General features: G+C 41.8%; 2 protein-coding genes across 2 annotated transcripts; one reads left to right on the top strand and one right to left on the bottom strand.

Annotated features, from left to right (window-relative positions):
• Positions 1 to 8,672: 8,672 nt before the first annotated feature.
• On the top strand, positions 8,673 to 9,954 carry LOC147445486 (transmembrane family 220 helix protein). Its single transcript, XM_086526044.1, has 3 exons — positions 8,673 to 8,829; positions 9,016 to 9,294; positions 9,737 to 9,954. The coding sequence occupies exons 1-3, from the start codon at positions 8,748 to 8,750 to the stop codon at positions 9,793 to 9,795; spliced, it is 420 nt and encodes a 139-aa protein (XP_086382170.1). The 5' UTR covers positions 8,673 to 8,747; the 3' UTR covers positions 9,796 to 9,954.
• A 2,751-nt stretch (positions 9,955 to 12,705) lies between these two features.
• On the bottom strand, positions 12,706 to 47,289 carry LOC147445487 (Thioredoxin superfamily protein). Its single transcript, XM_086524996.1, has 9 exons — positions 47,053 to 47,289; positions 32,840 to 32,978; positions 32,722 to 32,767; positions 32,591 to 32,650; positions 27,108 to 27,144; positions 26,937 to 27,016; positions 25,992 to 26,083; positions 13,421 to 13,481; positions 12,706 to 13,272 (listed from the first exon to the last, which is right to left on the bottom strand). Exons 1-9 carry the CDS (start codon positions 47,240 to 47,242, stop codon positions 13,207 to 13,209), a joined length of 771 nt encoding a protein of 256 aa, XP_086381122.1. The 5' UTR covers positions 47,243 to 47,289; the 3' UTR covers positions 12,706 to 13,206.
• Between the last annotated feature and the right edge of the window lie 24,800 nt (positions 47,290 to 72,089).

The following is a 72,089-nucleotide window of genomic DNA, read 5'->3' on the forward strand; positions in this document are numbered from 1 at the left end:
TTTAAGTCAGTGTTCATGGTATGGAAAGGCCAACTTCTAGGACACACTGTCTCTAAAAATGGTATTGAGATGGCAGACGATGGAGCATGAGATACATCAATATTTCCTTGGGAAGTTGTTGTAGCTCTACCTCCTAGCTATCTGCACTTCTACATCTTTCATGAAAAAAGACCACATTGTGCTTCTCCAGCTGCGCTTCTCTTGCATATGTCTTCTTTGCCACTTGTATAGACTCTTCCTCCAATTGGTAGGGGGGAAGCTCCTGCAATTTTTACTTCATAGTCTTCTTCTTTGTTGCGGTTGGCGAGCTTTGGATTGATCCTGGAGCCAAAGTAAATGATTTGGAGAATTAGGTACATTTTAGAGTGGAGAATTCTTGTGATGCCCCCATCTTAGCTAGGATAAGACAAATTGAAGTCTAAAGCAAAAAAAAAAAACTACTAAAAGCCATAGAAATAGAATGCAATCACCAAAATCCAACACTGACAAAAACTTTACATCTGGGATTAGAAGGGAGCTTATTATCTATGGCATGTTTCTGGCATGAAAGGGTGTAATGGAATTGGCCTATTTAGTTTGAGAGTAGCGGAAATTAATGAGAGTACTTTTGAGAAATGACTTTGTGAGCATAGCGGGTGAACATAATTGAATATAGCAACATAATCATAGCAATTAGTTAACTTGGCATGAACAATACTTTTGCAAGAGTGAGAATTTAGAGAACATGAAAACAGTTGAGGACCGGATTTATGTGGAGCCGGTCCCCCCTCCAATAGGCATTTGTATTATGATTTCTCCCATTAAGAGAGACTTGTTACAATACAATCTTTGTGTTCCTTGTGACCTAGGTGATGCAATGAAGATGGAAAGCTACATGCATCACAAACATAACATAAACTTGAAGAAAGCTTTAACTATCCCAAGCCTCAGTCCCAATACCTCAAACACCTTCGAAGGTGGAGAGAGCTAGCAGGGAATGAGGGTAGGGAAGAGAAAGAAGAAACATTTCGTAGGAGAAAGAATTAATTCCTCACTTATCATAACTCTTGTTGCTAGCATACATAATAGCATAGTAATGAAGAAGAAGGAGATGGCAAGCTTAAGCATTGAAGCATGGCTCTTGGTTGGATTTGCACTCCATATCCAAGAGTGTTGGTGTAGGCTCTCAACCTCTACTTACTTGGAGAAGGAGAGGGAGCTCTTGCACTTTGCATAGCACACAATGAGAGTGTTTGTGAGTGTGTGTGGGTGAGTATACCCCCTAAGCAACCCCCTCGCTTGCTTGGGTCGACCCCCCCTTGTAGCTCATGCTCGAAGCTCATTGGACCCGTCCAGGCCTAGCCAATCACAAGCAGAAGGCATTACAAGCAGCAAGGGTAGCCTTGAGACAAGTGTCCACCTTTCCCCTTTGAGAGAGAGGGCTAGATAAGTGCTAAATCAATTAATTAAATCTCCTAAATTATTATTGGACCCCTTGGGTGGCCAACCAATAGGCTTCAGGCACACCATGAGGGCAACATGAGGAGGAACTTGACAAGTGTCCCTCTTGCTTTCTGTGTACCATGCATGCCTTGTGTGAGTGTGTGGGTGTTCTCTCTCATCCCTCCTCATGTAGGGCTCGCCCCCTCCTTGTAGGGATTGAATATTTGACTTTTTGACACCTCAAGCCCCTCATACATAGGCCCAGTTCCCACCAAAGCTTGGCCGTTAAGCACTTTAAGCTTGGGCTAGGTTCTCACCTTAAGTGCAACCCTAGCATCTCAAGCATGTCAAGCACCTCAAGCATCTCAAGCACCTCAATCATCAAGCACCTCAAGCACCTTAGTCATCAAGCATGACAAGCAGGACAAGCACCTCGAGCTGGGTCGGGTTCCCGTGCCTCAAGGTCAGCCCTAGCTTACCTAAGGTCAAAGGACTTTTACACACATTATTGGAGGTCTTCAATGAAGCTAACCCTAAGGTCCTATTCTCTGTTGGTTAGCCTTGCTCTTTGATAGACCATCTCTCATTTGGGTCCCTTTACCATTTGCCCCATGTTGAGATAGATCTATAAGCACATGTCTATATCTTAACACTTGTTCCCATTGATTCTCCCACATTAAGTGATCAGTTTAATATGAGAGAATCATTTGGGTTGGTTAGATATTAGATATTAGATTTTATGACAAAGGGTGAAAGCATGAGTAGATGGACACCAAAGTTGTGTTCAAGACATAGCTTTTAGGGGAGTGAAGAAGCTCCTTTGTCTCATGAACTTTGAAAAATAAAAGTTTTAATTTTTTGAATGTGGTCATGTGACAACTAGCCCGTGCTTTACGGTTCTCTCTCTACAACACGCTCTCTTGTTTTCTCTCTCTCTCTCTCTCTCTCTCTCTCTCTCTCTCTCTCTCTCTCAAGTGGTAGTGAAGCTATTAACCTGCAACTTTTGTGCTCAGCAGCAAGAAACCTTTCTTGAATGATCAACCAACAACCAAGGAGTAGGGTTCTACTTGGTAAGCTTTTGGCCAATCTTGTATGCGCAAGAATACCTCTTTGCTCTTGCTAAGAGTGGACCCGAGTTGTTGTGGCCTTTCTTGTTGAGACAAGAGTTAAGTTTTGTGGTGTGTGTGAGTTCTTCAACTAAATGCCAAAAGGAATTTATGAAAAGTGTGTGAGTGTGGGCTCCATATAATAAGCGCAATTGTTGCTTCTAAGAGACAAAGAGAGAAAAGAAGTTGATAGAGAGAGAGGGATTCTAAGCGTACATTTTTCTCAAAGGAGGAGAGAGAAGAAGAGAGAGAGTAGAGAAATAGAGGGGGACACATAATAAGCACGCTTATTTGATAGAGGGAGGGTTTTTTTTTTTAACTTTAGGCACAACTAGAGGCGGTTCTCACAAAAATGGGTCGTCGAATCCGATTTTTCGCTAGAGTGGGATACTTAACGTTGTAAGTTGTCCGTGATTGTTGCAGCTTTGCCAAACTTGTCAAATTTTTTTGGTGCTCGTCGCGGAAAAAAATTCAATAATTTTGCAAATATCCAAAAATGCCAAAATTAGTCCTCGAAAATTAGCCGAAAACTCCAAAAAACACCCAAAATTTTTAAATATTTCCAAAAGCCGCAAAAAATCATCGACAATTGCATTTGAACACTTTTGACATGTACAAGGAAGTAAAAAATTATAGTTTTTATCGAAAATACAAACTACGACAAAATCACCAAACTGATTGAAAATAGCAAAACGCACAAAACTCAACCAACGAGGGCACAAAAGCACTCCAAATCATGCCATAAAGAAGCTTCCAAAATAGCTAATCAAGATTGCATTTTAGCATATTTTTGCGGAACTAATTCGTAATTAATGTAAAAATGAGCAAAAAATTATCACAATTTTGTAAAAAATATCCAAACATATCCAAAAAAATTCTAAAGATTTTGCACACATAGACAAATGGTGCAACCAAATCAATTCACAATTGGTACATCAATTCAATTGCCAATTAATTTTGCCAATTAGAATAAAAAATCGACAATTACACCAACAAAATTAGGCCAAAGATGACACAATTAGTGTGTATAAATCTCTATTTTGAGCTCAAAGTACATCAATTAACCATTACATACATCAAATTTACACTCAAACATCAAATTATGCAAGCACATTAGCCAAAATTGGGCATGGCCATATTACAAATCAATCATCACATTTGCAAAATCCCTAAGAATACATTGATTTTTAGGGGCACACAGAAGGGAATTATAGTCTACACACATCTAAAATTATGTATACACACACTCAATTAGAGTGCACACACACTTAATTTTAGTATACACAATCAAAATTGACCATTCAAGCATGCAATTAGAAAATCAACAAACATTACCACATGAAATCAACAATTTATGCATATTCAATCCTAGTGAAAAATCGACATTACGACGGCATGCAAACGCACAAACCAAAAGATCAAAATCACCAAATTGACAATGATGATGCATACAACACAAATCTTGAATCCAATGGCACCATCCAATTGCCGATTGCTTGATGTGTAGGCCAATTCTGTCGAAGCTCCGAAGCTTAATCTTGCATTCCAAATCAACAAAAATGGTGAAGTGATTAGTACAAAGCGACATTGCTAGAATGCAATACAAGCCTCAAATTAGGCAAATACCAAAGCACAAACACAAAATGCTAGTCCAATTAGTAGAAAACTAGTTTGCAATATAGTAAAAATTAATGAAATTAGTAAGAGGTAGTGTGAAATTAGAGTGTACATGCACACAATTAGCAAGATATGGCATCAAATTAGGGGAAATTGAACACATTTCCATATCCACACACATTTTAAATCCACAAAACAACAAGTACACAAGTGAAATTCTATTATGCCATAATTACACTAACGTAGGCCATCGATCCCCGACAACGGTGCCAAATATTGGGGGTTCCATTGTAGCCTAGCTCCAATGACCAACACTAAATATCAATCTCGAGTGATGAGCTACCCAGCTAGGCCATGGAAACACTAACACAATTAGTGAGCTAATCATGGCAACGGAAAGGTGTGTGAGGTGGTCCACACAACGATGAAGGTTGCAAGTGGGGGATCTAAAAATAGATAGTTGTCTACAACCTGCAATCAATTTTGTTGCAACACTCTTCAAGTTTTATTTACACTTCCACCTCCTCCATGAGATCACTGATTCTTTGAGTCATCTTTTTGTTCTCCTCTCAGTGGAGAAGGTTTGAAGTTGGTCAAATGTCTGGCACACTTTTTTTTTCCTTGCAAGCTCTTCTAAGTAGAGAATATACATTCTTCTACAATAACCATGCAAACTATTGAATCTGTCTTTGACAAAACTCACAAAAGCAGTGATATTATTCAAGGGTAAAGAGCACCAGAGGCTATGTTATCACTATTATTACTAATTTTAAAATTTTATCAATTTTGCTAATTTTTTATTTTAAAAACCATTCAAAAGAAGCAATGTAAATATAACTCTTTTGTACGTACTATTCTTAGAGTTTAAGTGAAAAGTAACCACTTTTGTTTTGGGGTGCATGCATGAAGAGAGAAAGAGAATCCCAAAATTGCATCTTCATGCGCACCATATGTTCTCTTTGTGTATTGTGATTATTTGTTTTGTTGAATTTATTTTAATTTAATGAATTGAAGTTGTGTTCAAAGTGTTGAGAATATCGTAGGAAGCCAACAGTGGTATCAGAGCTTTGAAAATGCTCCAGGCATTGTGTAAAAGCAAAGGAGAGTGCTTCTTGTGGACAAAACAAATAAATTTTGGCATTAAGACTCTCAAGAAGATTGCTTTTGAAAAGCTCTCTCTTTGCTAAAGATGCAAGAATAACAAGTTTCGTCATCTCAATAGTTTCAATCACAACTACGAGCAACTTACTTTGATACAAGCACTTGAAGAAAAGCAACAAAGGAAATTCATGCCTTTGTTGCACTCTTAAGGGACAACCACAAAGTGTTAAAAATCAACCTTAAAATCAATCAAAGTTTCTATAATTATCAACAAAATAAGAAGATGCTCTCTCAACTGCTTCTATCCACCATTTGGATTGTTCAAAGGCTTTTCATATTCATTGGAGGTCTTCTTGTAAGTTTTTTGACTTGTATAATATACACAAATATCATCTTATTCATTTTCTTATGTACTTTTTTTTTGCAATTTAACTCTTGCATATATATTTTGAATTTACATCTATATTTTAACTTTTCTTTTGCTTGAGTCAACCGACTATGACCACCACAAGAGTCTCTTGTTATGGATCAAAATATTTGATGTTCTTTTTGAAGAGCTTGAAAAGGAGTACATTGTATGTAATCTTCTTCAACAAAATCTTGAATTTATAAAAGAAACGTTTCCACAAGTGCAATCATGAAGATGACTGTATGATGATAAGTGGCTTATCAAAGCAATTAAGATACTCAAACCAAGACAAAAAAAAACAAGATCTCTAAAAAGACATTTACTTTTATGAAGTATAATGGAAGAAAGGATGCACATATATTTCTCTCTTGGTTATCATCTTTGGATAACTAATTTCAAGGAGAAAAGTTCAACAAACAAGACAAAATCAAGGTGAAACAAATTAAATGGCAAAACATCCTTAAGGCTCTTTCATGGAATATGACTTGCAAACAACACAAATGACAACGAATTTGGAAGAAACTTCAAAGAATGGTACAACTTAGAGGAGAAAGCTAGATATGCATGTGACACTCTGAAATCTAGGACATCAAAAACATCACACAATACATAGATAGATTTTGGCAAATTCGACTTGCTCTTCAAAATGTAGAAAAAGTTTCTTGCACTACTTTCAAAGGCAAATATATTTTCAGTTTGGAGTATACTTTGTGTGTTCAACAAATTTCATCCTCATCTATGAAAAAGAGCTATTTCTTTAGTTCATGATGTTGAAGTTGCGAAAGGTAAAGATTCAACTCCAAAGTGTAACCAATCAGAAAGACTTATTCTTCTCTTCCACCACCACAACGTACAAATCCTACTACTCTTTAACCAAGGACCAACGGCACCAATGGACAATGGTAGATGCAACATTACAATCAATATTGATAACACTCAAGAAATTCCAATCAAAATGGTTTTGAACAAAGGAAAGTAAATAACAATGGTTCAAATAATGCATTTAAACCTTCATATTTTCCTTTCTTGAAGTCACAAAACAAGGCTCCACATAGTTACAACAACAACAATAACAACAACAAGAATAATGGAAAACTTGATATAAAAATTTTTGTTTGCTATACTTGCCACAAGATGGGACCTACATCTAACAAGTATCCTAAAAGCAGGTCCGCACCTTCCTCACACTTTATTGGGTGGATGAGTTCACAATATGGAGATGGATGTCAACATTGCTAACACTTTTGAAGATAGAAAATTAAAAACCTCAAGGTAACTGGGACTACCAAGATTACACAGGTACTCCTACTTCTCAACCACATAGTCTTTTACATATACAAGTTAAGATTGGTGATGATGCTTTGAAGTTATTACATAATGATGGAAGCATATAGTTTAAAAATTGCAATACCAATTAGGAGATTTTGTTGAATCACAAGATTTCTTAGTAGCACCATTGCAAAACATAGATTTGATTTTGAATATTCCTTGAAAACATCATTTGAATCCAAAAATTAACTATGATAAGCATACACTCATTGTCACACATAATGAAAAATCTTTCACATTTCAAGCTAACCAAAAGCTAGACTTAGAATCCCTTCTTAATCACACTCAGGCTAAGAGGTTACCTCAAAAAGATAACAAACCATTTTTGGTTCTAATCAATGAGATTGAAACACATAACGACCAGTTGTCTCCTTCTCAAGAGAACTTTTTGATGAGATATAGAGAATTTTTCACTAAAGATTTACCTTAAAGATTGTCTCCTTGTAAAGTGGAAGACCACAAAATAGAGTTGATTCCAGGTAGTGCACCACCTTGTCGAGCACCATATCGTCAAAATCAAATTGAACAAAGAGAAATTCAACAGAGTCGGGAGAATTACCTTGGTAAAAGGCGCAAGATAGAGCTCTGGATAGATCTCTCTCTCTCTCTCTCTCTCTCACACACACACACACACACACACATACGCACATGCCCACCCAACTATGGATAGCGAGGTCTGTCTCACACATTGACACACACATAAATCTACGAATAGCGCTCTCTCTCTTTCTCACTCACACACACACGGAGACTCGGAGCTGTGGATAGTGTTCTCTCTCTCTCTCTCTCTCTCTCTCTCTCTCTCTCTCTCTCTCACACACACACACACACACACATACACACACAAACATACACAGGTTTTGTGCTCTGACTGGCAACGCAAAGGTTGCATGCACGTGAGTCGGTAAAGTTAGTTGTACGCTCAGTGAGACTGAGCCGTAGTTGTGCGCATGTGAGGCGACAAAGTTGACGAAAGTACAACTACACGTTCAAAGACAAGCAAAATGGGGACGCGTGAAAGTGTCCAACGTTTGAGAATTTTTAAAGCTCAATAATAAAAGTAGTGTAGATTAGTTTTCTTGGTTTGTAATCTTAGGGAACTATAAGGTATAGTTAATGGTTCAAAAAATAATAATTCACCACCTATATATAATATAGTGTAAGGACATTCTAAAAGAGAACAAAAGAGAAGAAAACGCCAAAGGGAAAATAAGCAAAAGAACGTCACAAATGTATGAATGAATGTTCACTCCACCATCTCTCACAAGAAGTTTTGGACAAATTTTCAGAATAATTCCCACATTGTGACTTACCTCAACATCATGAGCTTTTGTGAATGAGGCACTCCATACCTAGCTAGGTACGATTGGGGGCAGGGGACCGCCGGCCTGGTGGGGGGGCCGGTGGTCCCTTCCCCCAATCGTACCTAACTAGGTATGTGGTGCCTCTAGAGCAGAAGCTCATGATGTTATTCATTGTATGAAAAACACTGGAAAAGACTCCGTTTTCCTACATGAGAAAATTTTTAAATCTTCTTGTGGATCTTCTTATTTATATTGACCACAAATATATATTTTTTTACTTTCCATTTTTCATTTCCTAGATTGACCCTTCACCTATCCACTTAAGATGTTTTGGAAAGCTTTTAAATTTTCCTTAGATTGGGAGAGCCAATGTCTTTGACATAATTTTATGACTAGGCCGATTGTCAACGCGAGTACGGCAGTAGGTAGCCTGAGAGAGAGAGAGAGAGAGAGAGACAGATGGTTGGAGCTGCACAGCTTGGCTGCGTCTTCATGGCTGCCCTTTTTGCCTACTCTGCATCCGTTCAACTCGACGATGTTGGTACGCCTCCACTTTGCTTCAGGGGTGTGTGTGTGTGTGTAACATACACGGAGAGAGAGAGAGAGAGAGAGAGAGAGAGCTATCCGACGAGTTTGGAACCCTAGACCTGATACGCGAGAGGGAATTGGGATGAGAGAGAGAGAGCGAGAGAGTCTCTTTGAGGGATGTTTCAATTGCATTCTGCAGATTGGTACTGGTGGTTACCATTCTATGCCTCTGCCAGCCTCATCAGTTTTGCTCATGGATTTGCACATGCCAGGTACCTCCTATGGGCTCTTTTGAACATGTTCTTTGGCCTGCTTTTGTTCATCAAAGTGATTTTGGAGGCGGCACCAATCGGCGCAATGTTGTCGTTGGACATGAACGAGCGGGTCGTGAGAGAGAAGCTTGGTAGTTTCTTGGTTATTGCGGCCATGGCCTTACAGCTGCAGACAAATGGCACAGCATCAAAGCTGAATGCCTTAGGTAATGTTTGGAAGGACAAGATGTGGAGCCTTTTATATGAGTTTATAAGTGTTGCTATTTTATGTGGTTTGCAACATAGTCACAAGGAAACTCCGTTCGTCTTGGCCTATCAGATGGACAACTTCATTTTCATAGTCACCGGTTCCTCGTTCTCCTTTTGCCGTTCTTGACGGAGTTATGAATGCTACACACAAAATATATCTATAGAAGCCGTTTTTAATCCGTTCCATTGCAAAGAGCAAGCCATTTCCGTCTTAGATGGCCTTGCCAGTCCTATTTCTAATTTCTGTTTCCAATTCCATGTGACTATGGTTTGCAAGGGTGTTGCATGATGCTCTTGATCTGAATATGTGCTTTTTACCAAGACTTAATTGACATAATCTTGGCATAATTAAGTTGTTTTCTAGATGCTCTTAACTTACTCTTGGCTTTTCATTTGCAGGAATTTGGATATTCATAGTCACCAGCATTGTCTTGTGCACAACCTATTTTCTAAGATAGCAGGGGAGAAAAAGAAAAGATAAAAAAATTCGTAGTGAAAATGGTCCAAAGAGACCTCAAAGGTCTAACCGACGAGTCTTGAACAAAAGCAGTGGTGTTTGTGCAGTTTCTCCTCAATTCTCGTGTATTTTGCTATATCATTCCTTTATTGTTATGTTTTCTTCTGTGTTTCCTCCATAAATAGGTGCTATTTTGACCTCTTGAAGAAAGGCCTTATTCAAGGGTTGGGCTCTTTCAATGCTTCAATGCTTTTCTAAGGCTTAGATAAGGCCTTAGATTAGCAATGAACTCTTAGGGTTGCACTCTTTCAAGGGTTCAAAGCTTTACTAAGGCTTAGATAAGGCCTTAGTAAAGCATTGAACTCTTGAGAGGAGTTGTGTACCATTGTATGAAGCTCATTGACTAGTGCCACAATGGCAAGTTAGTGATGGCAAAATATATAAATATATTTCTCGTGAGAGAGGCATTGATTGAGCTTTGTCCTAAGTTTATGTCAGCCATTGGCCAGTGTGATGGATAGTTGATATTTCTTTTCCTATTTCGATAAAGACAAGCATTCAAGTAGTGGGTAAAAACACACTCTTTCTCGTCCTGTTATGTAGGCCATTGTGACTTTTCACCTTGTTTGTTATACTTTTCTGTATGAAAGAGCTAGCCTTGGCTATTATTCTCCTGCGAGTGCTTTTGTTTCGGCGAGTATCTTGACAAGCTCTTCTCTAATCTTGGATTGTTTTGCGACGAGCTTTTGTAGAAGCCATTGAAGTTTTGAGCTAGGTTTAAGTGTAAAATTTGTCAAAAAAATTGGTGTTTGTCTTCTTCATTGCATGTTCTTCTAGTTTAAGTGTAAAGTTCGTCAAAAAAATTTACATTTGTCTTCTTCATTGCATGTTCTTCTAGTTTTCTTTTTGAGGTTGGAGGTTCTCGTCCCTTTTTGGCATGGGGTGTCTTTCACTCGAGATCTAAGGTTGAGAGGTGTCATGGTGGTGCGCAAGGAGTCTCGGAAGTCGGGTCAAGTTGGTGGACTAGGGGTAACTTAAGCATGAGCTGGAGGAGAACTAGGCTACCCTCCACATTGCCTAATCACAATCATAGAGCCTTCCTCAGTCACCTTGAGCCACTGAGAGACTTGTCACCTTGGTTGTAGGTTGCATTAAGCATGCTATTTTTCAGTTATACTTGCTTGGATAAAACATAGTGACATGTTGCATGAGTTGGAGAATCTAGTTGTCTAGTAAGCATGGTAGAGAAAGAAGTTGAAGGTAGAGGTCATTCCCTTTTGCACTTGGCTTGGGATTTATTCTCCAAATAGCCTAGATAATAACTTATTTACCTATTTTGAGCTTCTTTGACTTATCAATGTAAATTTAATTTAGGAAATTCTCCATTTGTTCCCTTTTGTTGATCAGTCATTCAGGCGTGTCGAAGTTGAAAAATCATAGAAAATATTGTCATAGAACAAAACTAAGGAAAGCTTAGCTGAAATCTATGCCAACTTATAACCAAAATTAAACCAAATATCTAATATTTTTGTGGTTGCTTGAACTCTTCCTCCTCCCACCTATTAGAAGTGTTCTTGAAGTTTTAAAGAAGGTGATGTTGTGCATGCACACGAGAATCAAAATTTTTCTTATGAAACGCCATGTAATTGGCACTACCATCCATACTTGAATAGTCTTAGAACAAATTTTTGTACAAGAGGAGGGACTTGAGCTTGGTGCCCAAAGTATTTTGCTATAACGAGGTTTAGCGGTTGTATTTTAAGATTAGGGGCCAAGAAAATTTGTGTGTGGTTCTAGGGTTAATTGTTTTATGATTCTAAAAGGTTTAATAAATATTTTAATGTATAGGTCACCAAACTTGATTTAGGATTGATTGTATGATGGTCTAGGGTGCCTAGATTTAGCATGAGGGGATTTTGTGATCTCTTAGGAGCTATATTATTGGGCGTGCTAACACCGCTATTCCACTTTCTCAAGTCAAAGTTATCTTTGGAGAACCAACATAAACTTTGAGAAAGCTTGCAGAGCTAAGTTATGTCAAGATATTGATTCAGGCTCTTTTTAACTCTATTTCCACACATGCAATAAATTTCCTCTTTTTTTTTTTTGCAAACATTTTGACAATGCAATCCTTTTGCCCAATGTGCTTCTTGTAGTAATTGGTAGGTTATGTTGTATAGCACATGTTAGTTTTTGTGCACTTTCTTCTCAAATGCAAACAACAATTTCATCTGCAGCCATTGGCTGTGATACGTTTCTTCATTCTTGATCTAGGCTTGTAGACTTGTTTACACCCATGGCCTCTTGTTTGGATGGAGGTTGTCAAATGTTCCCCAACTGTCCTTTTTATGCAAAGCAAGCACTGCCTTTCAAAACTTTATTTATCCTTTTCCTATTTTTGGGGACGGGGAAACTATTGCTAAACATCAGATTTCATCTGTTGTTAACCCATGGAAGGCATGTGTTACTCTATGCAAGTGGTTGCACTATGTATTTACAAACAAAATCAATGCTTCATCTACTGTAGTATAGTCTTTCTTTTTCACTGCTAGACCACCAATTTGCCTATCAAGTGCATCTTCTCTTCACACTACTTTGCCCATCAAGTGCATCGCCTCTTCACGCTACTTTGCCCATCAAGTACTATATCTTCTCTTCACACTACTTTGCCTATCAAGTGCATCTAGGACTTCTTACTTAGAAGATCTACTACATCTTTCCTTTTTGTGTACTTACATCTCAAAGTCATTCCACAATACATGAGAAGGATTACTTACTTTTAGATGCAATAGAATTAGGAAAAAGGCCCACAAGCCCATAAATTCTTTCAAGATGGTACATCCTCGCAAATTTTCAGACTTCTTTGCTTTGCTGCCTCTTAAACGCGGGATTCCAAAAGAAAGCTCCCATGTCCCCACACAAGACATTCTCACCTCAATAATAAGTCTGATTATACTACAAACTAAGGCCTTGCCTTTGACAAGCCAAACAGGAAGAAAAAGTTTTCCATCCTTAGCTTCCCATGTCACCTTGACCAACAAGCTTTATCCAACCGTCCACAATTGCCCCGAAAAATTCCATGTTTGATTAATGCCATGTGGCACTAGACATGGGATTTATCCAAACGTCCACAATTGCTCCCAAAAATTCCATGGTTTACTAAGGCCTTATGTTGGCCGAAAAACTGTGCATTGCATATTACATGGTTTTGTTAAGAACATAGTTACTTAAAAGATTTTACATATTTACACGTTGAAAAGATTTGATTCTCCTGGAGATGAAATCCTGCATCGTTGAGACTCGTCAACTGTGAAACTGCAAAATGTGTGTAATAATGTCCCATCAACATCAAAGGGAACCACTAGGCGACTTCCCTTCAAATGCGCCATGGAGTTGCTCGCATTCCTTCTTTCTACGCTTTGCCACAGGCTGCTTTCACTAAATCATCCATGTTGGGCTCATCTCCAGCTTCCGCATCCTTCAAATACACATTGCCAAAAAAAAATTATCTCCAAGAAGAAGAAACAAAGTCATAAACCTGATTTTTGGTAGAATAAAAGGTACAAAATGAGACTGGATACACAGTTCAAATTTAACCCACTTTTTTCTTCACAGCCCTAGCGTACCTTAAAAAGATAAACAATGTTTTCTCTTCCTGGCCCAGCAACAAGCACCCCTCCTTGCTGCCTGTTCACACACAGAAAGAACCAATAAAACAAAACATAGACCATCATAGTGCATTTACGAACTTAAAAACAATTTTAATTAGCAGTTGTTGGTGTAGGCCAGGGTTGACAATGGACATGCCCGAGTGTCCGATGCTAGTACAGTCCAATGTTTGTACGATACATGGACTAAACCAAAGCTAGTACGATATGTACAACAAAAGAAAGAGAGAGAGCAAGTGAAAGACTAGAAAAATCCAAAGACCCAATGTAACAGACTTGGACACTCCAAGTCAAGAATCAATCACAACAGCACCAAATAACCACTTCAAAACAATTCGCAGATCACAATAGATTTGCACTGGCCCGGCGGAGTTCCGTACCTAGAGATATTGGCCCCAAAGACTGACGCGCCTTTCGGTATTTCTTTATGTATTAATCAATGTCAAAGTACAAGAGAGCGGTTAGGGTTTCACTCTCAGACTCTACGTCCAGATGCTTTGCAGAGTGAGCCCTAAACCACTTATTTATAGTTTACAAGGGATGCCCAAAAGCAGAGCCCCAAAAGCTTCAAAAATAAAGCAGAATCTGTCTCTCTCAAACCCTCTTTAGGGTTTTCATTAAAAATAAAGCAAATCAATTTTCTCTCTCCCCTTGCCCATGCGTAGAGAAAAGCAAGCCAAATTGCGTTGCTTGGAGGCTGGATTTTTCCACCGTGAATTCGCCGCAATTCCCAAAAAAAACCGTACTGCTGCCACGTGGCATTTGCCGCCAAAAAATTAGGGTTTCAGCCAGCAGTTAGGGTTAGGGTTTCCAGAGATTAGGGTTTTTGCAGATTAGGGTCTCTGGCAGAAATTAGGGTTTACAGGTTTTAGGGTTTTTGGTAGAAATTAGGATTTTTGCTCTCGGTAGCCACGTCATCAGTTTGTGACATACCCCCCTCTTGAAAGCATTGTAATCGCCCTCGATTACGCCTGCAAAACAAACAAAGGCCATAAACCGTCTTAGCAGACACTGACTGTTAGTGCCTACGTACTAGGAACACACATCTAGCATCTACCAAATCGACAGTCACCATCACACGACATCACACGACATCACTTGACATCACAGGACATCACATGACATTGAACATTCATTCGGATCTTAAGACCATGATTTATCGGCAATGTAGCTAGCAATTGCATCTAGATCCAATCGGATCCTCATCGATGTCCGATTGACTAACCCCTATTGCAACCATGTCTATTCAAGATCAATCATACCAAAATGCTACAGTCATTTCGTCTATCACTTCCTGCACTTAAAAGAAGTCAAGAACAAATCAATATCATAATCAGGAATTCCATTTCATAAAGTCAATATCATAATCAGGAATTCCATTTCATAAAATCAGCTTTCAGTATCCCTGAAGCTCATAGAGACATCAGTGACTCAAGTATCTAAACCAAGACATCTGTTGACAAAGGAGCGGAGTGACTTCCCTCTTGTGAATCCCACTGCACCAGATCTCCGGCCAAGCTGAATTTTGGGTTCCATTTGGAGTAGACTATGCTAAACCAAAAGCATCGAGGTAAAGTTTCACAATCTGAGGAGTATCTGCTAGGTCCTCCTCCTCCATCCACTTCGCATCCATTGCAGAACTTAACCAAGAACCGCCTTCGGACTTTACCTTTATTCTTCGTATCCTTACATGCCAAAATCTGTTCAGGAACAAGGATCTCCTCATTTTCTTCCACTTCGGGTTGCTCATCAAGCTCCCCATCATCAGGCACATCACATTTAAAAGGCTTCAAGAGACTCACATGAAATGCATTGTGAATCTTCACATTATCTGGCAGTTTCAGTCGGAAGGAGACAACATTTATCTTTTCACTGATCTGGAAAGGTCCGTAGTATCGCATACTAAGCTTTGGAAAAGAGCCTCTCCTTTTCCTTTTTCTTTCTGAGGCGTGCCTTCTCAAAACGTAGCACCCAATTATCCTCCTTCAATTTCAAGTCGCGATGATGGCGATCCGCTGCCGTTTTCTGTCGTTCTTGAGACTTCTCCAAAGTCTCGCGAACCTTGGCAAAAGCCGTATCTAAGTCTCGTGTATATTCATCCGCTTCAAAAATCTTATTGTTAGGTGCAGCGGAATGATTGTTTGCGCTTTGCTCAAGATGAGTGCTCTGAACTCTGCTCAAGGTTCCTTCTGGTTCTTATGGAAGGGAGAGCCTTCCGTTCTTAATGGAAAGTGCTATGATCACAAACAAAGTGAATGGACAATGTGCGTGCAAGTGTATGAGACTGAGAGATAGAGAGAGAAGAGAGATACAACACCAGAGACGACGTAAAACCCTCCTCCGAAGGCCCCCCTCTCGTCGGCGAAAGTGGTCTACTTATTGATTGCACAAAGTGGTACAATGACGATGCAATGGACTAATGCAACCTGGGACTATGCCGATGACGACAACGGTGATGACGACGACGACTTTAGGGCTGAAATCTGTGGTCTTCTAACTGCTGAATTTCGGGACTGTTTCGGTGGCTGAAAATGACTGTTTGGCTGCGTTTTTATGGCTGAAAATGGGAGATCTTCTGCAACCAATGGGGTTGAATCTGCTACCTCCTATGCATGCTGAAAACGCTGAGTCTTCTGCTGCAAAACAGGCTGAAAACCAAAAACGCTGATTAGTTGGCTGAGCGTTAGTAAAAACGCTAGCTAATTGGGGAAGCTGGATATCATGGCTGAAAACACGAGGGGTGCTGAAGTTGTTAGGGGTACTGAAGTTGTTGGCGATGACTGCAAGGGAAAACGCCAAGGAATCGTGGGGTCTTGATGGTGATGGGAATTGGAAATGCTAGGCTTGGGGAGAGAGGTCGCCAAGGCCTTGCGGGTGCTGAGGGTACTGTGGGTTCTGCTGAGAAGTTGCCTGTTGAGCGGGAAGCTCCTGCTCCCTCTTCTGCCATTTAGTGCTAACTTGGATTTGCTTATATATTAACTTAGCAAAATTGCCCTACCTACTTTTGTTGGGAAGTCACTTAAAAATAATAAGTGAAAATACCAAAAATAGGGAAAATACGCTAAATGCACTGGAAAATTCCCCTAACTGATTCTGATGAATTCTGATGGGAATACTGATGATCATGCTGTGTGCAACCACAGGATATGCATCTACGCTAAGTGACTGGGCATGCACGGTCTACGAATAGACTCACAAAAAGTGCAAGATCACTTCTAAATCTACACTGACTTGACTGACTGAACCCTGATCATGCTGTAGCTTGTCCTCGGACACATAGGTTTGGATACGTCACGTGACATCCCCTCCTTTTCAAAGTGAGGTACTGGTACCGAACTGTATGGCGTCGAGGGAGATCGCCAACATCATCCGGAATCCTAGAAGGCACTCTTCGCCGGCCCACTTTGATGTGTGGGTCGTGCGGTACTTGAACTTCATAAAGGTCTGCAATGCTTGCTTCTTTGGCCCGCGCCGGAAGCGACACAAAGGCTTCTGTGGCTCCTTCCTTGCTTCAACTTCGTCTAGAGACCTGCTTCTTTCGTCTTCAAGAATCTCCATGGCTGAAACTTCCTGAAACCATTTCCAACACAAAACCATGAACATACATATTCCATGTAGAGTGAAGAGAAAAAATCTTGTCTTCCTCAGACTGTGCATGCAATGTAGATGAACATAGAGACGGAGTGACAACCCGTTCATTTAACACATGCAAACAATGAGATCGAATCTTTCTCTTTTGATCTAGAGCAATCAACTTTGGCAATTCACAACGGAAATGCCCAGGCTTGGTGCTCATACTTTCATGTGCTTGTTGGAAACTGTCATGCCAAGGAAGAGACATGGAATGTGACTTCCTTACATACATACCTTTCAGCTTTTCATGAAAAATCCACATACATTCGAGCTCATCCAGGAGAGAAACGTGCTCAACATACAATATGTCATGCCTAGGAAAAGTAAACACATAACGACGCCGACTAAAATACAGGAAACGATCACGAATGAAACATTCGAACAATGCGTGCGTATCAATCATGCGAACACATAATTTCTTGTGAGGTTTCTTTGGACCTAGGCTCGAGAGCCAACATCGGTTCTTCCTGAATGATCGAATCGTCCTGTGGGGGTTCTTTGGACCTCGACTCGAAAGCCAAGATCGGTTCTTCGTGATTGATCGAATCTACAACGAGGTTAGCTTCGCTAGGAAAAGCATCCACTAACACATCATCCTTGTGAACAATCACATCATCCTCATGCAACTCATCATGCTTGTGAGAAATCACATCTTGGTCATGCAAATCATCATGCTTGTGAGAAATCACATCTTGATCATGCAAATCATCATGCTCATCATTATCAAGAAAATCAATGTCATTCAAATCCTCATGCAAATCATAGTGCTTATCATTGTCGTTCAAATCATCATGCTTCACACAATCATGCAAATCTTGTGTGTCATGCTGTGGAGAAGCAGAGACTGAGAGTCTCCTTTTCCTGATCTTGTTGAATCTGTGCCTGCATTTGAGAAAAGAGTCGCAACATCTCTTGCATTCTTGCTTTGGTCTCGCGGTCATATTCTCCTTGTCTTGCTTTGGCTTCCAAGTGGGCTTGCTCGCTCGCACGCGCTATGGCTGCCATTCGTTCTTGGTACTAGCGCTCGATGGCTGCCATCTTTCTTTCGTGGTTACGCTCTATTTCTCCTATTCGTTCTGCATCTCTTGCTTTGTCTTCTAACTTCTTGTCCATCATCCTCTTGTCGAAAGCCTCCATAGGAGTTAGTGCAATCGGTGTCGTAGATGGGGAAGGGTTGGAAAAACCTCTTGGTGAGGAAAATTCTTCTTCGTCTCTCTCATGCTCATCACCTCCAAGCGAAGTATCTATTCCGCTTCGAGTGATGACCATTTTGAAGTCGTGGGTTCTTGTCAGTTCTTGTGGTCTTGGGTTCTTAAGTTCACAAGGAACTTCTGTTCTTGCGGGTCTTGAGTACTTGAGGTTTTCTTTCGCTTGCAAATAGCGTTTGAGAAGGATCTTCTCTTCACCCGAGTTCTACTCCTTTCCATGGGCGCACTCCTTGGCGGCCTTGCGCTCACACCAAGGTTGCTTTTTCCCACCTCACGTCGATTGGCCGGCCACTAAGTGCACAGTCCGCTCTCAATGAGTGAAAAGAGACACAAGGGGAGGCTGGACAAGCCCTTCTTTCTTGGGATTCCTGTCACTCTTCAAAAAACACGATTAGGAATAAACACGCCCAAGCGAACTTGGGTTCGTGCGACCTCAACAAGCAAAAAAAAATTCTTGTGGTTGAACACTGTCAAAGCTCTGATACCAATGTTAGGTGCAGCGGAATGATTGTTTGCGCTTTGCTCAAGATGAGTGCTCCGAACTGTGCTCAAGGTTCCTTTTAGTTCTTATGGAAGGGAGAGCCTTCCGTTCTTAATGGAAAGTGCTATGATCACAAACAAAGTGAATGGACATTGTGAGTGCAAGTGTATAAGACTGAGGGATAGAGAGAGAAGAGAGATACGACACCAGAGACGTTGTAAAACCCTCCTCCGAAGGCCCCACTCTCGTCGGCGAGAGTGGTCTACTTATTGATTGCACAAAGTGGTACAATGACAAAGCAATGGACTAATGCAACCTGGGACTACGGTGATGACGACGACGACTTTAGGGCTGAAATTTGTGGTCTTCTAACTGTTGGATTTCGGGACTGTTTCGGTGGCTGAAAATGACTGTTTTGTGGCTGAAAATGGGAAATCTTCTGCAACCAATGGGATTGAATCTGCTACCTCCTATGCATGCTGAAAACGCTGAGTCTTCTGCTCCAAAACAGGCTGAAAACCAAAAACGCTGATCTATTGGCTGAGCGTTAGTAAAAACGCTGGCTAATTGGGGAAGCTAGCAATCATGGCTGAAAACGCCAGGGGTGCTGAAGTTGTTGGCTATGACTGCAAGGGAAAACGCCAAGCAATCGTGGGGTTTGGATGGTGATGGGAACTGGAAACGCTAGGCTTGGGGAGGGAGGTCGCCAAGGCCTTGCGGGTGCTGAGGGTACTGTGGGTTCTGTTGAGAAGTTGCCTGTTGAGCGGGAAGCTCCTGCTGCCTCTTCTGCCATTTAGTGCTACCTTGGGTTTGCTTATATATTAACTTAGCAAAATTGCCCTACCTACTTTTGTTGGGAAGTCACTTAAAAATAATAAGTGAAAATACCAAAAATAGGGAAAATAGGCTAAATGCACTGGAAAATTCCCCTAACTGATTCTGATGGATTCTGATGGGAATACTGATGATCATGCTGTGTGCAACCAGAGGATATGCATCTACGCTAAGTGACTGGGCATGCATGGTCTACAAATAGACTCACAAAAAGTCACTTCTAAATCTACACTAACTGGACTGACTGAACCCTGATCGTGTTGTAGCTTGTCCACGAACACACAGGGTTGGATGTGTCACGTGACACTTATCTTTCGTGATTAGGAAGGGTGGAACCTTGGCAGCACTTTCAACAATCTCAAATGGCGCCTTCCCCGTCGAAGAGTGTATCGTGTTATTGTAGGCAAATTCCACCAAAGGTAGCTACTTAGCCCATTGAGTCTTCTAATCCGAGATACAAGACTTCAATAAATCTCAAAACCACTGAATTGGCAATCTCAGATTGCCCGTCAGTCTGCAGGTGGAACGATGACGAGAACTGCAAATGCGTGCCAATGTTCTCCCAAATTGCCTTCCAAAACAAACTCGTAAATTTGGGGTCTCTGTCGGAGACAATCGTCTCAAGCATGCCATGTAATCTGAAAATCGTCGTGACCCTTCTGTGTTCTCGGGAGATCAAAAGTGAAATCCATTGCAATACTTTCCGAAGGGCGGGTGGGTATGGGTAAAGGCTGTAACAATCCTTGTGCTTTATGCATGCCAAACTTGACCTTCTGGCATACTAAGCAACTGCGCACAAACTCTTCCACATCCTTCTTGAGTCTCGGCCAAAAGAAGTATCTCTCTACCCCTTTCATGGTGGTAGCAATGCCGCGGTGACCCGTAAAAGGTGGACAGTGGCATTCAATCATAACCTTTTCCCTCAAGGCTGTGTAACGCACAACATGGTTTTTCTCATCAAGTAGCCTTCCCGAATGGAGTATCCTGCTACTGTCTCCCCATCCCGTATCCGTGTGAAAATATCTGCAAAATCTGTATCTGTGGCATATTGATCGACCATATCCTCGAAGCTCCTATGATGTATCGCGAAAACAGCCAGAACCAACGATTTCCGAGACAAAGCATCTGCCACCACATTCTTCTGTCCCTGCACATGAACAATCTGGAAGTGAAACTGTGACAAGATGTTCGCCCACCGCATCTGCTTTTCCGAAAGCTGCTTCTGTGACAAGAAGTAGCGCAAACTCTGATGGTCTGTAAAGACAGTAAAATCCGCTCCGAGTAGGTAATGCCGCCACTAAGTAAGAGCATGGATAACCGCCAAAAGCTCTTTCTCATAGATCTGTGTTGTCATCTCCGGCCTTGAGAACAAACGGCTCTCGTAAGCAATGACATGGCCTTCTTGCATTAAGACCGCACCCAGACTACGACCACAAGCATCACAATATACTTCAAATGACTTCTGCAAGTCCGGCAAAGTCAAAACTAGTCCCATAGTCAATTTCTCTTTCAATGTCTGAAAGGCAGTCACCTCTGTGGATCCTCAGGAGAAAGGGACTCCTTTCTATGTCAAAATATGCAAAGGGGAAGCAACCTCAGCAAACTTTCGAATGAACCGTAAACTGTGACAAGATGTTCACCCACCGCATCTGCTTTTCCGAAAGTTGCTTCTGTGACAAGAGGTAGCGCAAACTGTGATGGTCTATAAAGACAGTAAAATCCGCTCCGAGTAGGTAATGCCGCCACTGAGTAAGAGCATGGATAACCGCCAAAAGCTCTTTCTCATAAATCTGTGTTGTCATCTCCGGCCTTGAGAACAATCGGCTCTCGTAAGCAATGACATGGCCTTCTTGCATTAAGACCGCACCCAGACTACGACCACAAGCATCACAATATATTTCAAATGACTTCTGCAAGTCCGGCAAAGTCAAAATTAGGCCCATAGTCAATTTCTCTTTCAATGTCTGAAAGGCAGTCACCTCTGTGGATCCCCGCGAGAAAGGGACTCCTTTCTGTGTCAAAATATGCAAAGGGGAAGCAACCTCTGCAAACTTTCGAATGAACCGCCTATAGTACGAACACAATCCCAAGAAGCTTCTAACTTCATGGACATTCTTCAAATCGGGCCAATCACGTATAGTCTCTATCTTGGCCGGATCCATTTGCACTCCTGCTGCTGCTGAGACAATGTGTCCCAAAAAGTGTATCTCTGGTAGAAAAAATTTACTTTTCTTTGCATTAATCACTAACTTGTGATCTCGTAATGCCTGAAAGACCTGAAGCAGATGATCTCTGTGTTCTGCCTCATTCTTGGAGAAAACAATGATGTCATCAAAGAAAGTGCCAACACATAGCCTGTACTCTCGAAAAATCCTGTTTATCATCCGGTTAAATGTTGCAAGAGCATTGGTTAAGCCAAAAGGCATCACCAAAACTCAAATAACCCAAAAGTCGTCCGAAAAGCTGTCTTGTAGACGTCTCCCGCCGCGATCCTGATCTGATGATATCCACTCTTCAGATCAATCCTACTAAAGCACGAGGAACCCTGTAATCTGTCAAGTATATCATCGATCCTAGGAATCGGAAATATGTTCTTGATGGTGATTTTGTTGACAGCTCTATAATCGATGCACATTCTCCGAGATCTGTCTTTCTTCAAAACCAACAACACTGGAGAGCAATACGGTGAAGTACTAGGTTGGACAAGACCCTTTTCCAAGAGGTCTTTCACTTGGTTCATAATCTCTTGATTCTGTGCTCGGCTCACACGGTAAGGTGGCAGGCTCAGTGGTGTGCTTCCAGGTATCAGATCAATGGTATAATCTTCAGGCCCTCTAAAAAGTAATCGGCATGAGTGTGGAGAAAAATCTTGGGTTCTTTTGTTCAGGTCAAAACATATTCGACCTTTATCGTTCAATTCTCTCCCAAAAGAATGAGTAAAGAAACTGAAATTCATCAAGTACAATCTCTGAGCCCTTCATTTATCAAAATCGCTTTCTCAGCCTGGTAGTCAACCACGGCGTAGTTCTTGTGGTACCAAGGGATTCCGAGTAGAACGTCACTCGCGTGCCCTGAACACCCCTGTCATTACAAACGAAGTTTGCCAATGCTCGGTGTAATGGCAACATCTTGTATCCGGGTGCCATTCGAACTAACTCCGCCTGTGGCGTCAGTTTGTCGGGCGTAATTCCAAATCGAGCCGCCAATTCCAAGTGAAAAGAAGTTGGCCTTGGCTCCTTCAAAAGAGCTTCCTGATCCTTCAATTTGCCCCAAAAAAAAGGCGGCAAAGTTTGTACTTTCATTCATTTGGTTCGATTCATGTCCCACGCCATGTGGTACCAGTTCTGCTTTTCATCTGCCTTTTCTGCCACGTCTCTCAGCTGCTTTAGAACTTTCTGGCCTTTCTTCATCTTGTTCATTCGGTGCCTTGTTAGGGCACTTCGCGGAGATATGTCATGTTCCCCGCATCCAAAGCACTTCCCCTCCCTGATGAAGCGAGAGCTCTCCTCGGGAGTAAGCTTGGGTCATGCATCCTTCTTTTCTGGGTTGCTCTTTCTCTTTCTACTTTCATTCGCTGATGTCTGTTCGGCTCGTTGTGTCATGACCTCATCGGTGGGGTAGGTCAGACTGCCAGAGTGAATGGTAAAGCCCCGTTTCGCATGACTGATCAACTCCTGAATAGAAGCTGACTTCTGTTCCAAGCAGTGATCTCGGATCTCTGTAGGTAGACCCAAGGTAAACCGCTCAATCTGTTCTCTGAACAAGATCTTCTTGAATGAAGAGGCGGGTAGAAAAGAGCTCCAGAATCTCTCGCAATAAGCATCCACTGTATCCCTCTTGGTCATCCGAAGATGGTTCCAAGCAGCTCATATATCACGTTCATACTCTTGCGTCAGCCAAGAAGAAATAAAAATCTTTTTAAAATATCAGCCATTTAACTGGCGCAGTCTTGTTTAAAAGAAGCGTGGACCACCAAATTCGAGCATTCCCCTTAAAGTAAGGGGCAGCTCTCCGAATCTTGGAGTGCTCTGAGTAGCGTCCTCCCGCGAAAGCGATGTCAAACTGCTGTATAAAAGACAAAGCCTTCGAAGCATCTGAGTATCCTGAAAAAGTGTCAAATTTGATCGACTGTCCACCTTCCTTAAACTCTCGGACTTTCTTGCTTTTATCTTCCAGAAAGTCATACTGGTTTGCTTTATAAAAATTCTTCTTGTTTGCATAAAAGTTTCCGTCATTGGAGTCTGAACTGTCTGTTGACGAGTCCTCAATAAAACTGTCAGTCACTGGGCGAGATTTAGGCTTCTTTGCCTTTTTGTTGCCCTTTTCAAAGCGTTGTTTCTTACTTTGCTTTTTGCCTTTTCCGTCTTCTTCGCTCGAATCTGAAGAGCTAGAAGAACTGTCAGAAGAAGAAGAAGAAGAAGAACTGGGTACTCCTTCAAAGTAAACACGCTTCTTCTGTTTCTTTGCTTTGTCAAATGTCGACTGACGACCCAAATAATCCGGGGAGTCGGTGCCTTTCTTTTGCTTTTTGCCATGCTTTTTGGCTTTCTTTTGCGCGTCAAAAAGCTGAGCAATTCCGTGCATCAACCACCTCTTCAATTTCCTTCTCTGAATATTGCTTGTGATCAGAAGGTTTCTTGAGAGCGTGTTTCGGGGGTGGTGTAGTGGTTTTCTGCCACTGCGCATGCACTTCCTGAAAAGAAGTCTCGCTCATATATTTTGCCAATTTCGGATCCTTCGCAAAACTGAGCATCATCTTTGTTGCATCGCCGATCAATTGACGACGCTTCATCTCTCGTTGCTCCGCCTGAGTAGGCGGAGGCGGACCATACTCTCTGCCGGAATCTTCGTTGTGATCCTTGCCTGCATCTCCAGATGCAGAGGGAGTCGACTGAGATCCTTGTGTGAAGCCATAGGTGCCGCGGAAAAAAAATTGGGGATCGGATTTCCCGTAGAAGAGAAATCGGCCATGCTTTGATACCACTGTAACAGACTTGGACACTCCAAGTCAAGAATCAATCACGACAGCACCAAATAACCACGTCAAAACAATTCACAAATCACAATAGATTTGCACTGGCCCGGCGGAGTTCCTTGCCTAGAGATATTGGCCCCAAAGATTGGCGCCCCTTTCGGTATTTCTTTATGTATTAATCAATGTCAAAGTACAAGAGAGCGGTTGGGGTTTCACTCTCAGACTTTGCGTCCAGATGCTCTACAATGTGAGCCCTAAACCACTTATCTAAAGTTTACAAGGGATGCCCAAAAGCTTCAAAAATAAAGCAGAATCTGTCTCTCTCTCAGACCCTCTTTAGGGTTTTCATTAAAAATAAAGCAAATCAATTTTCTCTCTCCTTGCCCATGCATAGAGAAAAGCAAGCCAAATTGATTCGCTTGGAGGCTGGATTTTTCCGTCGTGAATCCCGCAAATTCTGTACTGCTGCCACGTGGCATTTGCCGCCAAAAAAGTAGGGTTTCAGTCACTTTAGGGTTTCAGCCAGCAGTTAGGGTTAGGGTTTCCAGAAATTAGGGTTTCTGGCAGAAATCAGGGTTTGCAGGTTTTAGGGTTTTTGGCAAAAATTAGGGTTTTTGCTCTTGGTAGCCACGTCATCAGTTTGTGACACCCAAATGGCCTCTTTGGAGCACGAGGCTTGAACTTTGGCTCAACGCACTTGAGCCTTGGGACTCGGCCCCATAGGCAAAGTAACAATACCAATAGCTCGAGTTTGCCTAAAACAATAGTCGGCCAATCAACAGTCAAACTGGCCAGATGCCTAACGTACCAATTCGGATGTCCGTACGGGACAGGCTCAATTTTTTCCCAAAACAATAGTCAATCCCTCAACGGTCAAACTGGTCAGACGCCTAACGTACTAGTTCGGATGCCCGTACAGGACAGGCTCAAAATTGCCCAAAACAATAGTCGGTCAGTCAACGTTCAACTGACCAGACGCCTAATGTACTAGTTTGGATGTCCATACAGGATGAGACGGGTCAGACACACAGGCCCGTCCGTCAGACTTGGACAATCGTGGTGTAGGCTGATGAGATGTGGAAGGTTTTGTACAAGGATATCCTATATCAGGAATTTTGAATGAATCTTAGGTACTTGAAAAAACTTGATATCCAATTGCGCATTCAACTCATATGATAAGATATTTCCCTGTTATTCATGCAATATTTCTAATTACTTAAAGATTGAAGCTCATACCTCATGGCTAAAATTTTGGCATATGCCTTGTAATAATACGTCAAAAAATTTGCTGACAGAAATAACCTTTACCATCTACTTGATTCACTTCCACATCAATGCACTTTGCTTTCTGTGTCATTTGCCATTTTATTAAAATCAACTAAAGAACTTAACTCTTACCAGCCACCTTTTGAACGGGTATCCTTATCAAATGAAAGACCCCAATCCTGTCGATATCCTTCTAGATACGCAGATATAACTTTCAAACCTGACTGTGGAGGACAAAAACAAGTCAGTCTAAACTGAAAGGTAAAAACATGAAAGTCCCTAAGACTTTTTGAACGATTAGACATGTTGACTTATGTATAGCATGAAAACTTCAAATAGGATCAAGCAAAAATTTGAGAAAGTTTTAACGTTTTAACAATTCCTCAACAACTACATTCGTACCTTCAAAACCTTGAAGAACAAGGACATAAGCTAAAGTCAGCATTCAAATAAACAACAGCCTTTTCATGAAGCATTGCAAAAACAATTTGTGTCTAAAATCTTCAAAACCAACCATTTTAATCACGTAAAGCCTATCCATATTTTAACTTCAGAGATGCATGAAAAAGAAAAAAGAAAAAGATCCTTGGCACCCTTGATGTGGAATTTGAAATTTGACCCGCTTTAGCATTTACCTCAATTTGCCAGTTATTACTTGATGATTAATTACAACTATCATACACTATTTCTAAGTCACTGCAAAAAGAAGTGTTTGAAAATCCTAGGTCATTTTTTCATGAAAAACCCTACAATTTCTAGTCACTGCAAGATGAAATGTTGAAAGTCCTGGATCATTTTTCCATGACAAAACCATTTGAATAGCAAAATCTATTTATGCATAATACAAAATTGTACTTCTTTTATAAATATGTCAGACATTCAGCTTTTGTGATGATAGATATGGTATCTTAAAAGCAGAAACCTCTTCTTGTTTAAAGAACCTAATATAAATTTTCCATACATAAAATATGTTTGGCCTGTCAAATAGGCTCCTTATGATCAGAGTGACGACACATTCACATACTGCATTTATGGATCTTGAAACTTTTATTACTGGGAAGATTTAGTAGTACTTACTGACAATGAAAAGGTTGATCCAACACCGGACACAAACTCTAACGCCCTGTGAGTTGCAGCATTGGGATCTGCATAGATCTCTGGAAACAGCAGGATAAAACTTAAGGAACGTATATTTAGCTTTCTGCAACATTCTGTGATCACAACATTTTGTCGATTGGCAAGCTTTACCTCCTGGGAACTTTTTATCCACAGCAAATGTCTTTGCCTTCATAAACAAGAAAACAGCACTTCAACTCCTTGATTACTCTGGCGGCTTGAAAATATACTCAAATATGCACAAATCATGCTAACTTCAAGCTGTCATTTCATATCATTCCAAACCACAAGTTCACCTTGAAACATTCATGATTCTAGAAGCCCAAGGGTAACAAATCCAACCAGGAAACTATGGATCCTATTGTATGGTCCTCAAACACAATAAGTGCTACATGCCAGTAACACCGCCATGATCTACACCACGAGGAGGTAAGGAGCTCAGGTTGACCACTGAACGATAGAGGGCCAGAGAGTGCTCTTAGCACCACACATGATATGCATCATGTGATGGGGAAAACAACTCAATCTGTCACAAAACGGGAGCGTACACGAGCACTTAGAAATCTGAAAATTATAATACTTTGCAAATGGGAGAGAAGGGAGAAGATCGACACAGTATTGGGGACCAGAAGATGGGCTGCCCCCCCCCCCCCCCCCCGTTAAGAGTATTCTTTTATTCAGGGAGAATTCTTATACAAGCACGAGAACCCGAGGAAACCCCTCCCTTCTGTAATCTTAGACCCGAAGGTCGTGCTTTCCCGTAAAGGACTTGGGCACAGGGCCGTTCCTTCCCGTAAGGAACTTAGGCGCGAAACCGTACTTTCCCGTAAGGGACTTAGGCGTGAAGCCGTACTTCCCGTGAAGGGTCTTCCCGTGAGACGGGAGATTCCTGCAAAACAAACCACACAAAGCAACAATTCTCAAAGCGTATCAACACCTTATACCTGTCGCTTCTTGCTCGGAGAATCGACCTCCGTACTGAGTCGCCACGCGAATACTTGCAGTTTCCATCGCCAGACTCTGCTCCAAAGCCCTAGCGCTGGTTCTTTTCTGCTGCTTCCGGCTCTTCAGGAACTGAACGCTGGCTACCCTTTTATAGGGTCTGGCACCTGGCAGGAATAGGGGTCCAAAAAGCAGAGCTGGGCGCTCCTAGAGAGAGGAGAGAGAAAATTGTGTTTTCTAGAGAGAGAGAGAGAGAGAGAGAGAGAGAGAGAGAGAGAGAGATATCGCAATTCAGCCCCCTGCATAGCTATTAGCGCTGGCTTTTTTTTTATAAGAGCCTTGCTTGCTTTATTTTATTAATAAAGGGACCGGTCACTTTATAAAATAAAGTGTGAACCTGTTCAAACTTTAAAAACTCACTCAGTTAGTGAAAACAATGCTACACGGACACATTCCAGGCGTCCCTGGGTGCAGGACACGACACAGATGCAATGCAGACACAGACTCCTCGCGGGAAAACATCTGTCCTCCCGCGACTGTTCCTGCTTTTCGGAAAAAGCTTCATTGAACCCGTCTTTATTCTTGTGCTTGCGTTCTTACGCGAATTTTTCTTACTCAGTTCGGATTTCCTCCTTAGCCTACGGGATGCCCCCTTACGGATGCACCCGTCACCCATCATGTGACGCATCAGAGGCACTCGTAACCCGGCCCTTTCCACCGAACTTATGGAAACTCCTTCGCGATGTTTACCGTCACCCATCAAATGACACATCAGAGTTGTCCGTTCCTGATGGCAGTTCATGTAGCTACAATCTTTTTAACAGTTCTTAGTGCACATAATAAAATATCCTAAAAAAGAGATTTAATCATTAAAAAAATAAGAAAATAGTCCAATTAGTAACATCCCTCTGGCTTCTAAACAGTTGACCTCAACTGTAATGCTTGGACATATACCTCCAGTATCTCGGGATAAGCTGCTAATTCCTCCTGCGTCATCCACTGAGCATCTAGATTCGAATAGTTCTTAAACTTAACCAAATACTTCCGTGTTATCTTTCCGGATTTGAGAGACCGCTCCTGATGACTTACTATCTGCTCCGGTTGGAGTATTTCTTCTGTTTCCTCAACCTCAGGAGGTTCCTCAGCGCTAGGCTGGCTTGGAGGCGGTCCCACATACGGCCGGAGTAAACTGACATGGAAAGCATTATGGATCTTCCAATCAGGCGGTAGCTCTAATCGGAAAGCGACATCATTCACTCGCTCAGTGATCTTAAACGGCCCATAATAACGGGTAGAAAGTTTTACCACTTTCCCCTTATGAGACGCTTGTTTTTTAAGTCTTGCCTTCTCAAACTTGAGTAAGACTAACTGTCCGACTGTTAAGTCTAGATTCCTTCTGTGCTTGTCTGCAACTTTCTTATGCTTTTCCTGAGAGCGTAGAATAGCTCTTCTAACTTGCCCGTAGGCTGTGTCCAAATCTCGGACAAATTCATCGGCTGCAAAGATCTTATCCTTAGTTAAAAGGATCGGTGGACGCAAAGGCTTACCATAGAGAATCTCAAAAGGTGCTTTCCCCGTCGATGAGTGTATGGTATTGTTATACGCATACTCGACAAGAGGCAAATATTTCTCCCCGTCAGATTGCCGGTCTGACACATAAGCTTTTAACATATCCAATACTGTGGAATTGGCTACCTCACTTTGCCCGTCAGTATGGTAGGCAGATGAAAAATTCTGCGTTGTACTAAGATTATCCATCAAGGCACGCCAAAAATTTCCTGTCATGCGAGGATCTCGATCGCTCACAATAGACTTAGGCATTCCGTGATGCTTAAAGATCTGTGCTAGAAAGACCCTAGCCATATGATCTGTTTTGATCGTTTTCTTGACTGGTATAAACCTGTCCACAAATGGTCCAGATCGCGTCATTTCCAGTCTGAGTTCTAGGGAGGTCCATGATGAAGTCCATGGCAATACTTTCCCAAGGTTCATTAGGCACAGGCAAAGGTTGCAGCAACCCAGGCGTCTTATGCCGATCATACTTCACTTTTTGGCAAACCAAACATTCCCTGACATACTTATCAATGTCTGCTTTAAGACTAGGCCAAAAGAAATATCTTTCCATTGCTAAGGTTGTAGGGAGAATACCCCGATGACCCGCATAAGGCGAAGCGTGTGCTTCATCCATGATCTTCTTTCTTAATGGTTCCGCCACACATATGGCCTGATGGTGGTAGAGATAACCGTCCCGAATGGAATAGGGAAACTCATTCTCTCCACGATGTAGCTTTCCCCAGATGGTGGAGAAGTCTGGATCATTCGGATATAAATCCGGTAGTGCTTCTAATTCTTGGTGATACACCGAAGTGATAGCGTTCACCCTTGGCCGCCTAGACAGTGCGTCTGCGACTACATTCTTACTCCCAACCGTGTGAAGGATTTGGAAGTGAAACATAGACAAAAAGTTTGCCCACCTCAACTGCTTCTCAGATAGTTTCCTTTGCGTAAGAAAAAACCGCAAACTCTGGTGATCAGTCTTGATCACAAAATCCGCTCCTAGAAGATAGTGCTTCCAGTTGGATAAGGCGTAAATCACAGCCGTGAGTTCCTTTTCGTAGATTGATGCATGCAACTCTGCATCCTTAAGCCATCTGCTTTCATAAGCCACTGCATGGCCTTCTTGGTTTAACACTGCTCCGATGCAATCACCTGAAGCATCGCAGTGAACCTCAAATGGTTTCCTTAAGTCAGGCACTATCAAAATAGGTCCATGGCTTAGCAAGTACTTGAGCCGATCAAAAGCTCCTTGTTGTCTCGATCCCCATCTGAAAGGAATCTTCTTCTTTGTCAAATCATGAAGTGGTCCTGCTACATGAGCAAATCCTCGAACAAACCTTCGATAATATGAACATAATCCCAAAAAGCTACGTACATCATGTACCGTAGTGGGAATAGGCCAATCTTCTACCACTCGGATCTTGGCAGGATCCATACTCACTTTATTGTGGGAGACTATATGGCCGAGATAGTGTATCTCAGAGAGAAAGAACTCGCTCTTCTTTGCATTCACATGCAACTCATGCTTTCGCAATTCTTGAAACACTAAGTCCAAGTGCTTCCGATGTTCCTCTTCTGACTTAGAGAAGACCTCTTCTGACTTAGAGAAGATGAGTATGTCGTCAAAGAATACTCCCGGACAAGCTCGATACGGGCTGAAAATGCGGTCCATCATGCGATTGAACGTCGCAGGAGCATTGGTCAAGCCGAAAGGCATTACCAAGAATTCATATAGTCCAAAGGTTGTGAGGAAAGCAGTCTTATGGACATCCTCAGGGGCGATCCGTATCTGATGATACCCACTCTTTAAGTCTATGCGACCTCGGACACTTGCACCCTGCAACTTATCAAGTATATCATCAATCCGAGGGATCGGAAAGCGATTCTTGATTGTGATCTTGTTTAAAGACCGATAGTCTATGCACATTCGAAACGTGTCATCTTTCTTCTGCACCAGTAGAACTGGAGAGCAGTAGGGTGAAGCACTTGGCCGTACTAACCCTTTCTCTAGGAGCTCGTTGACTTGCTTCAAAATTTCCTCTTGTTGAGCAAGACTTCCCCGATAAGGGGGTTGATTGGGAGGCGAGCTACCCGGTATGAGATCTATGCGGTGATCTTCCGGGCGTACCAGAGGGAGTTCATCAGGAAGTGTTTCCGTGAAACAATCCTTGTACTTTTCAATAAATTGAAGACGCTTAATTTCCAAACTAGAGAGAGAGTCCCTACTAGTTTTATACTTTACAAAAATCAAGTAAGCAAAAACACACTTCTTCATTTCTTTCTTAATGGAGATATGGCTTACAATTGGGAACTGCCAATCTCCTGCATCAGCTTGAATCTTTATTTTCTTACCCCCATGATCAAAAGTGAGTATCTTTTCCACATAATCGGGAATAGGTGTCATGTGAAAGTGACATGGCATACCCAAGATGATATCACATCCCTCGATAGGTGCCATCAAAAATGATTCGCAGTCCTTGTACTCGCCAATCCGAAGATTGAGCTGTCCTTGCACGGGAGTTGCATTGGTTGTCAACCCCTCGAATGCCGATCCAGATGTAACCGGTGTGCCAAGCTGAGCCGGTGTGAGGAACAAACGTTCCGCAGTATCCAGGGAGATGAAGTTATCCGTGGATCCTGGATCATAAAGAATCAGTACTCGCTAGTTGTTCAAAGACCCCCAACCCTTGAGAAGTTGACGCTTCCCTTTCTCCATTTCTGTGTTTCCTTGAATATCTGGAATGGAGTTCGAGCTTGGTGGTGCGGGTTCCTTCCTTGCTTTCTCTTGCCTCGTAGAGGCTTGCTCTTGCCATTGCTGCTTTAGCGGGCAGTCCGGTTTTATATGTCCTTTCTCGCCACAGTAGAAGCATCTTCCTTCCTCTCTGAAAGTTTGAAGGTGAGTAGGAGAAAGGTACTTAAAGGGATTGCAACGAACACAAAGTTTCATACCACAGACTTTTGGAGTTCTACAAAACTGAAGTATTGCTCCATGATTACCATGCATGCTCATCTCGTAACATCATACACACAGTACAATCAATGACAGCTAAATCATGAAATGCAGAGATTCAAAAGAATGGCATAGAACAGAAGGTTGTGGCCATTATAAACTTTACCTGTTCCACCTTTCCAGGCCCTATAATGATCAAAGAGACATTGGCTGCATCAAATTCTTCCTACAAAATCAAAAAACATGATTGAAATCAGCCATGCATCAAAGTTAGCACCACGAAGCACCATAACAAACCTTGCATGAGGCAAGAAGGTCAGCTCTCTTCATACAAAGGACGCATCTGCAACATTAAAGACATCAGACATTCAAACCACACATTCGCATGATAATTTTCAAAGTTGATAAAACCTACCCAAAATGGCGAGTAAAGCCGACGACTACTCTTCTATCTTTCCATAAGTCAGTCACAGGAATACTCCTTCCTTCCAAATCCAAGACCTCCACTGATTTTAATGACTCCGCAACCTTTTCAGAGCCAACCATTTCTTTTCCTAAAAAAGGAGAGACCTTATAGTAAGATTTTGATAAATTTTTCTAACACCAGATAGCTTACAATGGTTAATTGTGCAAAAGAAACAAAAAGCAGTTGATAGACGAGTCCTATTTTTGCCTACCAACCCCAACCTCTAAATGTCCTCTGGCTTACACTAACAGGCATTATGGCAGAAACAACAAATGAATTGTCCTATTGTACGGTAAAGTGAAGAATCAATCAGAACGAGAGAGTGAACTAACAGCTAGGGGATGTCCCTGAGGAGGGCCCTTTTCAACCATTTGGCTGGCCTTTGCTTGATGCTCCTTGCCCGTGCCCTCAGGCTAAAGGCTTAAGCCCTTAACAATATCATACCATTGTGACATACTATTATACAGGTATACCATCTAATACCCGTATGCTACTGGTATAATACTGCTTATACAGTAGGTCGCAAACGCTCTAGCTTCCAGTCTTTTTTGGCTCTTTAACTCATTGTTATAGCCTTGGCCACCTCTATCTTCCATTCCTGCAAGCCCGGCCCTTGTCCCCATTCCCCAGATTTTGGGCCATTCCATATTCCTTGTCCCCATTCTCAAATTTTTGTACATCTCCAATTGCTGAGGCATTCTTGTTACATGTCTCTGTCCCCCACCTCATCTTAGAATGAGCCCCCTATGGAAGGATAGAAAAGGAGAGATGCCTTTGAAGAAAGGGTCAAGAAGTAAAATTCAAGAAGTGGAAACAATGTCTCCACATCGTCTGTAACTAAGTCAGACTTTGTAAATAATTAATTTATTTACGAGAAAAGAATTATCTAATTAGTTGTGTGCACACCAGAATAGACCTAGCAGTTCTAAGGCCTCAGGTGAGCCTAAATGCGGGCTAGAACACCTCAGAGGGACCTTAGCAGAAATTACCCTAAAGCCCTAGTGATTTGGAAATCGGGTCTTCAAAAAGGGGTAAGCAGTAGCCTCAGATTTTAGGCTCAGGAAAAATACGCGCGTCAGTACAAGCACATGAATGAGATGGGGTCCTTAGAACAGTGACCCTAAGGCTAATAAAGCTAATAAAGCATTAGGGTAAGTTTCGTTAAATTAAATTTAACGGTCCGTGCCCGGGCGGGCGGCCGGACAAATGTGAACAGGTAAAGGCGGTGCAGTGCCGGTGCGGCATAGCGCCGACAGACCTTTGGTGTTCTCATAAAAGAATCATTGGTAGCAGTTGTTAGTTAGTTGCACATTTTTAATTAATGAGCTAGAAGTTTTTAAAGTCAAAAGTTGAATGGTTTTTAAGTTTTTAAAGTAAGTGTGCCAAGTGGCACACTTACCAATGCAAACTAACTCTCTCACTCTCACTCTCACCCTCTCTCTCTTCCTAGCGCCCCCTCTCTCTGATGGCTATTTAGGAGCACCCCCTCCCCCATTTTCAGGGCTGGCAGTGCACCTACCCCCCCTAATGTGAGCGTGCTCTACGCGGTGGAGCCCTCCATTGAAGCTTGAGAGCAGCCCCTTGCGACATATGTGGTAGCCTTGTGCTCCCATTGTCAAGAACAAGGGATCTCACAGTCATAGACGCCTTCTGGTGAAGTTTCATCGCAAGAAGCTGCCGTAGACGCTCTCTTAGCAGAGTGTGGCTGCTGTAATTCTCTGTTTTCAGCCCCTAATCACCTCGATTAGGGCTGTTTTCAGCAGATCAGCCATAGAAATCCTCTTCTCTCTCCTTATCCTAAGTCTACATCAAGTTTGGCGCGATTCCATCGCGAAGAAGACCTCTGTTTCGGTGTAGGGGTGCGTACAGGTAAGAATTTCAGGTTATGTGCAGAAAATTACAGCAAGCATGTGCGTGTGCATTTTGCTTGTTTCTCTTTTGTGTTCTATGCATGAAGGAATGAGCATGAAGGCAACACATAACGGAAGATGGACTCTCCTCTGTGAGAGCTTCCGATGAGCTGTTTCGGAAGATAGACTCTCTTTTCGAGAGCTTCCAACCAGTCTCGCAGAAGAGGGGAAATCCCCTAAGCAGTAAGAAAGTGGAAACACTTTCTGAGTCAGTAGTCAGAACAGAACAGAAGAAAGAATAGAGAACGGGCGTATGCCCCGTTCCTGTGCTTGTAAAGATTCTCCCTTAGTAATAAAGATATTCTCTTTATGGGGGGGGACCAGCCCATCTTCTGGTCCCCAATGAAGTGTCAAGTTTTCTCGCTCCCTCTAATTCTCTTGAGTATTTGAAGTGCAATTAAACGTCAGTTTACGCTTCCGTATTTTTGTGACAGTGGTATCAGAGCAAGGTCCTCTCTCTCTTCCTGAAGGGATTGACGACTCTTGGCAGACTGCAGAAATGGGAGGATGCGAGATAGAGTTATCTCTCCTTCAACAGCAAGTGGAAGAGTTGCAGAAAGCTCTCTCCCATCCAGAAGTCCAAAAGATTCTCCATACTCTTGAAAAAGGGAAGGAGAAAATGCCGATGGGGTCGGGAGAAATCCCACAGAACCCAAAGGCGCCACAACCAAGAAAAGATCCTTTGATTGGAACTTCCCGCATGCACGAGAGGCAGAAGAAATCTCCAGAACGTCATGTGCGGTTTAATCCAAAAGTTCAAGAGCAGGATCCCCCTGATTCCCCTCAGTTCTCTTTCATGAAGGATCTGGAAGACATAGTTTCTCCGGAAGACATGTTTCTCGACGATCCGTCGCAGCAAGAAGTACATTCAAGGGAAAGGACTCCTGTCCCCAAGGAGTCTAAGCATCGAAAGAAGGAGCACCATAAGAAGAAGCACCACAGGCAGAAAACATTCAAGTCGGGAGATAAAGATGTGAAATTCGACACCTACAATGGACGGCGTGATAATGACAAAGCTTTGGCTTTCATCCGCCAATTTGAAGTTGCATTTGCTGAAGGGAATTTTAAAGAAAGATCCAAGCTTCGCCATGTTAGTTTGTACCTGAAAGGCACCGCCAGCAATTGGTGGTTAACCCTTATCCTGGAAGAGCGCAAACCCCAAGATTGGACCGCTTTCAAGAAGGAGTTCTACGCACAGTTCCTTCCTCCAGACTATGAGGAAGAGGTAAAGAAAGAATGGGATCGACTTTCACAATCAGAGAACGAAACTGTTCCACGCTATGTGGATAGGTTTTGGGACGTTCTCTTGAAAGTCACTCCATTCAAGAAGATTGACGATTCGGAGAAGATGCGCAAGTTTGAAGCAGGTTTGCATGAAGCCTTGCAAAAGGCTATGAAGCTTTACCCTCGAGGTAACTTGCAGATACTTATGGAATCAGCCCGCATAGCTGATGGAATACATGACAAGGGTACTCCAAGGAAGATGGAGCAAAGCACTTACCATGCCAAGTAGAAGGCTCTCCATGAGCAACCTACCTCTTCTACTTCTTCTCAAAAGAAGAAAAGAACCGCCTCCGAAGCAGAAGCAAAGCCAAATCAGCCCAAGAAAGGGAGATATCTCTCTCCTGCTGAGTTGCGAACCTATATTAGTGAAGGAAGATGCTTCAAGTGCGGACAAGTTGGTCATATGAAGGGTGATTGTCCAACCAAACCTCCACAACCACCCTCCTCCAATGCAGTCCCAGATGTACAGGGAAATACAACCAAGGATGGAAAAGAAAGAGCTCTTCTCAAAGCATGGGGTAGTATCAACAACCAGCGGGCTCTTATTTTGTTTGACCCTGGTAGTACAGACAACTTCATCTCTACCCAGCTAGCTGACGACCTGAACTTGCAGCCCAATCGTTTTGGAGTCTCTATTCAAGCGCAATCAGCTTTCAAAGGGCAGAACTCAAACTCTACTCCAATCATAGGGAAGTTGAATCTAAAGGTCGACGACTACAAGGATCAAGAGTCTTTCTTACTAGCTTCACTTGAAGGATGCGATGTTATCTTGGGAATGCCTTGGCACTACAAGATGCATCCCATTCCTGACTATGTTCAGAAAACCTTATCTTTTGCTCATAAAGGAAAGGAGTATCTTGTACTTGCAGATGCAGGTGATTGGCGTATTCCTATCGCCAACCACATTGCCATCAAGAAAGAAATGAAAAAGTGTGTTTCAGCGTACTTGATTTTTGCAAGAGAGAGAGATGTGTCTCTCTGTCTGTTTCACAACTTTCTTCCTCTCTAGAGCAAAAAAGACTTAAGTTAATAGAAAGATATAAAGATTGTTTTGCAGATGAACTTCCAAATGAACTCCCACCTTCGCGACCTGAGGATCATACCATTGATTTGATCCCAGGAAGTTCTCCTCCAAATCAGCCCCCTTATCGAGTTAGTCTAATGCAGCAAGAGGAAATTCTCAAGTAGGTTAACGAACTTTTGGAGAAGGGCTTAATAAGGCCTAGTACTTCTCCATATTGTTCACCTGTCTTGCTAGTACAGAAAAAGGATGGCACATTCCGCATGTGCATAGACTATAGATCTCTAAACAAGATCACAATCAAGAATCGATTTCCAATCCCTCGGATTGACAACATTCTTGACAAGTTACAAGGAGCAAGTGTCTTTAGTCGTATAGACTTGAAGAGCGGTTATCATCAAATCCGCATAGCTCCTCAGGATGTGCATAAGACTTCATTTAGAACAACCTTCGGGTTGTATGAATTCTTAGTGATGCCTTTTGGACTCACTAATGCACCAGCTACATTCAACAGAATGATGGATAGAATCTTCCACTCATATAGAAGTTTTACAGGCGTTTTCTTTGATGACGTCTTAATCTTCTCAGCGACGGAAGACGAACACTATAAGCATCTCGCCTTAGTGTTTGAAGAATTACGCAAACACAAATTATTTGTGAATGCTAAGAAGAGTGAGTTCTTTTTAAAAGAACTCCACTATTTGGGCCATATAGTATCTCACAACCAGGTGAGAATGGACCCTGAAAAGATTCAAGCAGTTGTAGAATGGCCTACGCCAACTACAGTACATGATGTACGAAGTTTCCTTGGCCTCTGTTCTTATTATCGGCGTTTCATTCGAGCTTTTGCCGCGATAGCAGGTCCCCTCCATGACCTGACAAAGAAGCGGATTCCATTCCATTGGGGGTTTGGACAAAAACAAGCTTTCGAAAAGCTTAAGTATCTACTCAGTCACGGACCTGTTCTCACCGTCCCTGATCTTCGCAAACCTTTCGAGGTATACTGCGATGCATCTGGAGATTGTGTAGGAGCAGTTTTGAACCAAGAGGGTCACGCGATAGCCTATGAAAGTCGGCGCCTTAAAGATGCAGAGTTGCATGCCTCCATATACGAAAAAGAGCTAATGGCAGTAATTCATGCTCTTTCCATTTGGAAACACTATCTCTTAGGAGCTGATTTTATTATCAAGACAGATCATCAAAGTCTTCGCTACTTTCTCACACAGAGAAAGTTATCAGAAAAGCAGATGAGATGGGCCAACTTTCTTTCAATGTTTCATTTTCAGATTTTACACACTTCTGGAACAAAGAATGCAGTTGCAGATGCTCTCTCCAGGCGTCCAAAGATCAATGCACTAACAACAATTTATCATGAGAAACTAGAATCTCTCAGCGAGATGTATCCTCAAGATCCAGACTTCGCCACAATTTGGGCAGATCTTCAAGCTGGTCACTCAAAGCCACCTTATTCTATCAGGGATAATACACTCTATCGTCAACAAGCAATATGCATAGCTCAGCCTTTACGACAAAAGGTGATGGATGAAGCATATAATTCTCCTTATGCCGGGCATCGGGGAATTGCTTCCACCACTAGTGTCCTCGAAAGGTATTTCTTTTGGCCAACACTCCGTGCGGACATTGAAAAACATGTACGTGAGTGTTTAGTCTGCCAAAAGGTAAAATATGACAGACATAAAGTTTATGGCAAGCTTCAGCCGCTCCCTGTGCCTAACACGCCATGGGAAAGTATTGCCATGGATTTTATTACGGATCTTCCTCGATCCAAGAATGGAAATGATGCAATCTGGACTATAGTAGACAGATTCAGTAAGCAAGCCCATTTCCTTCCAGTAAAGAAGACGATCAAAGCTGATCACATGGCTAGAATATTTCTAGCTCAGATTTTTAAACACCATGGATTGCCAAAGACTATTGTGAGCGACAGAGATCCCCGCATGACTAGTCTATTTTGGCAGGCATTGTTCGAAAACTTGGGAACTAAGCTTGATTTTTCATCAGCTTATCATCCTCAAACAGATGGTCAAAGCGAAATCGCTAATGCCACTGTTTTAGATCTCCTCAAGTGCTATGTTTCGGAACGACAATCCGAATGGGAACAGTACTTACCAATAGTTGAGTTTGCGTATAATAATACCATACATTCCTCAACTGGTAAAGCCCCTTTCGAAATTATTTATGGGAAGCCACTCTTACTTCCTATTATGGTGACCAAAGAAAACATCTTCGCCGCAGATGAATTTGTGCGCAGTATTGATATTGCCCATCAACAAGTAAAGCAAGCGATTCTTCGTACTCAAGAGCAACAGAAGAGAAAAGCAGACAAGCACAGAAGGAATCTCAATCTTGAAAAAGGACAATATGTCCTGCTTCGGTTTGAGAAAGCTAGATTGAAAAAGCGGGTCGGCAAAGGGAAAGTTGTCAAACTTTCCCATAGATTTTATGGCCCTTTCAAAATTACAGATAAAGTCAATGATGTGACTTTCAGATTGGATTTGCCTTCTAACTAGCGCATCCACAATGCTTTTCATGTCAGTCTCCTCCGACCCTATGTTGGACCTCCTCCAGTGGCGCCCGTACAAGAAAATCCTCCAGAAGTCGAAGAGACTGAGGAAATCCTTCAACCTGAACAGATAATACATCACGCGGAGAGACAACTCAAGTCGGGGAGTCTACATCGAAAGTATTTAGTCAAGTTCAAGAATTACACTCCTTTAGATGCAAAGTGGATGACTGAGTCCGATCTCAAGGACTACCCTGACATCTTGCACAGTTATGTTGACGCTCTACAGTTGAGGTCAACTATTTAGAACCAAGAGGGATGTAACTAAGTCAGACTTTGTAAATAATTAATTTATTTACGAGAAAAGAATTATCTAATTAGTTGTGTGCACACCAGAATAGACCTAGCAGTTCTAAGGCCTCAGGTGAGCCTAAATGCGGGCTAGAACACCTCAGAGGGACCTTATAGCAGAAATTACCCTGAAGCCCTAGTGATTGGGAAATCGGGTCTTCAGAAAGGGGTAAGCAGTAGCCTCAGATTTTAGGCTCAGGAAAAATACGCGCGTCAGTACAAGCACATGAATGAGATGGGGTCCTTAGAACAGTGACCCTAAGGCTAATAAAGCTAATAAAGCCTTAGGGTAAGTTTCGTTAAATTAAATTTAACGGTCCGTGCCCGAGCGGGGCCGGACAAGTGTGAACAGGTAAAGGCGGTGCAGTGCCGGTGCGGCATAGCGCCGACAGACCTTTGGTGTTCTCATAAAAGAATCATTGGTAGCAGTTGTTAGTTAGTTGCACATTTTTACTTAATGAGCTAGAAGTTTTTAAAGTCAAAAGTTGAATGGTTTTTAAGTTTTTAAAGTAAGTGTGCCACTTGGCACACTTACCAATGCAAACTAACTCTCTCTCACTCTCACTCTCACCCTCTCTCTCTTCCTAGCGCCCCCTCTCTCTGATGGCTATTTAGGAGCCCCCCCTCCCCCATTTTCAGGGCTGGCAGTGCACCTACCCCCCCTAATGTGAGCGTGCTCTACGCGGTGGAGCCCTCCATTGAAGCTTGAGAGCAGCCCCTTGCGACATATGTGGTAGCCTTGTGCTCCCATTGTCAAGAACAAGGGATCTCACAGTCATAGACGCCTTCTGGTGAAGTTTCATCGCAAGAAGCTGCCGTAGACGCTCTCTTAGCAGAGTGTGGCTGCTGTAATTCTCTGTTTTCAGCCCCTAATCACCTCGATTAGGGCTGTTTTCAGCAGATCAGCCATAGAAATCCTCTTCTCTCTCCTTATCCTAAGTCTACATCAAGTTTGGCGCGATTCCATCGCGAAGAAGACCTCTGTTTCGGTGTAGGGGTGCGTACAGGTAAGAATTTCAGGTTATGTGCAGAAAATTACAGCAAGCATGTGCGTGTGCATTTTGCTTGTTTCTCTTTTGTGTTCTATGCATGAAGGAATGAGCATGAAGGCAACACATAACGGAAGATGGACTCTCCTCTGTGAGAGCTTCCGATGAGCTGTTTCGGAAGATAGACTCTCTTTTCGAGAGCTTCCAACCAGTCTCGCAGAAGAGGGGAAATCCCCTAAGCAGTAAGAAAGTGGAAACACTTTCTCAGTCAGTAGTCAGAACAGAACAGAAGAAAGAATAGAGGACGGGCGTATGCCCCGTTCCTGTGCTTGTAAAGATTCTCCCTTAGTAATAAAGATATTCTCTTTATGGGGGGGGACCAGCCCATCTTCTGGTCCCCAATGAAGTGTCAAGTTTTCTCGCTCCCTCTAATTCTCTTGAGTATTTGAAGTGCAATTAAACGTCAGTTTACGCTTCCGTATTTTTGTGACATCGTCCAATTTTTCACAACTATGAATTGAAAGAAATCTAGCTCCCCAAAACCTCCCTAGCCATCCCCCACACAAAAAAATCTCAACACAGGATACCTTGGTGTTCACAAAACCCAGACAAGGCATGTGCCCTAAACCCTACACCCCAAAACACATGGCCAATCCATGATAGTTTTGAAAAATGAATGCAAGATCGTACATTAGCCCGCAAATACATTCAAAATACAAGCCTTGTAAATTGATTCTCTATTGCCACTTCTTTTTTTTTTTCTCTTGCTTCAATCCCTTCTGAGGACCTCCCAAAGTCCATAGTAAAAGAAGTGTTAACCAAACTCTCTCTCTCTCTCTCTCTCTCTCTCTCTCTCTCTCTCTCTCTCTCTCTCTCTCTCTCTCTCTCTGTCTCTCTCTCTCTCGTTGCACAAACACAGGGAGAGTCTCTTGAGGAGATTAGACATTGGGAGACATTCACAAAGGCATATCACTAACTTCTTTAGAGCAGAGACTCGGCAATCAAATGAGCAAGCTTCACAGTAAAATTTAGAGTCCACCTATGCCAGAGGTATAGATATATTGACTGACAGAGCCATTGAGATTGGGAGAGCTACATGCCTACGTCTACAAGGGCCACCACAACATAGATAGAGGCTCCATCGGGAGATCAGGACTATTCTAGCACGACAAGGGAGACATCCGGTATGACTATTTACAGAGACAGGCATTGACGATGCTCTTCAACGACCGATGCAATACATCCTCAAACAACGCCCGATGTCGGGCATCTTGGGACACTCATGCTTTTATTTTACTTCGTTTTAATTTGTCCCCAAACATTGTATTAGATCCACCAAGATTGTATCAGTTTGGTCTCATATGTCATTTTGGCCTTATGAAGACGTTTAATATAACATTCTCTCTCTCTCTCTCTCTCTCTCTCTCTCTCTCTCTCTCTCTCTCTCTCTCTCTCTCTCTCTCTCTCTCACGCTTTATACAAGCCTTCTCTACCATAGACCATATTTTCACTCTGCACTGTTTGATTGATCAGGCAAAGGCGCGAAAGTGACTTCTACACTTCTGCTTTGTGGATTTTTAAAGCCTTTGTGACACAGTACCACGGGATAGACTCTTCCATCGCCTTCAATCACTGGGAGTCCCTTCGGAGATGATTTAGGGGATTCTCTCTCTCTATAGGCGCGGCTCAGCCAGGATGCATTGTCCAGGAGGCACCTCACCATCTCTTGCTAGCACCATTGGGGTGAAGCAAGGTTGTCCTCTCCCACCTCCTTTGTTTGGACTATATATTGATCCGCTGTCAGTAGGGCATATCCATCGATCCGGGGCAAGGGCGTGGATTTAGCAAGTACACCTGTTCATATTATGTTATATGCTGATGATATTGTACTGGTATCTAAGTCATGGGAGGGGCTCTGTCGCAAACGGGAGCGCATAGCAATATACAATATATTCGGATAAATAGGATTTATCACTTATTACTGAAGCCAAAGGATATAGAGAGAAATAGATAGAGAGAGAGAGAGAGAGAGAGAGTGAAGATCGACACAATACTGGGACCAGAAGATGGGTTGTTCCCCCCCCCCCCTAATAGTATCTTTATTATTGAAGAGAAGTCTATACAAGCACTTGAACCAAATGAATTACCACGTTCGTTCTAGAATAAGACTTGATGGTTCTCGGAAGCCTCGGCTTCCTATTCCTAGGGCAAAACCCTATTCCAAGGAACTTTCGTTCCTTATTCCAAATCCTCGAGAATCAAGGTTCTCGCCTCTGGATCTCACCTTCCAAACTCGGGGCATGACATCCCTGCAACTCTTTCCGACTCTGTTTCCAGAGTCTCCTCCTGCAAAATAACTCTGCTTTCCTGGACACGGAGTCCTTACTTGGGAATCTCAACTTCCGGATCACAACTCGAGAGACTACCTCTCTCCGATCCGTGGATCTACTTCCCAAACTTGGGTACGAAACCCTTGGGCTAATCTCGCTCTAGTTCCTCAGAGCGCTTTTCTCCTGCACAGGCTCATGCCTTCCTCTGCTCCTGCTCCCTCACTAAGAGGAAGTACACCTGCAAACAAATACTTAGAGATCATAACATGAAAATCGTTACCTTCAAAGTCTCGACGCTCGAAACGCAATTCGGTTCTCGAAAAGCAATTTTCTAGAAGAGATCTCCGCATAAAAAATCCTCTCTTCCAATCCTTCACTGTGTTCTCGGGTTCCTTCTCGTAAATCAGCCCTATCTACGACGTTTATGGGCTGAAAACAGAGAAAAACAGCAGCTTGTTGCAATGGAAACACGCACCGTAGGAACTTCTTCGCAAGGGAACTCGCGCACTGGGTCTTGGCGACATTTGGTACACTTAGGATAGCCATGGGCATCACCGGCAACGTCTTCTTTGCGGATGAAATCTGTAGCAGCATCTTCTTCTTCCAAAACACTGATCTCCTGCTCTGAGTGAAGGCATGTGATGCTTTTACAGCTCTTGGCCACGGCACGAATAGCTGAGCGCAGGCTACTTGTGTAGAGATCGTGGCCCTTTTTTTTTTCCCCTTTTGCGTTGTTCTGCCAGAAAAAGAGAGAGAAAAATCGCTGGCTGGTTTATATTGCTTTATTTAATCATAGGCTGCCCACTTATTAAGTGGGCGGCCGGTCACCTTTAAAAATGGTCTGAATCTGTCCAAAAACTCAATAAAACCTTATAAGTTAAAAACAATGCTTTCACATCACTTTCCAGGCGTCCCTGGATGCAATCACATGCACAATTGCAATGCAAACATAGACTTCCTCGCAGGAAAGCATCTGCTTTCCCGAAAAGTAATCCCGCTTTCTCAGAAAGCATCTGTTTTTCCTCAAAGTTTCCTCTGAACATGTGCACAATTCTAACACAGTTCGGAATGTCCTCTCAACTATGGATATCCCCTTTTCGATGCACCCGTCACCCACCTTGGGACGCATCAGAAATACCCTTTCCTACCAAACTTACGGCTCCGAGTCACCATCCGATGTGACGCATCAAAAGTACCCATTCCTGGTGGACTTACAAATATTCCCGTTCACAGTGATGCACTATGAATACTCTGTACTCAGATGTCTCCAATGAGAAAACCCCTCACTTAAAATTCCAATAATTCATTTAGAATTATTTTTCCTTGGTGTTCCAAGCGAGAAAACCCTCTCACTTATAAATCCAATGATTCATTTAGAATTATTTTTCTATCAGATAAAACCAATTTAGCAACTGGCTCCAACGACATCTCTAAATCTTTGATGACTTCTGTACACAGAGAGATCTCACTCGAAACCAAGGTTCTTTGTAACAAACTTAGACACTCCAAGTCAAGATTCTACAGCGACACAGCAGAGATTCACTTCAAAACAGTGCACAGCTCACAATTGATTCGACACGGCCCGACGAAGTTCCATGCCTAGAGATACTGGCCCCAAAGACTACAAGGAGTGGGAGGGATCTCACTCTCAGACTCTACGTCCAGATGCTCTGAAGAATGGGAATCCAACCACGTATTTAAAGGTCTACAAGGGATGCCAAAAGCAGAGCCCCAAAAGCTGCCATCTTTTTTAAAAGAAGTTTAAAAATAAAGCAATTCATCTCACAAGTCTCTTAAGAATTAAAGTAACCTTCCAAAAAGCTTTTGCATAGGATTTTTTAGCCCTGCCATGAGTAGGAAAAGCATTCGTACAGTCAACGCAAAAAGCAGATTCTGTACACTCTTGCCACGTCATCAGCTGTCAGTGGATTTTCCGAAGCAAATTGCAGAGCCTACCGCACTGCCACATCAACATTTCTGTCGCATATTCCGGGACCGCTTGCCAGAGAGAGTGTGTATCTATTGTGTCACCACGCCACGTCATCGGTTTGTGACATTCTTATTTTTCGCATCCAAGCGAATCAGCAGCAGAGCATGTTTTACACTAGCAGGCGGGCTAGTCGAGGTCATCGACTCATATGGATCACTTTTACTAGTAAAGGACAATTCTCTATGGCGAGTGCAGCCACAGATACGATCTAACGAGGATATGTGGCACTAGCAATGCTAGAGCGCTGATGCCACCAAGCACATTTTCAGAAGCCCCGCACCAAGGAAAGGCTTTTCGACACCCTAGTTGCCCCAGCTCTCATGTATGCGGCACCAGTTTAGGCAGCGGGCCTTACAAGATCCTGGCTGAGAGATCATAGATCATTATGCTATCTTGCTTGATATGCCGGAAACCCTCAGTGCCACATGACATCATCAGAGCAAAGGTAGTTGCACCATCGAGGCTCTTTTTCAGACAGTATGTTTTATCCAAAGAGTACGACAGCTCCTCCCAACACATTATTGAGCATTTGAGACATCTCAACAATTCACGGAGATTGGAGAGAGGGGATCATGGTATGCACAAATGGTACAGTGGTTCAGCACACACGGCTTGGATATAGAGCAACTACCACCCTTTCAGAACGACCGTAACTCACCACTCATCCGCCTCTCCTATGAGGAGAGGATCGAGTTCTCAGACAGGATCTTTGGCAGTTATATACCAGGGAGACATGCATCACACCAAGACAGTCTCTTCCATCGACGATGTACTACACGGATCATTTCATGACCATCTTGGAGGACAGCTTCATTCAAAGGCCTAGATACATGGATATCTAAATGTCCCACAAATCTAGAGTAGCCATCAAGCAGCTCAGAGTTTCATCACATAAATTAGAGATTGAGACAGGGCGAGCATCTCACACTCTTAGGGAGCAACGGATTTTGTAGAGGTTGCACAGCAGGGGTAGAGAGCGAGGAGCACTATGTTACAGTTGTCGAGCTTACCATGACATACAAAGTTGCTACATCTTATTTACAGGACAGTACACACTCAAAGAGCTCATGGACTCTAGTGATCAAAGACACTCGGGGTGCTTCCTCCTTGAGATTTAGAGATAGAAATCTGCTACTACAGTCACCTGGTGGATGTAGACAGTCTCAACTTACAAACTTTTTCCATCCAACGACTCCGATACCACCTGTCATTACCAGACCAAGGGAAGTCAATCTACACTAGGCAAATGAGGTCTGATCTAGGAGACGGCCTAGAGCAATGGGATATCGAGCACACAGGAGAGAGATTCACCGGATTCAGACAAAGCATGAGCACGCCAAACAGAGAGAGATGCAGCAAGCATTCTCCAACCCTGTTGCTATCTTGCCTTGTCTACCTTTGCATGATATCCTACACCCCCAATTTGGTCCCAGATGGAGCTAGTTTTGCATATCATGGTTGTACTCCCTGTGCATATAGTTTCACATCGACTAGAGATAGAGCTCCATCCCCTCCTTATACATGCAAATGTACTCACCCCACCTATGAGATTAACGTAGCAACCTCTATAACATTTTGCATTTTCAGCACTTTTATCCTTTTTTGGATACCTGAGGATGCAAGCATGTATATGGTTTTGTCTCATAGGTCGACTTCGACCTCTAGAAGAGCTTACTAAGGCGCTCTCTCTCTCTCTCTCTCTCTCTCTCTCTCTCTCTCACATTAACTAATCCCGCACAGAGATTTGATATCAGGTTAACAACCTTCTGTGGCAGCAGGTGCTTGAGAAGCTTGCACGCGCAGTTGTGGCAACTTTACGACAGTGCCAGAGTAGCTCTTGAGAGGCAGACGATGGGAACCCCGGGTGAAGGTAAGTGCTGGGCGAGATAAGCGTAGAGGTAGTGAGGTGGAAAGGCCATGGAGGCTGCAACTCGCGCGCGTGATTCCCTCCATTTGCAGGCAAGCATGCAGATACTGGGTACTCTGCTTGCTCTTTCTATTTCTACACCTTCCATTTCGTGAGCTACGTGTGGCAATCTGAGATGAGATCGATGTGTGTGTATGTATATAGACAGGTGTAGTGTGGTTTACATACCACTTTTTAGTCCCTTAGGCCTATGTCACACAGGGGCGGCGCCCATCCGTGACATGGCACGTTTGAGGCGGGCGCCCATTTTCAGTGAGAAAAGGATGTCCGAGTACCCAGTCAGACAAGGCGGACGGAATTTATATAGAAAGAATTGACAATGCAGGAAATTGACGAATCAGAGCTGTCGAAATCCTTCTTGGTCGCGCGTAGGCGGAGTGGGGGGGTCGCCCAACTGTGAGGGGTTGCTGTCCATGACCTGGCACGCCAGCACAGCACTGAGGGAGATGTCCTCCGGACCTGTGTGACAGTTGAAAGCTATGAGAGCTTCTCCAATTGGTCCAATGACGCATCAGAGAAAGGCGTCCGCCTCGTCTGACGGGGGCCTTAGAGTTGAGTCGCCCCCTCTGCGATTACGGGAGACAAAAGGAATTTGTAGAGCCCCTGTTGTAGTTTTTCAAAACAGCGAGGTATTATGCTATTTTTCTCTAGAATCTTGGTATCTCGCATTTGCTCCCCAATCAAAAGGCCTCAAGGCAGCGGGATTCTCTTGCTCACTTTTTCTTCTTTCCCATCTTCCTCTTGGTGCAAAGTGCATGCATCCTCGACCCCTCTTCCCGTGCTCACACAGGGTGCTCCTATACATCTGAGAGGCCTCAAATCAGAACACCACACACTCCTCCATGTTGGTTTCTTACTAGGCCATGCCCGACCCTTGGCCTCACATTACTCCCCCCTTGGAGAAGCATTTTCGTCGTAGAAATAAAAATGGGGTATCTATTCTTAAGAACACTAATGTTTATCCAAGTGGCACCTTCTTCAGGTCTATCTTTCCACTTAACTAATGCTTGGCGATGCACATGATGATGAGTACGTAGATCATGATTGTCAAGGATGCACTCAGGTTCATGCGGTTGGGTGGGAGGTTCAATGAAATCAACCAAAACATGTTGATCAATAACATTATCGTCTCTATGCAAGTGTTTACGTAAACGACTTACATGAAAAATTGAATGAATATAACTGCGAAGTAAAGAAATCTTGTAGGCCATATCTCCAACTTGCTTGAGTATTCTGAGTGGGTCACAATATCTAAGAGATAACTTAGGTGTAGGACCAATTTTTAGAATTTTTAAATGTTTTGAAACACATAAGAATACCACTTCACCTTGCATGGAAGTGACGTGTCAACCTTTCTCATCAACATACTTCCTATATTTGTCGTGTGCTTTTGCCGTTAGCAATTTGGGTACTAGTGACCTGGGTTGAAAACCATGCATAAGCATAAAGGAACTAAACCAAGTAGAACCATGCTTTGCACTATTATAAGAAAATTCCACAATAGGGAGAGAATCTTTCCAATCGGATTGCTTCTTACTAACGTATTAACTCGTTCAGTTTGACCATATTTTCTCAATAGACAACCCCACCATAACTGGTGACCTAAGTTGAAAACCATGCATAAGCATAAAGGGACTAAACCAAGTAGTAACATGCTTTGCACTATTATAAGAAAATTCCACAATAGGGAGAGAATCTTTCCAATCGGATTGCTTCTTACTAACGTATTAACTCGTTTAGTTTGACCATCGATCTCTGGATGATATGTAGTACTGAGATTGAGTTGTGTTCCCAGCCGCTTAAAGATAGCCCTCTAGAAGTGACTGTTAAACTTGGGATCACGATCACTCATTGCAAGGCAACCCATATAGTCTATACAAATTGTCAACAAATGCCTTGGCTAATTTTAGAGTTTTAATGGTGGGCTTGGTTGGAACAAACTTACAAAGTTTAGTCGACTTATCTACAATCACCCATACTGAATCATTACCTTGTATGGTGATTGGTCCATAGAGGCCTCCTATCTTAGGATGTCCCATTTACCATTGAGAAACTCGAAAGGATGTAAGAGACCTCCTACCTTAGGGCGCTCTGCTTTGGTAACTTAACATTTTTGGCAGTGTAAGACCTAGTCTTGATCATAACCATGTAATCATATGAGTGCATAAATTTGTTATATGTGTAAATATCCTACACTTGGAATTTCATGGCATTCATAAAGAATTTGGTACCGACTGTCTACGTCCATCAGTATGCAAACTCTATCTTTGTGGAGTATGTATTATCATCAATGGAAAAATTGTTCCATCTAGTCATTTCATCACTCAAAAGAGGAGAGTTGGGTGTGGAGGAAATAGACACACTACCAGCATTGGAGTGAGAAGGATTCCTCTTTTTGGCATGACTCCATACCTTAGATTATGCATCGCCATGCTTACATTTACCCTTAAGAGACTCCAAAAACTCACGTTTACGTTCCGTGAACAAAAGAGAGTTTGAGAGCATCAACGACCACATATCGTCCTTTACGATACCAGAGGTTTGTGTCATACTGTTAGCGGGTTGTCACGGCGGACATTTATAGCATAGCTATTTGACACTAACATATTGTTAATACGGAGGGAAGCGACTCGGGATGGGGCACGGAGACTCGATGAGGTTGTCAATCTTAAAGAAGTGAACCTAAAGAACTGTTCATGCATCTACAATAGCAAATCAATCACTTCCTAGTCAGGAAATCGGCCTATGTCCAATCTCACTGCTCTAGGTCATCACACCTTTTTGGCATCCAAATGGATTCGGAAACGAAACTTAAAGAGGGGTGTTACAACACCTAAAGGCATAAACCTACCACGTTCTGCAGTCATCTAAGAAGGTACAAAAATCACAATCCATCCCAACGTATGTATAGAAAACTGAAACAGAACTACACGGAAAGGTTCCCTTTAGGCTTAGAAACACTCTTCCAAGGTCAAAACATCAAAAAATAACCATTCAGCCCTCAAATCAACACATTTAACTCATAAAAAAGACGTCACAAACCACAATAGAATTGAGAATGTTTACACTTAAATTAAAGAGCAAGAGACAAAGAGCACAATGTGCTATTTGGAATCAAATTTTTGATTACCAAAACAAGGAGAAAGGTTGATTACAAATTGTAGCAGAAGTGAAGCTCTCAGTCAACATCCAAAAACTCTTTAAAGATAATGATAATGTCACCTTAAAAACGAAGGGTATTGACAAAAAGGCTTGTGACACTTTCCCACGGTCATTGGACATTTACAAGGCTTTGTGGGGAACTAAAGGACTTTATGATTACATTTCTTGACGCATCACTCTATGATTACAAGGTTTCCTCCGAAACCCAAAAAAAAAAGATAGAATATAGGGGTTGTGACGTGTCGCCGTCTTTCTTGGTTGCGCTTCTGCTATTTTCCTCCAAAAATTCCTCCCCCTTCATATTTTTTGCATGCCCTCGTGCAACCATGGTGATTCTTCAGTAATCGAATATGCGTCTTTCCATTGTTTGGAGGATTATGTTGAATTTTGCAGCTCGTGCCATGATATCCACTTTAGCTGCTGATAGCTCTCTGAAGGGATTGTTGAGCACAGTGCTTTGGTAAGCAACATGCCTTGCCTAGAGGTCTTTTGTGAGCGGATTAAAGATTGTTGAATTTGATTCAAAAAATCCGGGGACAAAAGCCTCTTCAAAAGTTTGCATGTAATGTGAAGGCAAGAACATGATGCGAGCATACATGCTTATTATGATGTTTATGTTGGGCACTTTTGTCTTCAAATTCCAGTTGATTCCTCTTGTTCCTTTTGGAAATACTTGCCAAGGGTGATCTGCCTTCTCCACATCATCGAATGCATCTATGCATGTGAGGATCATCTTGGCAATTTTGCAAGTCATCTGACATGTGAAATCTGGGACATCTCATCAAGAGGTTGATGGTTGCCTTAAGTGTGTGCTTCATATAATTTTATGTTGGTGGATGGTTGTGCGGTGGCCTCGGAAGTACTAGATAATTCAGTACTGATGGTCTACGTTTTTGCCAAGTCGCAATTGTCTTCCAGGATCGCCTTCTAGGAATTGGACAATATGTCGGGTAGATCCTTAGGCGTTGAGGAGTGTTTCTGTATATTGTTTCATTTGTTGGACGCTTTGCAAACCATCTCTGTCTCCATAGTAGTTGACTTTCCAAAATTAGTGTGGCTTGCTCCACTGTAATTGACACTCCCTCATAATTGCCTTGTGGATTGAGGTCCAAGCTAGGTAATAATTTTCTCTTCCAGAGAATGGACTCTTGCTTGAGCAGAGGCATGGCTAGCATCTCATGTCCAAAATTCTTGAATTTTTCATCTGGTTTGATCATTGAGAGAGCGGCGGACCCGAGAACTTTGAGCTCATACTGCATATAATCTTTTTCTGAGCCGATAGGCATCTCAAAAATCCATCTTTTCAATTAAGCCTTGGCATCCACTGAATCTTCTATGTCCTCCACTTCTTGGACACTTGCCATTGTCAATGTGGTTGGTATGTCCGGCATGTCAATGTGTTGTGGTTCTTCAGGTGTTTGAGAGAAGGTGTGTGCAGTTGCTGAGGTTGGAGCATTTAAGATCTTGTTGTTAGCTTCAACTTCTTTACGTTGATTTGCTTCTTGTTGTGCTACCAATTCAGCACGTGTTTGTTCCAATAGATCTCGTAGCTCCTTGATCTGTCGGTCTTTTTGGCTGGTCATTGCTTGTATACCTGCCAGTAGTGTCTGTGTTTGCAGATTTTCTCTCTCCAGCTCTGCTTTTAAGTTTTGAATCTCCTCCGTACTTGATACGGATTGTTGCAAGGAGATAGATGGGTTTGTATCTTGATTTGCCAAGAGGGTTGAGAAGGTGCTCTTGGCTGAATCCTATGACATGCAAAGCTTTGTGTATTTGACTTTCTCTTTTTCCATAGCCTTCTCTGATGTTTGATTTTTTATTTGTTCCGCTATATACACATAAATTTTCTTTTATGAGCCTTCATAATACAGCTCTACGTCTTTCTTCTCCTCGGCCACTTCATTTATGATCCTGTGTTTGTCTTTTTGCAATTGCTCAACTTGGAGCACTAATTGATTGATTTCTTGGGGGGCCTCAGCACATTCCGCTGTTGCATTGTGAACATCTTGGGTCTTTAGCTAGATCATTGCATGTTGGCATTTATATTGAAGCCTTAGCCTCTTCAAGTGGTCATCTATGTTGAATTCTTCAATCATCTCAAGTGGTTCAATTTCCACTTTTTGTTTCCCTTTGGAAACGTCTTCCCTGGTTTTCTTTTCCTTTGATTGTTCTTCTTGAACTTCTACTGCCGCGTCAACCAATACTTCTCCCTTTAGTGTGCTTTCCATCTCTGGTAAACTTGAACTTCGGGGATGGGAAGGTTGTCTTGCAATATATTCATCTGCTTTTATATCTTCCCTTGGTGGTAACTCGGGAATCTCCGGTTGTTGTTCAGCCACTTGGGCTTCATCCTTGCTGGCATCTTCTTGATGTTCAAGAGGGCTTGGAGGGCTATCGAGTGAAGATTCCAAATCTGCTTGTTTTGGTGTTTTGACTCCTCCTCCTTTCTTTGTTCTGCTTCTTGCTTTAAAGTCTCACTTATCCTCCTTCTGGTGTCTGTAGCCAAATCCACTTCTGCTTAAGCTTTTCGGCGGCGTTCTTCCTTGAGCTTGTCCATCTTGGCATCGAGCTCTTCAAAATTTGATGATTGGGCTTGCTCTTCCACATTTGCTTTAATTGCCTCTTGCTCTTCTCATGCCCTTTGCACTTCTTCCATGGTTCTTCGTGTTTGTGTGAGACGAATTTGTTCAGAGACTTTCTTTGGTTTGTGCTTTAGAGGAATTGTTACATGTGACTTCTTCCTCAAAAGATTGGTATTCAGAGGGGACATCATCTTTACCTGTTATTTCCCCTCTCAAATGTATATCAGAGTGAGTTCTCTCACTATCAGAAGACTTTGTCTTTGTGGACTTTGTTCCGATCCTCTTTGACTAGGCTGCAGATGTGTTGCTTACTGCTTGTAATGCGTGCTTTGCTTTGTACAATAGGTCTAGTTGAGATTTTGCTTCGGGAAGGTTATCAATCATGCCGAGTGCTTGGTAAGCTATTCGAATAAGCATTGGTCCAACGTTCATATATGGCTTGCCTTTGTCGCTTCCCCTTAAGTTTGCATTGACTCGATTCTCTAAGATGTAGGTCCCAAAGTCACATTTAACTATTCTTCTCTCTGCTAACCCCGTCGCCATTACTACCACCACATGCAACATAGGTTTAGTGTATCATGGTTCTTTTTGCACTTTGAAATGCTAGGAAATCAATCTAAGGGGTAGTGCCATCTCTGAATAGATCAAATACTGATAGGTTAGCTTGTGGCCTCTTTTCTTAAGGAATGCCCTGTCATTGTCTATTGCCTTCGTCTTCAGTAGCAGATTATGTGCACCTGGGTGTAAATGAGAGCCTGTTTATGGGTAGTCTTTACTTTCACTGTTGTTCATGAGTGTAGCTTCACCATTGTATTGGATGGAGCTGATCAACTCGTGGACTCTTTGAAAATCTGTACCCCATGGAGGCAATTTGAAAAAGTTCTCCAGCTAGAGGCATCTGGCTCCTTCAAGGACTTCTTGTTGTTGGTGTAATGTCCATAATGCCTTGGGGAATATGGTAATCTTGACCTTTGTTCCATATGCTGCTTTTGAAACTTCCCTATGAAGATATTCAATGGGACTTTCTCCAGCTCCTGGTCTAATACGTGAGCTTTTTTGTTGGACGAGATATCAGTGACCTTGTAGGGTGTCAACCCCCATTTCTTCTGACTTTTTTTGCGGGGCATTCTGTGACTAATTTCAACCGCTTGTAGCATCAGAAGATGTTCAAAAATTTGTCGAGACAAAAGGAAAAATGCAAACTTAACCATAAAATTGAAAAATGAGCATAACTTTGTCAAAACTACTCCAAATTTGACCAAATTTCACCAGTGCATCTAGGACTACTATAGTCACAAAGGCACGAGATCACAAACGAAATATGGCTCTGAGGTACATGGATCGCGATCCATGTTGGATAACATTTTAAAGATCTGGTGGTACCATCTGGCAGGGCTCATCAAGGTGATGCCTTGGTCCAAAAATTTTGAGGTTTGGATCACTAGTTAAGAATCTAGGCCAAATTTTGGCAATTTCTTTCAGACTTGGAGAATTTGGGCCTTTTGGTTGGGATTTTGGGATCCAAATGACTTGATAGTTCATGGCTAGACTTGGTATGATGTTTAGGATCAGATGGTCGTGATTTTTCTTAGTCTGGTGAAAAAGGTACATGGATCGCAATCCATGTTTAGCAGGGTATTGGAGCACCTTTTTGCACACATGTTCCTGTAGGTCATCCTAGCACACTGGTGAAATTTTTCCAAGTTTGGGTTTGTTTTTCCTGAGTTTACTCAACTTTCCAGTTTATGGTCATGCATGGTGTTCACTTGGAGATCACTTGGGGATGGTCGGGGTCACACTGCAATCACTTTGGGATGGTCAGGGTCACACTATAATCACTTTGTAATGGGTGGGTTCACAAGGTGATCACAAGTTGATTGTGATTCACACGGAAATCACTTGGCGGTCACTTGATGTTCACATCAAATTTACTTGCGGTTCACTTTAATTGTGATCACATGGTGATCACAATTAAAGTGATCACTTACTTGCGGTTCACTTTAATTGTGATCACTTGGGGATTAAACGGCCATCGGACGGTGCAAAACCAATCTCGTCGCCCCCAATTTATAGGGACCATTGATCCCACCTGACAAAGGGGGTGTCAAATAATCATGAGGGCTGGCTGTTCAAGCTGCTTTCACCACGGATCGTTGGGGGGGGGGAGGATCCCTCCCCCTTTTATTATAGTATAGACTAGTGTGGTCGGCCGCTCTCTCTCTCTCTCTCTCTCTCTCTCTCTCTCTCTCTCTCTCTCTCTCTCTCTCTCTCTCTCTCTCTCTCTCTCTCTCTCTGTCTCTCTCTCTCTCTCTCTCTCTCTCGCGTGCTCAGTCCACTATCTCATCGGAGGAGCAGCGCACACAGGCCTGATGAAGGATTGCACGCCATGTGGCAAAAGAGGGGGGGGGGGGGGGGGGGGAATCCCTCCCCTTTTATAATAGTATAGATACCCATGTTGATATTCATTTTTTAACTTTTTTTCAAAACTCGCAATTGTGAATGGTTGTTGTATTATAATGTCACAAAGAAAATTACAAAGCAGTCTCAAGCTCATGTCGAGCCTTGAGGGACAAAAGATTACAACAGAATTTAGTAAAAAATACCCGGTACAGTATTGTTACCAAGCGCCCAAACCTTTACACGGCATGGCTCGACTGAATGGTTGTTGTATTATAATGTCACAAAGAAAATTACAAAGCAGCCTCAAGCTCATGTCAAGCCTTGAGGGACAGAAGGTTACAACAGAACTTAGTCAAAACTACCCGGTATAGTATTGTTACCAAGCACCCAAACCTTTACACGGCATGGCTCTATCGGATGGTGAGAGTAGCCCTAAGACCTTTTACTTACCACACATATTATCTCCTTACTTTCTTGTACAATCTCTGAGAAGCTAGCCACATCGAGGTTGCTATGGAATACGTGACAATTCTTGGCCTTCCAAATATTTTTGAAGAAACAATATCTATCTATAATAATAGAGCCCTCCATTCAAAATAGCCTAGGTGAAAATGGAAGAAATTAGCAGGCTGTAGAAATTAAAAAATAAATGTAAATTTACAAGTTGGTCAGCATGATGTGAAAATTTTATACTTTATACTTTTGAAACTAGAGTGCTTTGTTAATCTCATTTGAAATGAAATAATGTGTATAAGCTGCAGGTAAAGGGAGAGGGTGAAAATGTGAGTGTAAGAACAAGCACAAGTATGTCAAACCCATTAAAAAACAATCTATTTGTAGAATCTGCAGCAATTACCATTTTTGATTGACGAGCGAAAATAAGTATGATGAGAGGGGGGGGGGGGGGGGGGGGGGGGGGGGGGCGATGAGTAGGCCAAAGGTCTACTAGAAGGAATCTAGCGTGGATCAAGGTTGAGTATGGACAAGATGGCGAGGGAGCATACCGAGAGAAGATACAAGATGTTTTTTCTATATTGAAGGAGCAATACTTCTAGTAGCGAGGCCTTTGTGGTGGGATGGTTAGCCCCGATTGTAGAGAAGTGAACTGGTCACGCTCCCAGTTCTTTGACCTCCGACGATTTTATTTGGGTTTTACCCTGTCAACGCGAGGGGGAGAATCTGTCAAGATTTCACTGAACAGATATAGAACCTGCCATTAGGTAATAATAATACAACACATCCTTATCATATAATATGTGTTTCCATTTGGAATTTTATTTGGGTTTTACCATGTCAACACGAGAGAAAATCAAAGGGGAAGATATGTCAAGATTTCGCTCAATAGATATAGAACTTGCCAAGAGTTAATAATAATACAACACATCCTTATTATATAATATGTGTTTTTGGTGCATGTGTTTCCATTCGGAGACAATCCTCTCTTTGGATTTACAGAGAAGAACTCTGATTTCTTCGTCCTCCTTCGAACGAGAGCAAATCCTTAAATCAATGCAATCTGACAGATTGCACCATTGACAAGCCTAAGGAATGTCTTTCACTCATTAAATAAAAAAGCCACCACATTTGCCTATATGTTAACTGAAATATGTTAGATAAATTATTCTCCACCATAACTTTTCTCTTCTCAACAACCTTCGATGAGCAGGCGTATGAATTTGTTTCCTAGAGTCGAATTCTTTCAAAATCCAAACAAATGTGACGAAATCATTGTTAAGTAGGATGTTTTGCTTTTAACATCCATTTCCTAAAGTTCTTTGTTATTTGTATTTGTATTTAATTGAAGTGAATCTTTGACCAATTTCACTCTCTTATGTTATTTGTATAAGAATGTTGGCTTCATGAAATCTTCCTAACACTTTCAACAAAAGTTTGATTGATTAAAATAATTAAAAAATCAACAAAATGAATAACTGAATAATCACAACACACAAAGAGAGCAACATAAACAAGAATCAAAACACAAGACACCATACTGGATACTAACCATCCCCCGCAATCAATATGGTTGAGTGTTTGTCTTCTGCCTCTTCGTCTTACAGAGCATGAATTACAATAAGATAAATATATGAAAGATAAGAGAGCAAGAGCGACGTAATCAAGAGACTGTATGTCGTGATTAAGAGTGAAAAATAGCATTAAAGAGAGCAAAAGTATATCTTATGTAGCTTTGCTATGGTGTCTTCATTGGCTTCAAAAGGGAGATAAAACACTAGTTGCTTGGTCAGGATGCTCTTGGAGCACTTGTCTTCCTCATGAAGAGTCAAGAATACCCAAAAATATAAATGGTTGCTTTTCACTTAAACTCTAAGAATAGTAAGGTAAAGGAGAGTTCTATTTACATTACTTCTTTTGATTGGTTTTTGAGGATAAAACATAAACAAAATTGATAAAATGTCCAAAAGTATAATATTAATAGCAGTCCTCCCTGGAAGCAACTGGTGTTAATTGAGAAAAATTAAAAAAACTAGGAATCCTCAAGATTTGTGTGAAGACGAAGTAGGTCTCTACGTAGTATATGTTGGCCAAGTAAAGTACTCAGAGAAAACTTCCCACATCTCGTTATAATATCCTAAAAAGAGGAAACCAAAAAGGTAAGTCAAATCCACATATCCAAATATCTACGAAACTGAAAGAGATCTTTGTTAGTGGACCCTCTAACAAAGATAAGAAGAGCATAGCACTAGTGAAAAGCAAACACCTTTTACACTATTCAAAGAGCAAAACCTAAGTTAAGTATTGTTGTAAATGATGCACTGAATAGTTGTCAGAGGGCAAACCTCAGGTATCAAATACCACAGACTAACAATCAAAGAGCAAACCTCAGCATCAAATTATAATTAAATAAATTGTCAAAGGGAAAACCTCATGTAATGGAAATGGCCCATGAACTTTGAGAATAGCGGAATTAAGAGAATTAGAGTGAGCATTATTATGAGACTACTTTGAGAACATAGAGGGTGAACTTAATTAACGGTAGCAACATAACCATTATACTTAATTAACTTGGCATGAACAATACTTTTGCGAGAGAGAGAGAGAGAGAGAGAGAGAGAGAGAGAGAGAGAGAGAATTAGAGAACTTGACAACATTTGAGGACTAAATTTATGTGAGCCGATGTCCCCCCTCAAATAGGCTTTTGTATTATACCAAGTCTCTTTTTATGGGAGAATCTATAGTACAAAAGCCTATTGGAGGTGGGACCGGCTCCACATAAATCCGATCCTCACATGTTGTCAAATTCTCTAATTCTTTCTCTCTCTTGCAAAAGTATTGTTCATGCCAAGTTAATTAAGTATAATGGTTATGTTGCTATCGTTAATTAAGTTCACCCTCTATGTTCTCAAAGTAGGCTCGTAAAAATGCTCACTCTAATTCTCTTAATCTTGCTATCCTCAAAGTTCATGGGCCATTTCCATTAGATTGGTACCAAAGCTATTGGTTTCTCTTTTCTTGCTTAAGAAGAGAGGTCCTTGAGTTGTCCATAAAAGGTTGGCCTGTTCATTGCAATAGGGTAAGTGGGACAAGGATCTATTATATTGGTTGAGAAGGACTTAGTTCGAGGTACACCGTTGGGAACTATAGTCTTAATATGGAGTCTCTCAGGGCTTGCCTTTGGCTTAACCGTTATTGAGCTACTAGTAGCAAGCTCAATAGGAACTATAATCAACCAAGCAAAGTTGAACCTTCTCCACTAGTATTTGCAAACAACAATGTCTAAACCACGGGTGTGGTTGCTTGAGAACTAATTTTCATAGGTAAAGAAGAGTAGCGACTAAGGTTTTTGAGGGTACCAAAGCACAAAGTAATTTTATACATAGGTTTAATTAGCAAATGAAACAAAGGGGAAGAACAACGTCCAAAATTATTCCCAAGGAAATTCCAACAACAATCGGTCCAAGGAGAAGGGAGTTTACAAAGGTAAATATAAACTCTCTCCTAAAGAGCTAGAAGCTTTTTGTAAGGACCACAAATGCTTTAAGTGTGGGGACCAAGGACATGGCTACCGTTCTTGCCCCAAAAGAAATACCCGCAATGAGACTGAACATAGCTTCCATGATTGAAGCTCCAAAACAGGATGCTCATTGCAAAGGATTGCCTCTCTCCTATGCTTGGGGAAAATTAAGGGAGCATGATGCCTTCATCTTGTTTGACCCTGGCTCTACTCAAAATTCCATATCAATGGAGTTGGCCACCAAGTTAGGCATTCAAGCTCATGAGATGGGAGATGTGGTTGTAGCCGATGGAGCCTTTGAGGGGCAAAAAGCCGCAATTACTCCCTTGATTAGGAAATTGAGGCTTCATGTCCAAGGCTATCTTGACAAAGAAGATTTCTTCATCTCTTCTCTCCAACATGAGGATGTTATCATTGGGGCACCATGGTGTAACTGCATGGCTTCCAGCATGAAGTTCCTAAAAGGAGAATCTACTTCACCTACAGGGAAAAGAGCATGTACATAGATGCTAATGAGTCAAGAAACACAATACGCTTGCTTTTGATAAGTCCATGAAAAGCTCTACTTCTGGATATATGATATTTGGTGGAGAATCTGTAAATTATTCCAATGTTTTCACAAGTAGCAATAAAGAAAATCAAGAGACAACAATGTCTAAACCACGGGTGTGGTTGCTTGAGAACTAATTTTCAAAGGTAAAGAAGAGTAGCGACTAAGGTTTTTGAGGGTACCAAAGCACAAAGTAATTTTATACATAGGTTTAATTAGCATGGCTGACAATAATAGGATGAATATTGACAACTTTGATTTTTCACATGAAGGTGCTAATGATATTGCCCCCATGTTTGTTGATTATATTGTTACAAGGTTGCTCCAAGCTATGGGTAACCTTGCTTTGCAAGCCGAAGTTACTCAACAACTTCGTGCTTATGGGATTTTCCTTCCTCTCAGAGGAGAGAGAGCTTAGGAGGCCTCTTGATGAGACCCCCAAAAGAAGACTCTCTCCCATACAAGAGGAGAAATCCAAAGAACGAGAAAGTAATGAATCCCTAAGTTCCTTTGAAGTTGTGGCTCCACGAAGACGGCGGTTTAGACGGTCGCCAACTCCTCCCAAGAGAAAATGGTCAACCCATAGTCCTTCTCCTCGTCACTCTGAAAGGGAAGAGAGGAAGCAAAGGAAGAAAAGGGTAGAGGTCACCCTCTTCTCCTTCTTCTTCACCTTCCTCCTCTTGACGAAAGCAATAACTATTCTCCTAGAGAATTCAAGAGGGGAGGACATCGCAAATCTTACCCTGCATGGTGAAGGTCACAAAAGCTCAAGAAGTTCAAAGAGGGAGGAAAGAGTATCTCTTTTCTCCCCTATGATGGCACCTTTGGTGCTACCGACAAAGTATTGGCCTTCATCCAACAATTTGATGCAGCCTTTGGAGACGAGGGCTTCACAGAGTCCTCCAAGCTACATCATGTAGCTATGCACTTCCAAAAATCTACTCGTGAATGGTGGGCTAGCCTTCGTGGCAACGGCGAAGCCCCAAAGACATGGAAAAACTCTACGAGTTTCCATCATGAAGTAATTCCTTGCAAGCGATGCAAAGGACAAGGTGCTTACCGAATGGTGGAGTTTGAAACTTCTCTCTCATGAGTCTATCCACAAATATGTGGACGAGTTTTGGGATTTACATCTCAGGGCTACTGTCTTTCAAAAGATAGACTTTGTCAAGCAAAAGCAATAATTTCGTGTGAGACTTCCTGAAGATATGGCCAAGTATGTCAAATCTCAAGGCCTAGGACTATCATTGAAGTGATTCACCATACTATGGTCACTTCACGAATCAATTTCCAACAAGGGGCTAAAAGGAATTTTATGCCCACGAAAACTAGGGACGCAAATGAAACAAAGGGGAAGAACAACGCCCAAAATTATTCCCAAAGAAATTCCAACAACAATCGGTCCAAGGAGAAGGGAGTTTACAAAGGTAAATATAAACTCTCTCCTAAAGAGCTAGAAGCTTTTTGTAAGGACCACAAATGCTTTAAGTGTGGGGACCAAGGACATGGATACCGTTCTTGCCCCAAAAGAAATACCCGCAATGAGACTGAACATAGCTTCCATGATTGAAGCTCCAAAACAGGATGCTCATTGCAAAGGATCGCCTCTCTCCTATGCTTGGGGAAAATTAAGGGAGCATGATGCCTTCATCTTGTTTGACCCTGGCTCTACTCAAAATTCCATATCAATGGAGTTGGCCACCAAGTTAGGCATTCAAGCTCATGAGATGGGAGATGTGGTTGTAGCCGATGGAGCCTTTGAGGGGCAAGAAGCCGCAATTACTCCCTTGATTGGGAAATTGAGGCTTCATGTCCAAGGCAAAGAAGAATTCTTCATCTCTTCTCTCCAACATGAGGATGTTATCATTGGGGCACCATGGTGTAACTGCATGGCTTCTAGCATGAAGTTCCTAAAAGGAGAATCTACTTCACCTACAGGGAAAAGAGCATGTACATAGATGCTAATGAGTCAAGAAACACAATACGCTTGCTTTTGATAAGTCCATGAAAAGCTCTACTTCTGGATATATGATATTTGTTGGAGAATCTGTAAATTATTCCAATGTTTTCACAAGTAGCAATAAAGAAAATCAAGAGGAAATAGAGTTGTCTAATTTCCTAAATGTATTCCAAGAAGTTTTCATTAATGATGTCGCCAGTGAGCTACCTCCAAAACGAGGGGATGATGACCATGCAATAGAGCTTTTACTAGGAAGCTTACCACTTAATAAACCTCCTTATTGAGTGTCACAAGCTCGACAAGAGGAGATCATGAGGCAACTACATGGATTATTGGAAAAAGGGATGGTGAGGCCTAGCTCCTCTCTATTCTGTTCACTTTTAGTGCAAAAGAAAAATGGCACATATTACATGTGTGTCGACTATAGAGCACTAAATAGGATCACTATAAACAAAAAGAATTTTGTGCCGTGGGTATAAGATCTATTTGATAAGTTACAAGTTTTGGCCTGACAAATGCTCTAGACGCATTCAAACTCATTATGGACAAAAATCTTCAAGTCATTCAAATTCTCTTGAGGAGTACAAGCGACACCTCTAGGTAATCTTTCAAGTTGTGAGACAGAGAATAAACCTTTCATTAATCAAAAGAAAAGTGAATTTTTCTTACAAGAGATTCAATATTTATGTCACATTATCTCTAAATATGGCACCCGTATGGATCCAACAAAGTTAGAGGTAATAAAAGGATGGCTAATCCAAGGAATCTACAGGAGGTACGAAGCTTCATAGGTATGTGTTCATACTATAGATGCTTCATAGAAAAAATTATTGCTAATAGCAGGCCCATTACATGGCTTAACAAAAAAGAATGTTAAGTATTCATGGACTGCAAAAGTGCAAGAAGCTTCAGAAGAAGCTTTTCTCTCAACTTGTGCTCACACTACTAGATCTTTCAAAGTCATTTGAGGTCCAATGTGATGCTTGTGGTGATTGCCTTGGAGCTATTTTGCTTCAAGAAGGGCATGCCATAGCATATGAGCGTCAAAGACTTAACTCCAATAAGCGAGTATTGGGAAAATACGAAAAGAGCTACTAGATGTTCTATATGCCCTAGACACGTAGAGACATTATCTCTTAGGAACTCTATTCATCCTACGAATGGATCACAAGCATCAAGAACTTCATGACGCAAACTAAGCTCTCCGACAAACAAATGAGGTGGGAAAATTTTCTTTCGCAATTAAATTTCATATTGCTCACATTGTTGGCAAGCAGAATCAAGCGGTCAATGCACTTTCACAACGGCCAAGGGTAAATGTGGTGTCTATAGCAACTCACAATGATCTATCTTTTATGATAGATGAGTATGGTACTGACCGAGACTTTAAGTACATAATGACAACCTTTGCAATAGGGAAGAAAAAAGAACCGTTCACCTTGAAGGATGGTTATATTCCAAACGGCAATAGTATGTGTTACTCACCCATACAATAAGAAAGTCATGTATGAATTCCATGCTTCTCCTTATGCGGGGCAAAGAGGGATTCCATAATATACTCTTCGAGGAGTAGAAATGTATTTATGTTGATTTATAATGAAAAGTAAACATACAACAATATGTTTCAAAATGTGTGGTATACCAAAAGTTGAAATTTGATTGAGGGAAGTAACTTGGATTGTTTCAGTCGACAGGCTTAACAAGAAAACACAGTCTATGCTTGTCAAAAAGACTATTAAGGCACATCAAACTATAACCCTCTTTAGATCTCAAATTTTCAAGTATCATGGCTTGCCGACATCCATAGTGTCAGAGAAAGATCCTAGAATGATTAGTAATTTCTAGAAGAGTCTCTTTGAGAAACTAGGAAGTAGATTAAATTTCTCTTTCGACCTATCATCCAGAAACAGATGACCAAAGTGAAATAACTAATATAACGATTCTTGAATCTACTAAAAGCCTAGATCATGGAAGTAGATCAACGTTCTCAATGAGAGAAGTACTTACCTCTTATAGAGTATGTGTACAATGATATTGTACATACTTCTATGGGGAAGGCACCTTTCGAGGTTAAAGAGGGAAGATCCAAAAGTCCCTTATTACTTAAAGTACATGGGAAGATCTTCCCTATTGATGAATATAGCCGAGACTCACAAGAATATTTTCCAAAGATTAAAGAGGTTATATCCATCTCAAAGCAAAGGTAAAAAGGGTTGATGCTAATAAACATAGAAGAGCCTTATCCTTTCAGGAAAATGTTTGTGAGACGACATCTCCCAAACACCAAGTAGAACTTGTCATTGTACTTTGGAAGTATGATATGGACTAAAGAGCAGACATGCTTGTGGCAGCTAAGTCTCCCAAGCACCAAATGGATTAGTCATCCATTCTGGAATGATATTGTAGGGTAAAAAGGGATCCTCTACTCGCTAAAAAATATGGACTAATGACTAAGCTTTATCTTCTCTACCTCATAGTCGAGGACGACTATGATTTCAAAAAGAGCTAATGTCATAAAATATAATATCCAACTTTACCAAATAATTTTCTCATATTAAACTAATCATTTAATGTGGGAGAATAAACGGGAACAAGAGTTAAAGTGGAAACATGTGCTTCTAGACCTATCTAAGTAGGGGACCAAAAGGAGAGATGGTTGCATCTCAATAGGAATCCAAAAGGAGATTGTCTACCAAAGAGCAATGGCTTCTAGACGTATCTAAGCAGGGGACCAAGAGAAGAGATGGTTACATCTCAATAGGGGTCCAAAAGGAGATTGTCTACCAAAGAGCAATTTGTAATAAGTGCTTCTAGACTTATCTCACCAAGGGACCAAGAGGAGAGATGGTTACATCTCAATAGGGGTCCAAAATGAGATAGTCTATCAAAGAGCAACGTGCATCTAATAGAGCTTAAAATACCTTAGGGTTAGCTTCATGTTAAAGACCTTCAAAAGTTAGTGTTAAAAGTCCTTAGAACTTAGGCAAGCTAGACTGTGCTTGAGGTGGGAACCCGACCCAAGCTTGAGGTGCTTGTCATGCTTGGTGACTAAGGTGCATGAGGTGCTTGTCATGCTTGATGAGTAAAGTTCTTGAGGTGCTTGTCGTGGTTGCTGACTAAGGTGCTTGAGGTGCTTGTCATGCTTGCTCACTAAGGTGCTTGAGGTGCTTGTCATGCTTGATGAGGAAGGTGCTTGAGAAGCTTCCCATGCATGGGGGGTAAGGTGCTTGAGTAAAAAAGAGACCCTAAAAAGGAGGGGAAAAACCCCAAAGTTAGGGAAATCTTTGACTTAACCTTCCACTAACCCAAAGGGCACCCCCTTTTCCAGGGGCATATGGACACATGTCAGGCTCTCCCTATGCTTAGCCACATGGTGTGCTCGAATCCTATTGGCTTGGCTAAAGAGGGGACCAATGAGCTTCTAGTTCAACTCAACAAATATCTAGATATTTTCAAGTTCTCTATCTCAAAGAGGTAAGGAGGACACTTGTCCTAATGCTACCCATGTTGCTTGAAATGCATTATGCATGTGATTGGCTAGGATGAGAGGGGTCCAATGAGCTTCAAGCTTGAGCAAAAAGGAGGGGTCTACCAAATCAAGCAAGGGGTGTGCTTGGGGGTATACACCCTCTCACACACTCATTTTTCACACATTCTCTCACTTGGTGAAAGAGGAAGAACTCCATCTCCTTCTCCAAGCTTGTTGAGAAGTTGAGAGCGTACACCAACACACTTGTGTTTGATTGACCTTAAAAGTGGCTATCATCAAATAAGGATAGTGAATGAAGATATCAAAAGACTGCGTTTCGCACAATGTTTGGTCTTTATGAATATCTTGTCATGCCTTTTGGCTTGACAAATGCTCCAGCCACGTTCAACTGCCTGATGGAGAAAATCTTTCAATCCTACCGTGTGTTTATTGGAGTGTTCTTTGATGACATCATCATCTACTCCAAATCCATTGAGGAGCATAAGCAACACTCTATGTAATTTTGTAGGCTTTGAGGGAGAATAAATTTTCATTATCCAAAGAAGAGTAAATTTTTCCTTCAAGAGATTTAATACTTAGATCACATTATCTCTCAAGATGGTATCTATATGGATCCAACAAAGTTAGAGGTAATAAAAGGATGGCCTAACCCAAGGAATCTACATGGGCTACCAAGCTTTATTGGTATGTGTGCATACTATAGAAGTTTCATAGCTAGAGGTAATAAAAGGATGGCCTAACCCAAGGAATCTACATGGGCTACCAAGCTTTATTGGTATGTGTGCATACTATAGAAGTTTCATAGCTAAGTTCTCCCAAATAGCGGGACCATTACATGACTTGACAAAGAAGAATGTTAAGTACATATGGTCTGCCAAGGAGAAAAATGCTTTTAATAAGCTTAAAGAAAAGCTTACCTCTCAACCTGTGCTTACACTTTTGGACCTCTCTAAACCATTTGAGGTCCAATGTGATGCTTGTAAAGATTGCCTTGGAGCAGTCTTGCTTCAAGAATGGCATGCCATAGCTTATGAGAGTCGAAGACTCAATTCCAATGAGAATTTCTTGGGCATCTACAAAAAGGAGCTACTAATTGTCCTACATGCCCTTGATACATGGAAGCACTACCTTTTGGGGACTCCATTCATCCTATCAATCGATCACCAAAGTCTTAAGTACTTCATGACGCAACCAAGCTCTCCGAGAAACAAATGTGGGCAAATTTTCTTTTGCAATTCAATTTTCATATTGCTCATATTGCTGGCAAGCACTATCAAGTAGCAGATGCACTATCATGATGGCCAAGGGCCAATGCGGTGTCCATGGTAACTCACAATGATCTATCTTCCATGATAGATGAGTATGCTACTGACCCCGATTTTAAAGATGTAATTTCAGCCCTTGCCTTAGGGAAGAAAGAAGAACCATTCACTTTGCAGGATGGTTTATCTTCTCCATGGCAATCGGCTATGTGTTACTCGCTCTCTTTGCGAGAAAGTAAAGCATGAGTCCCATGCTCCTCCCTATACGGGGTATAGAGGGATTCAACCTATTCTTCGAGGAGTAGAGACGTATTTCTATTGGCCTATCATGAAAGTGGACATACAAGAGTATGTTTCCAAATGTGTGGTGTGCCAAAAGACCAAGTATGGTAGAGGGAGCAACCTGGATTACTTCAACCTTTGCCAATTCCTAATTCACCATGGGAGATCATATCCATGGATTTTATCTTTATATTGCCAAAGTCTATCCATGGGAATACGAGAATATGGACAATAGTTGACAGGTTTAGCAAACAGACACATTTCATACATGTCAAAAAGACTATCAATGCCAACCAAATGGCAACCCTCTTCATATCCCAAATTTTTAAACACCATGGCTTGCCAACATCAATAGTGCTGGATAGAGATGCTCAAATGACCAATAGTTTTTGGAAGGGTCTCTTTGAGAATCTAGGTACACGGCTAAATTTCTCTTTGGCCTATCACCCAGAAACGGTTGGCCAAAATGAAAACAACCTTACGATTCTTGATCTACTCAAGACTTATGTTACAGAAGTAGATCAATGTGCCCAATGGGAGAAGTACTTACCTCTTGTAGGGTATGTGTACAATAACATTGTCCATACCATTATAGGGAAGGCTCCTTTTGAAATTATTGAGGTAAGACCTAAAAGTCCCTTGCTACTTAAGGTACATGGGAAGATATTCACGTTGATGAGTATAGCCGAGACCTACAAGAATCTTTTCAAAATATTAAGAGGCTATATCCATCTCCCAACAAAGACAAAAGGCTGGTGCTAACAAGCACAGAAGGGCCTTAGCCTTCAAGGAAAATGATTGGGCTCTACTCAAGTTTTCCAAGGCTCAATTGAGGTAAACTACGGGCAAAAATCCTACGGGCCACCAAAAGTATTATGCTAAGTTAGCAAAAAGATACTATGGTCCTTTCCAAATCTTAAAACCAATCAACAAGATGGCCTATCAAGTCAAGTTGAACAACCATTGGCTCATTCACAATGCTTCTCATGTGAACCTACTCAAGCCTTACAAAGGTGAGCCAACAAAAGAACCAATAATTGAGGACCCGCCAGATATCGAAGATCAAGAAGAGACAGTATCTTATTAAATTTAAAACTATCCTTTTGAAGATGCTACATGGATGCAAGGAACACATCTTAAGGATAGTATCAACCTTGTCAATGCTTACAATGCTACACTAGAGTAAGCAAATGTAAGTGCTTTCTAAATATACAATGTTTTTTTCTTATAAGACTAATACTCTTTTGTGCACAAATTTAATTAGTATGCATGCTTAGAATCATGTTTGTGATGACGACGTCACTCAAACACCAAGTAGAATTTGTCACTCTACTTTGGGAGTATGATATGGACTAAAGAGCAGACCGATCTTGCGGCTATTAAGTCTCCCAAGCACCAAATGGACTAGTCATCCATTATGGAATGATGTCGTAGGGTAAAAAGGGATCCTCTACCTGCTAAGAAACGTAGACTAATGACTAAGACTTTATCTCTTCTACGTCATGGTCGAGGACGACTATGGTCTCAAGAGAGAGGTAGTGTCACAAAATCTAATATCTACCTATTCCAAAAATAATTTCTCATATTGATATGATCATTTAATATGGGAGAGATGAATGGGAACAATAGGTAGAATATAGATATGTGCATATTATGGAGCTTAGAAGACCTTAGGGTTCGCTTCATTAAAGACCTCCAAAGGTTAGTGTTAAAACTCATTAGACCTAGGACCTTAAGCAAGTTGGGGCTACCTTGAGGTGGGAACCTTACCCAAGCTTGAGGTGCTTGTTGTGCTTGCTAACTAAGGTGCTTAAAGTGTTTGTGGGACCTTGCCCAAGCTTGAAGTGCTTGTCATGCTTAAATGAATAAGGTGCTTGAAGTGTTCAATTCAAACATAATCTCTCAAGAAGCATAAAAGATTGGCATGCTTAAATGACTAAGGTCCTTTAAGTGTTCAATTCAAACATGTAATGGAAATGACCTATGAACTTTGAGAGTAGCGGAATTAGAAAAATTAGAGAACATTTTTCGTGAGATTACTTTGTGAGCATAGAGGGTGAACTTAATTGATGGCAGCAACATAAACATAGTAATTAGTTAACTTGGCATGAACAATACTTTTGCAAGAGAGAGAGAGTTTAGAGAACATGACAACAGTTGAGGACCGGATTTATGTGGAGCCGGTCCCCCCTCCAATAGGCATTCGTATTATAGATTCTCTCATTTAGAGAGGCTTGGTACAATACAATCTTTGTGTTCCTTGTGACCTAGGTGATGCAATGAAGATGGAAAGTTTCATGCATCACTAGTATAGCATAAACTTTGTAAAAAGTATCAACTATCCCAAGCCTCAGTCCCAAGGCCTCAAACACCTTCGAAGGTGGAGAGAGCTAGAGGAAAATGAGGGTAGGGAGATGGAGCTCTTGCACTTTGCGCTTCACACAATGAGTGTATGTGTGTGTGTGGGAGAGTATACCCCCCAAGAATCCCCCCTTCTTGCTTTGGTCCCCCCCCCCCCCCCCCCCCCCCCCCCCCCCCCCCCCCCCCCCTTGTAGCTCATGCTTAAAGCTCATTGGACCCTTCTAGGCCTAGCCAATTACATGCAAGAGGCATATCAAGCAACAAGGGTAGCCTTGGGACAAGTGTCCCCCTTTTCCCTTTGAGAAAGAGGACTTGATAAATGCAAAAACAATTAATTAAATTAAGTAATTTATCATTGGACCCCTTGGGAGGCCAACCAATAGGCTTTAGGCACACCATGAGGGAACATGGGTAGGGGCTTAACATGTGTCCTTGCTGCCTCTTGAAGCTAGGGCTCACCTTGTGTGTGTGTGTGTGTGTGTGTGTGTGTGTGTGTGTGTGTGTGTGTGTGTGTTTTCTCTCTCATCCCCCTATCTTTAGGGCTCGTCCCCCCTTGTGTAGGGATTCTTTGACTTTGTGGAACACAAGTACCTTAGTCAGCAAAGCACAACAAAGCACCTCAAGCTCCCTAGTCGGCAAGCACGACAAGCACCCTCAAGCATCTTAGTCAGCAAGCACCTCAAGCACCTTAGTCATCAAGCACAACAAGCACCTCAAGCTTACACCAGGTTCCCACCTCAAGCTCATTACCTAAGGTCAGAGGACTTTTAACACTAACTATTGGAGGTCTTTAATGAAGCTAACCCGAAAGTCTCTTAAGCTCCATTGGCTAGCCTTGCACTTTGACAGACCATCTCTCATTTGGACCCCTTTACCATTGGCCACGTGTTGAGATAGATCTGTAAGCACATGTATATATTCTAACCCTTGTTCCCGTTTATTCTCCCACATTAAATTATCAATTTAATATGAGAAAATCATTTGGGTTGGTTAGATATTAGATTTTATGGCATTACCTCTGTCTTGAAATCATAGTCGTTTTCGACTATGAGGTAGAGGAGATAAAGCCTTAGTCATTAGTCAAGGTTTCTTAGCAGATAGATGATCCATTTTTACCCTACGATATCATTCCACGATGGATGACTAATCCATTTGGTGCTTGGGAGACATAGCTTCTACAAGCATGTTTGTTCTTTAGTCCATTTCATTCTCCCAAGTAGAGTGACAAATTCTACTTGGTGTTTGAGAGATGTCGTCATCACAAACATGATTATAAGTATGCATACTACTTAAATTTGTGCACATAAAAATTGAATTAGTCTTATAAGACAAAAGCATTGATCATTTGAAAGAAATTTTGTACATTTGCTTACTCTAATGTAGCATTGTAAGCATTGACAAGGTTCATACTATCCTTAAGCGGTATTCCTTGCATCCATCTAGCATGTTCAAAAGGATAATTTTTAAACTTGATAAGATACCATCGAATAATCTTACCATGTTGTAGTACCTTGTCTTCATGCCGATGGATAGCTTCAGGTTGTAGCACCTCTTCTTGGTCTTTGATTCAGGAGGGTCTTCAATAATTGGTTCACTTGGTGGCTCTCCTTTGTAAGGCTCACATGAAAAGCATTGTATATGAGCCAATGCTTGGGCAACTTGATTTGATAAGCCATCCATAGGATTTTTGCCCGTTGTTTGCCTCAATTGAGCCTTAGGAAACTTAAGTAAGACCCAATCATTTTCTTTGAACGTTAAGGCCTTCTGTGCTTGTCAGCAACAGCTTTTTGCCTTTGTTGAGAGACGAATATAGCCTCCTTAATATTTTGAAAAGATTCTTGTAAGTCACGGCTATACTCATCGACAACGAGGATCTTCCCATGTAATTTGAGTAGCAAGGGACTTTTAGGTCTTTCCTCAATGATTTCAAAAGGTGCTTTTCCCATAGAAGTATGTATAGTATTATAGTACGCATACTCTACAAGAGGTAAGTACTTTTCCCATTGTGAGCGTTGATCTACTTCGGTAACATAAGTCTTTAGTAGATCGAGTATCGTAAGATTGGCTATCTCACTTTGGCCATCCATTTGTGGATGGTAGGCCGAGGAGACATTCAATCTTGTACCTAGATTTTCAAAGAGACCTTTCTAGAAAGTACCGGTCATTCTAGGATGTTGGCAATCCATGATGTTTGAAAATCTATGATATGAAGAGAGTTGCTATTTGGTGTGCCTTAGTAGTCTTTTTGACAACAATAAAGTGTGCTTGCTTGCTAAACCTGTCGATTATTTTTCATATTCCCATATTCCCATGGATAGACTTGGGTAATCCAAAGATAAAATCCACGGATATACTCTCCCATGGTGAATTTGGGATAAGCAATGACTGGAGTAATACAGGTTGCTTCCCTTTATCATATTTGGTCTTTTGGCATACTACACATTTTGAAACATACTCTTGTATGTCCACTTTCATGGTAGGCCCATAGAAATATGTCTATACTCCTTGGAGAGTTGGTTGAATGCCTCTATGCCCCACATAGGGAGGAGCATGAGATTCATACATAACTTTCTCACGAAGGGAGTGAGTAACACATAGCCTATTTCCATGGAGAAGATAACCATCCTGCAAGGTGAATGGTTCATCTTTCTTCCCCAAAGCAAGGGCTAACATTATGTCTCTAAAGTCAGGGTCAGTAGCATACTCATCTATCATAGAAGATAGATCATTGTGAGCTGCTATAGACACCGTATTAACTTTTGGTCATCGTGAAAGTGCATCAACCACTTGATTGTGTTTACCAGCAATGTGAGAAATATGAAAATTAAATTGCAAAAGAAAATTTGCCCAC

The sequence above is a fragment of the Adiantum capillus-veneris genome, chromosome 12 (genome assembly GCF_014529385.1).
Source record: "Adiantum capillus-veneris isolate H3 chromosome 12, ASM1452938v2, whole genome shotgun sequence".
Taxonomy (NCBI): Eukaryota; Viridiplantae; Streptophyta; class Polypodiopsida; order Polypodiales; family Pteridaceae; genus Adiantum; species Adiantum capillus-veneris.

What these genes read in the sequence shown, in the direction of transcription:
- LOC147445486 (XM_086526044.1), top strand. Translation starts at nt 8,748, where the DNA reads ATGGTTGGAGCTGCACAGCTTGGCTGCGTCTTCATGGCTGCCCTTTTT. An exon ending in CGTTCAACTCGACGATGTTG is followed by an intron (nt 8,830 to 9,015) that starts GTACGCCTCCAC and finishes TGCATTCTGCAG; the next exon opens with ATTGGTACTGGTGGTTACCA. An exon ending in ATCAAAGCTGAATGCCTTAG is followed by an intron (nt 9,295 to 9,736) that starts GTAATGTTTGGA and finishes TTTCATTTGCAG; the next exon opens with GAATTTGGATATTCATAGTC.
- LOC147445487 (XM_086524996.1), bottom strand. Translation starts at nt 47,242, where the DNA reads ATGGAGGGAATCACGCGCGCGAGTTGCAGCCTCCATGGCCTTTCCACC. An exon ending in GGATAAAAAGTTCCCAGGAG is followed by an intron (nt 27,017 to 27,107) that starts GTAAAGCTTGCC and finishes TGCTGTTTCCAG; the next exon opens with AGATCTATGCAGATCCCAAT. An exon ending in ACCCGTTCAAAAGGTGGCTG is followed by an intron (nt 13,482 to 25,991) that starts GTAAGAGTTAAG and finishes GTGTGTGAACAG; the next exon opens with GCAGCAAGGAGGGGTGCTTG.